Genomic DNA, 67,964 nt, shown 5'->3' on the forward strand with positions numbered 1-67,964 from the left:
TATTCGAATTGCTTCTTAAGCCCGTAGATCCGGAGGTGCTGGCCTGGTCAACCGCGCTGCTCAAGCGAGTGGCAGTAGCTACAAGGCATTTGACAGTATCGGAGCTCCTTGACCTAGAGAACCAACGGCATCAACAGCGACAACCGCTACAGCAGGAGCAACACCAGCAGCATTTGCAGCAGCAAACAAACAAAGCCGCGCATATCACACTCGACAAGCTCGTCGCTACGAGGGAAAAGATTCGGCGGATGCTCGGCGGCCTGTTGACAGTACAAGGCCGAGACGTCTACTGTGTCAGCTGACAGAGCCGCGAGCCCTACGCTGGCCGTCTTGGCACGGGTTGGGGTCTCCGAGCTGCTGCGTCATGAGGTGAAAAAGAGTCGTCTCAAGCCGTCAATCTCCGAGGCGTCTTGCCTTGACGCTTTGGCGGTGGCGGCTGAGGCGGGCGATTTGCATACATTCGAGTACATCCTCGACAAGCTGGGCAAAACTACGGTTTCACTTGGAGGTGCCGTGGCCGGTGCACCGGCCCTCGCTGCGATGGGGGGGGGGGGGGGGGGCAATACCGACACCATCTCCCGTATCTTGGACCTGGTCACATCCAGCCAACCTCCCGCGATAGGGGAAGCCGCCATAATGACCCTGCTGGCGCCGGTGGCGTCGCTCGGACGCTCAAGTTGTTGTACAACGCCTGTTAGCCGTACAGTGTGAGAATATGGCGATAGACAAGACAGTGACTTGGACGCGGTGGATGAAGAGCGTGATGATAACTCGGATGACTAAGGCACCCATCAGGGGTACGGTTACACTGTACCCCTGCGCTTCGACTGCCGACGCGGTTTTGTCGATGTAGCCAACCTGCTTTTGGAAGCCAGAGACATACTTGGACTGCGTTACGATGGTTATTCGTGCGGAGGGTCCGACACAGAACGGGGACTCGAGTTGTCCTGTCCGAAATCCTTGCAAGCTCCGGAGCATAGGCGCGCACGCCTGTACCGCGCGGTCCGCGAATCCTGTCGTCTCGGCCGCAACCAACCGGTACAAAAAGTCCTCCGCAGCCTCTCCAGCGATCCGCCGCTCGCCCTGTGGCAAGAACTCTTCAGTATCGCAAACGCTAGCACCTACGCTGATGCCGTCGGCGAGACCATCGAGAAGTAGGCTGGGCCTGGCATCGGATCGATCGAGCTCGCGGATGCCCTGACCCGCGGCAGTGGCCTCACTCAGCCCAGAACTCGCCGTGGAGAGCTTTGCGACCTGGGTAGAATCGGCCTCGGAAACCGGTAAGCTTGGGATCCTCCAGTCAGTCTTCCATAACGGCGAGGCGTTACCATAGGCAGACCAGAACATCTTAGAACGGGTGGCAACAAGGGGTCTGCGAACAGGCGTTCGGTCACCGTAGCTCGGCTAAGTACATCCGCTTCCTCGCGAGCAAGGGCGCGGAGGATATGAACAGCCGAACCGCGCTCAGTTCGACACCCATCCTCCTAGCAGTTGAGGCTCAGTCTGTAGAGGCTCTCGAGGCGGCGCTCATTCAAGCTGGAGCCGACGCCAACGCGCCAGGTAATGATAACTTGTATCCCATTCAGGCAGCATCCTACGGCGCTGAGATTGCGCGCCTTCTCATCTCGTCCGGGGCAGACGTCGACAAGAGGTTCGACAACATGCCACCAAGTGTACGTACAGCTTTGGCTGCCCGGAAGCTCTTGAGAAGCTTCTGCACGCCTGCCCAACTTCTCATACGTGCCCTCGATCGACATGCTGCTGCGCCAGGAGGTCTAGAGGCCGGAACCCGGCATTCTCGCGTCTCTACTTTGCTTCCAGATAGACGTGTCCATTAAGGATCACAATGGCAACACCATGCTCCATTATCTATCAGGGGAAATCACTGTCGAAATCGTCGAGTTGGCGGTCAAGTGCGCGCCAAGCTCGACACGGTCGATAGCCGGGGCCGGACGGTGCTGGTGCTCGCCATGCACGTTGCCGACCCATCGGTCCTGCTGCGGCTCATAGAGCTGAGCGCTCTGGTCGAGGTCGACGGCAGGGCGTTTGACGGACTCTTAGCCGTGGCCTGCCTCCATCGCCCGCGTGAGGTCGTTCAGGCGCTCCGTAACAGCGGTATCGCCGAGTGCACCAACGTAGATCAGGTTGGCTCCAGTCCCGAGGCGCTGACCCCGTAGCTCGCGGCGCTGAAGCGGGATGAGACGGACGAAAAGCGGGCCATTCTCAAGTACCTTTGTCGAGGAAGCTGATGCAGACGCGAATCGTCAGGGGGGCAATTATTGGGGCACCACTGCATTTGGCCCGCCTGAAATCGACGCCTGAGACGATTGAGATGCTGATCCGGTACGGTGCCGCCTTGGATTCTACGGACCACGGCGGGCGCACACCACTTTACTTCGCCTTTTACCGCACCCTCGAGCATGTCAGGCTGCTGCTTGCAGGACCTGATAGCGGCACGGGGCTGAATGCGGTCGACAGCCTGGGTCGGAGCGTGCTCCACAGCGCCGTGCTGAGTGGGAGGCTTGACCTCGTCCGATTCGTCTTGGAGAAACGCCCCGAGCTAGTAGACCCAGAAGATATCCACGGCTGGACGCCACTGCTATGGGCCCTGCGGGTGATGGGCTTATGGGGCTCGGAGACCTGTGAGCGAGCCGACATCCTCCACGAGCTGCTCGGCCGCGGCGCCCGGCGCCTCATCTGCGGGCCAAGCCCAGGACAGTGAGTGGTCCACACTTTGCCGTCCCCCAAGGCCCCCCCCCCCCCCCCCCCCCCAAAAAAAAAAGGCGCCACTGGTGAAGTCTTGGCTCAACTTACATACTAATTGTCGTGCCCGGCCCTGTGTTGCCATGTCGCAGGTGCAATTCGGTCCGCTCTATATTTGCGTCAAATGCCAGGGCTACGCATGCTACTATTTTGTGTGCTTCAGGTCGAGGGAGCACCTGCATCCTGCTAGCCACCATGAGTTCACCTGCTTCGGTCGATTCAAGACCGAACGTTCCTCCGGCCCGGCCCGGAGTTTTTCTACGACAGTAGCAAGGGGGAGTCTGAGTGTGAAGATGAATCTGACAGTGGAAGTGACAAGGTGGAAATTATAGATCGGATAGTGACAGCAGTTCCGATGGTGACGATCCCCCTGGACCCACAGGCCAGTCGGATCGCTCAACAGCACTCACGATCGCCCCACAGACACCTATAATATAGGGCCTCTGGCCCGCTGGCTCTCTAAAACTCCCCATAGACTTCACCATGAATTCAGTCTTAGCGCCCACATCTTATTCTCTCTCTTGTGCCATGCTCTCCTGATGACCTCTGACCCTTAACAGCACTTTTGTGAAAGCAATGATAGGTTATTTGTTCGAGAAAATGGACAATTAACCTGGGCGTAATAGGCTCAGAGACACTGAAAAAGGTCAACAGCAATACTGTCGGACTGCAAATATTATATACCGTGTTTCTTATTGACATGCTAAAATCACAGGTTTTTCTCTTTGCTGTCGTTAGAGGAAAGGAAAGCGCGGCTAGGCAGTGGTGGTGGTGGTGGTGGTGGTGGTGCGAGATCCCAAAATGGGTCCACGCAACTCCACGGCCAATTGAGACCGCGGCAACTATAGCCGAGGCAACCCAGAACAGTGACCCCCTCGCTCAATCTGGCTCAGTCTGGCTCAGCCTGATGCGGCAACTGCTCAGTTCCGAAGAAGGAAAGGGAAATTGTGGTGTCGATTTTAGGGTGGTGTAATACCTGATATCCTACCCTGCAATCATCTTTGATGAGAGAGATAAGATCCTTAACGGCGCAGACTCCTTCGGGGCTACGTAGTCGGGCCTTCACAAAGAGTAGGTCTGCAAGCCGGTCGCGAACCGGCATATTATGTCGGAGACGGTTGAAACGAGTTCGGCCCTCGTCAATATGGAGGATGTCTGCACGCTCTGACGGGTGAATACGGTCTTGGCTCTGCCGAACTCTTTCCAGCTCTTCCTTTTCGAATTTGCGTCTCCTTTCGTAGAGTTCAGCTCGCTGAGCCTTTAAGTCACCGACGACCTCTGGTGATGGCGCAGCGTCGATCTGCCGTGCCAGTCTCTCAATGGCATGAGTAGCCTCGACATAGTCAGGCCGCTCCAGAAGCTCATCCCGGGTCTTTGCAGGCAGGGATAGGAGTATTTCAGGATTTCGTCGAACAGTCATGGACCGGAAGTCTACAGCCAGGTCCTTCCGAGAGGGGACGCCCAGTAAACCCGCCTGACCATCAACGCTGGATATTGAGGCTCAGACAATCCCTTGTACGAACTATGTCCGGCAAATTTGAGAAGCTCATCATTAGAATATCCGTTCACTAGGGTCAAAGTCAGCGATCAAGCCCCGTCGAGGATTGAACGGTCTCACCAGTAGCAGTGATGATGGCTTCACGGCGGCCGCTGGTTACCGTCACAGGTATCTCCATTCCTTCCCGTATTGATAACTCCCTAAGTTGGTCGCCGAAGGATGTTGCCGACTGGCTTTTTTGCCACGCTGGACCGACCATTCACTGAAACTTGTGGAAAGACGGGCCAGTTCAGAACCTGTCCTCCCAGTCGAAAACCCAATAGCGTCCGTCGTCCGGAGGTGTGATGGTCAGAATCTGCTCGAGTGTTTGGTATCTTTTAAGGGCTCCACAGGCAAGGACCACCGCGAGCATGAACACCACGGGCTGGGCAACAAGGAGTTGATCTGGGATGTCCTCGTACAAGATATATGTGTGGGCCTAAGCTCGATGGACTCATCAGCGCCAATCAATCAAATAATGACTTTGTAGATGAGCATTACCTTTGCGCTGGTTTGAAGTGCATTCCTTTAGCAAACTCTCTCTTGAGACTGAAACGAAGCTCTGGTTGGCCATCTTTCCATGCAACCAGCATTACCGTATCCTATAAATCTTAGGCTCTCTGTCCGTGATAAAATCTCTAGTCTGTTCCTTACCTTGTATCGTAGACCTTTGCTAGTGTTTCTTCGAGCCGAACTCTCGCTCAGCTCGCCCGCCCTGGCCGACGTAAAAAGGTGACATTTCAATTTCGCACTGATGAATACTCGGTATGCTTCATGAACATACTCATAGGGATCGCCCGAAACGACTCCCTGTGATACCCTCGCGAAGACTTGACAATTCTTCTTAGTAGGCCTCATCGTTGCAGAGCACTGCCGACTAAACTAACCCATATTCGTGGGGCACCCGGTGCCGCCCCTGTGCCAGTCCTGCTTAGTGCCGGTTTAGCGCCTGTTAAGGCGGCGAGGGTTCTGCCGCTCCCGAGGGCAAGATTCGGGGCGCACTACATTGTGAATTTGTCCTAAAATGGCGCCGGAGCAGCTAATTAGCGGTTACAGGAAGCAGTCATATCATGAGCACATCACTGACTGCTAACAGCTTACGTCTCAACTACAGGGCCTTTGAATACGCGCCTTATAGAAGCAGTGGGTGCAATACGTTCAAATCCAGCTAGAGTGATGTGCCAAGGCTGTACTCCCAGTGGAAACTTCCCTAATATGACTGTCATTCGCATGATGACTCTATCCTGAATCTGAAGATATCACGATGAGATCGGCTCATTTATGTTGCATTGGCTGATATTTTAATTTCTTTCATTACTGTCAAACTCGATTGCGCACCGTTAACGTCCCAAGTCAGATAGTCATTTGTTATTGTCGTATCCTCCCAGTTGCTACTGAGCCTCAAATTCTCAGCCAATCTACGTATCTCTCTATACCGTTTCCGGTTTTTCATCAACCTCATTCACGGAGGCTAGATCCTCGGCCGAGATCAAATGATAGGTAGTCGGACCTGTAGCTAATGCGCCAACAATCAGGAGAGCGATTTTTCACGGCCGGGTGGCGACATAGCGGGTTGCTTACCGATGTCCGCGGACGCGGAGGTAGGCCCAGCGAAACATCGGGAGAACGCCTCGAGTACAGCACTGACGTCGGTACTACGGCTCACGATTGTCCGGATGGAAGTATCATGGCTCGTTACCTGTCGCTCGATGAGCTGGAAGCCGACGAAGGGAGCATCCCTTGATAGAGCCCTTGCAATCTGGGTCATGTCTCGCTCTCGCTCGCCTGAAAAGGATGGTCGTTGCCCGGGTTCAAACTGTGGTGCCGATTCGAAACCATATGCACAGCGAGAGGGCCGACGGGGTTTGCGTGGCGGGGGGGTAGCGGTTCGCATATCCGAAGGAGCAGGGTCACCTTTGGGCAAATCCGTTAGAGAACCGCAGGTTTGCAGAAGAAGGCCCATGGCAAAACTTGAGTGGTTGACCGTGGCTAGTAACGAGTCAGATATAGCCAGGAATCAACGCAGAGTCAGGGGCGCGGATAGAATTGCAGAGACTGCGATAGAGGCAAGAGGGGCTGTGGCGACGGGAAGAAACGCTGGGTATGGGGAAGAGGGCGACTTGTCTGGTAGAATCTAATCCCGCAGAGGCAAGGCGGAAAGGTGCTCTGCAGGTGGGATGTAATGGAGGACTCGATTACCTGTAGTCGCGCCGGAACCAGGGGCGAACCCGAAAGTGCTCGCAGCACATCCTATATCCCCGCGCATGGGGGAATGGGTGCTCCTAGTTGCCATCGGTGGCGGGGTTTGGTGCCAATTGCGAGGAACATACGGGAGAGCCATCGCTATTGGCCGAAATGCCGTGCCCGTATAGCATGCCACAGTTTTCGCGCGGTTTGCCTCGCCAAGGTCATTGGGCTTCGGAGATGAACTTCGGTATTTGGCAGAAGGGGACGTTAATGTCGTGCCCTGAACAATCCGGGGTGGTTGATGCCAAAAGCGCGGCGAGGATGGCAATCGCTCCTGTGGGATTCTGACGAGAAAGTGGTGAGGAGTGGGTGGTCGGTACCATGGGCCCCAAAGAAGGCTCCCCAGCACGAGACCACCCTTCCCGGCTATCTCATCGCTCACCGGTATCTGCTTCAGGCGGTACTTGGCTCGGGGAGTGGCGGCATGATGCATCCCTATCCTTCTCGAAGCGGAGGGGCGAAAAATTCCCTCATAGAGGCATCGTGAAGAGTGTTGGAGTTATTTCCCTGATAAGGGTAGTTCAGGTTGGATTCCGAGATAGGGCTCAAGGGCGATGGTTGGATGTCGGTTGTCCACGCGTATCTGGCGGCACGGGAGCTAGGCCCCAAAGGGTGGATTGTGAGTGCCGCACAAATGCGTTGGAATTGATTAACCAAGATCTCGTTCTCTTTCTCTAACCTTTTGGGAACTGGCAGGAAGGTCGAGATAACGCAGCCTGTCGCCGAAGGCCACTGGACCGCGTAGAGGACGAGTACATTGTGACGCACTAGCTGGAATGGTAGGTAGGTGGTATGGAGGCTTCTGTTGTTCGCCAACCGGCGGCAGGGTTCTCACCGAGTTTCGCCGCTGGAGAGGCCGCGTCGTTACATTCCAGAGATATCGGCGGGGCTGCTCTTCTCCTCGGTGGCCATTCACGGCTTCAGATTGATTTCCCGGCCCCCGAACCATGCACCGCAGATGGACGGGTGAGCTCAGTCACAAGTACTCAAAAGAAGGAAACCTTTCTTGGTGCTAGGACGGCCGCGATTGCCCCCTGCCTCCTGAGAGTATTAGGCAGGTCCGCCGAAGGATGTAGGCGAGGCGTCAAAGTCGTTGGCAAATCTAATTCGTTCTCGCCGGGAAATGTGCCGTCAATAGGTTTGCAGAAGGTCCTGGTATTGGAGGGCGGGAACTTTGGTTGGCTCCTCTGCCGTCACAACAGCCGTGCCCATCATGGTGCGTCGAGCCTTTCAGGGGTACGCTATACCGCCAACCCATCAAGCTGGATATCACCCAGCCACTCATCTCCAGGGCGTGTATATGCAACTCGTCACACCGACCTAGGTTCCGCATAGGATGCATCCTCATGCTGACATCCGTTGCTCCCCCATCCTTGGCATACAACATTGGCAAGCCATGTCGGCGCAATTATCGATCCGAGAGGGGGTGACGTGGCCTGATCGGGCTGAGTCGCTGATCAATAAGACGTCGGTATCGTGAGGAGTAAGAAGGCGGCCGTGAGGCGTCTTTGGGCCTTTCGGTAGATTTGGCTGCGCTTGTGATGGGTCGCCCGATGATATGTGGTTCGCGTCGGGTAAACCTCGGTCAAGGACAACCATAACTCGCAGCCGGTGGGGGGTGAGGGGGAGGGGAGGGGGAGGGGGAGGTGACTTTTGCCGTCCTACACCGGTCCAAACTCAGCTGCTTGAAAGAGCTCGCTGGGAGGTGGTGTGGCTTTAACATTGCGCAAAGCGAGACAGGCGTAAAGTTGATCATTTTCTGACCTAGTGGGGAGCAAGTGAGAAGTGTCTCACCTCATTATATATGTATTTCTGACGGTCAACGTAGGAAATGTCAATGGGCCAACTATTACGCCGATGTCTCCACCCAGGAAGGTAGGCCTCAACAGGCGGAGGGCCTCACGGCAAGCGGAGGGCCTCACGGCAGGCGGGGGTTGGACGCACGAGGTGGAATGCCAAGCCGTTCAGGCGCCGGTAACAACATGATCACAACATGCAGCCGTGTTCATTAACACCGCATCTAAAAAGCAACCATGCTCGCATAGGTCCTATCATTCCTAGCGAAGCGTGCTGGATGACAGGGAGAGAAGTAAACGTCAAAGCCAACGCCAATATGGTCATCTTCGGCTACCCTAGCGCCTTTCTTCCACTAGGACTCGAGCCGGTGCAAAAGAACCTTCTGTCGGCCGTGGTGACGGGCCTTAGGCCACCCCGAAGCTGAGATCATGGCGCCCTGATCCCGCAGAAGTATCCTAGCGGGCAGGGTAGCACACTGGGCACCTCCTAGGTAGGCCACGTTGAAACTTCAAGGTTGAGAGCTGGCCACTTGGCAAATCTGGCAGATGCTACCATCTACACGCTTTTGATCGCGCCAACGTTGCGCCCGTGTCCTGAATACGACACTAAACTGTTCAACTTCTCAATCTCGTCAGACACCACTCCAAAAGAAAAAAGAAAACAACTACCAACCCAAAAAGCTCAGCCGTGCCCTCAGCTCCAACAAGGGCAAGAATCACTTCTCCAAGGCCATGGAGGTTGGGGACAAGTTAGACGCCATCGGCGTTCATGGGGCTTCCACACCGTTATACGACGACAACAAGACGACACAGTGGCCTCATCTTCAGGTATTCCAGAACATTGAAGAGGGGTCGGACAGCACGGCGTTGGTAACCCCTGGGCCTGAACAGCCCTGCTCGAGTACGGCCGAAATGAAACCGGCACCATGCATCTTTGAGCAACGAACCGCACAAGCAGGCTCGCACGACTGGACGGTTCTTCCTTGGGACGTTGGAGTCGACTTCGCATACTGGCCATTACAGTGCCTTGACATTCTTGCCCGAAGACCAGAGGCTCAACCGAGGCAAGATACCATCTCACGGCCCCGTGAACCAGAAATGGTTCCGTTGATTGTCGACCCCATTGCAAGCAGTACCGAGAACTCCCCTATCATATCTTACTGGCCCGACCAATCGCAAGACCCCACCAACAGCTGGGATGTCCAGCCCCGATCCGTCTTTGATGCTCTCGGCATCTGGGATTACGCGCCAGCTTCACCAGCAGAATGGAGGTGCAAAACATGTAGTAAAACATTCAAGGATAGAGCATCACTAAGGTTAGCCATCTGCAACTTATATTGTTTCATCTCCGCGCTAACGCCTGGTATTCTTCTGTAGAAAACACTGCCGGAACCACCTAACTCCTCATGCCTGCTCTAAGTGTTCCTGGTCTTTTTCCACCCGGAAAGACCTGTATCGCCACCAGCAGGCCCGGGGTCATGGGGAAGATGTCAAAGATTTGCAGTTGCTTACCTGCCCTGTCGAAACATGTGGGTTTCGCACACACAGAATGGATAACTTCAGGCGACATTGTAGGTTGGTTCACAAGCGCACGTTGTAGTAGAGATAAACCGGCATGTTTTTCATGGTTACTTGAAGCGCATCTAAGCGCATTATTGGCACGACTACGGATGAGCTGAGCTGCTTAAACTGAATTGCGATTAAATGACTGGTTTTGACAATTTACCTTCATGCTATGTGAGGATCCCATATTCGGAGATCACGCATAATTACCAGAAACCAACTGAGCTTGCCAGACGGCTACACCACGAGGGCTGCTCACCTCCCTGACACAATAGGATAGGTCTGGTACAACAGCAGGGGTGCCATACCGTTTTGGGGTAAAACGGGTAGAAAGAATAATAATAATTAATATAAATAACTCCCCCTCTAGTAGCTTTGCCCGCAAGGAAAGCTCTTTAATTGAGTTTGTAACAAGTGTAGAAAGAAGCCCAGAGTTGATTGTCTGATCTAAAGAACATTAACTGGAACGGCCCTTTTCATAGTATACAGTAAAATGGGTTTCCTGCGAGTTCTAGAATCCAGATTGTCACCCTAGTAAGTGTACCCATCTAATTGGAGGGCTTCTCTTCTCTAGAGAAAGGGTTTCTAACTTAGTATTACCGAGTTTCTTCCTTGAAACTAAGGCTCTGGATGAAGGTATCAGCGTTATGGTACAATAGGTATTATACGATAGTTATTACGTGGTAAACAGCTGATGTGAGTATAAATTAAGTTGTTCCAAAAAGTGGCTATCTCTGAGATGTGGGAGCCCTGTAATATATAACAGCCGGGTAATCTGAGACGAATCTGGGCAAACGGAATTTCCATTTTCGTTGGTAGTCCTGAGCTGGGGTGAGCTGTGGATGATTGATCTGAGCTTTCCCTGATTCTTCTCTGAGCTAGGGGTTATTGCGGCTACTGCACAGTCTCAGAGGCCTGTTTCTAGTCCCCCCGGCGAAAAGTTTCCTGTCGATGGAAAGGAGGTGGGGAGGCCGGTGTCAATAAAGGATCCAGGTTCCGGGGTTACCAGGGCTGGTCTATATACATGTTTGCCCAGTTCTAGGCACGAAGTTATACCACCGTAAGCCTGATTCTCGGCCTACAAGTCATGTACTCACACTCAACATATTTATTGCCAGGACAAAAATATAAATATAATTTTGTAGTTACTATATAGCTAGCCGAGATCACTTTGAAAACAACATTACAGTACTCGAAAAGACTTTCACTTATATAGAGTATCAGTGGCAGTGTGATGAAGCATATATATATATGTGTGTGTGTGTGTGTGTGTGTGTGAGAACCGCTAGGTAGGGTCAGCATTAGCATAGGCCGGGAGCTTTGAAGCTATAGTACCAGCAGGATTCTAAAAAGCAACAACAGTACTAAGCCAGAAGGGTATAGATATTATGTCAGATAAGCGTCGAATGAGTATACTGAAATGGTGTAGAAACACACGTCTACGCCCACATACCCATCAAAACAAGGGGGAGGACAAAGGCGGCCAAATGCCAGACAGACAAGATAGACCAGACAAGGCAGACGACACCACCACAAATTGGGTCCCTGCAGCCTAAACAAGGTGAAGACAACATGTGCAGATAGAGCTCCCTCTGATCAGAGGAAGATCGCTTTGTACGTAAAGAAAGCTCGTCAATTGAGCCTGCAACAGGTGTAGAAAAGAGTACTGAATTGATTGTCCTGTCTAAGGAGCAATGGCCCGGACGGCCCTACTTATGGTGCAAAAGAAAAATTTACCTACGGCAAGTTCCAGCCCCCGGGGTGCCATCCTAGTAAGTGTGTTCCTCTGGCCAGAGGGATACTGTCTTCTGGGAACAGTTTCCCCTAACTCACTACATAGATTCGATTTAGTCCTCTAGCTCTACCTCGATTAAGATGTAGTTGGGCTATCTATATACTAGATATCCTTCTTGTAAGTAGTAAGTTTATACGTAGGGAAATACCAATCAAAGTAATGTATTTGTAGAACGTTATAAGCTAATATCTAGTTGTCTAACAAAACTGTACCTACGGGCATGTCGTAACGATAGTATAGTGTAGGTCCTTCTGCCTGATCGGATATCCGAGCTGCTGTAGCAGCAGCGTATGGAACCTGCTATCGTATTGTAATACTTTCGAAAACGTATACTTTCGCTATGGCAGGAATATTATTAATATATATACTATATCTCCTAGAAGAGATTTCTTTAATCAATTTTATAAGTATCAACAAAGAAAGCCGGTTAATTGGTCTATACTACGTGAGCGGCAATACGATAGAAGCCTAACTATATACCGTAACTCTTGCTTAGACTCTTCCATCAAACTCGGTCTCATTCCTGAGCATCTCCACGGCCACCCCACGCTATATACAGTGTATACATCGGCCGAACTGTCCTCGGAGGTAGCTGAAAACATCGTCGTCGTCGCACGTCGACCTTAAAGACATACTAAGCGGGAAACTGAATAGGGAGGATTCCCGCTGTTACTCGTTCTGATGAAGGCTAGAAACGGCCAATGTAGGCGTAAACACTTGTTTGACAGGACCGAGTTTAGATTGTTTTTATTGGGGGATAGACATCCTAATTGTATTACGCGCTGTAGCTGGAGGACGGCTGAACTGGTTCAAATAGCACTTTTGGGAAGGCCCTGCCTTGCCTTTGGTGCTACAAAGGGGGTTATGATGATTTTGCAATTATACCTCCCGTGCGTTATATCTGATATCCCTTGCTACTTACATGAATCTTTTTGTTCCTGGAATTTCCTGCAGTGCCAGAAATCACACAACATTATACGTTATAGGTTATACAAGACAACTTCCGGAACTAAGTTCTGTTCCATGTGTTGGATAGGATAAAGATCCGATTCGAGCCTGCTGGTACTAATTGGTAACAATCACGCGTCGCCAGCATCACCAATTCAACGTTCGAGAATTCAAGATTACGTCCTTTGCCCACTAAAATCAACTCTCTTCCGGAGGTATTGATGGATGGTGCTCTTGTGTGTCTGACTATTTATATCAATGTTACGCCTAATTTGAACCTCCTTACAGTGAGTGGGTCAGAGGGGGAAAGGGGACCGCCGCCATGTCCAGAGTAGCAATTCAGCAGATTCTGGCCAATCTCGAACACTCAAGGCTTCTTCTTGCGCAGTGAAAAAAGCCCATTGTGCCCCTTTTCCTCATCCGTAAGAGCCCGCGGCTTCCTCGGCCTTAACAGAGCCGTTACGCCCCGCGGTGTGTGCCCAGGAGCCGCTGAAGCCTGGGGTGTGATGGCACCGCCAGTTTTCATCTTTCCCTGCTCCTGTAGGGCAGCGGCGGTAAGATCTTCTCTGGAGGTAGTTAACCTGCGTAGCACGTGGAAAACATGATGCTTATGCGCTTCGTCTGGATTGTTCTTATCGTCTTCTTTGCCATCATCATGACTGTTCGATGTCTTGAATGGAGCGACCACGGGACGAGGAGGAGAGGTGTAGTTGGTATTCACCGGCGGCTTTTTCTTTGAGGGATGGAAGAGAGACTTTTGAACTTCGCGGAGGAACTCTGACCATGATTGAATGCTCTTCTTCTTGACCCAGAGCCAGAGGAAATACGCTGCGATGGGGGCGAGGGTTATTAATAGGCAGCTGACTGCAAATGTATGTAGATGGTTAGCCAAACCTTCTTGTTAAACACGGGCAGCTCCCTGTGTTGGGTTTCAATGGTGGTGGTTACAGAGGTGGTCTTCTTACCGCAGGCCAAAGCAACAGTTGACGGCGAAATGTCCTCCGGGAGACCGTCGATCTTCACGGCTAGTAGAGCTACAACCCAGGACATTGGGGTCTAGCAAAGAAAGACGTGTTCAGCACATGCGCTTTGTTCACATAGACTGAAATGACTCACAAAAACGACCGTCGCAATGGTAAAAACAAAGAGAAGACTGGACTGCTCAGTGGTTGATATGGCTTCCTCGAGATTTGTCTCTCGCTGACGGAGATCGAGAAGGGTTGTGATCTAGTTGTTGCGAACCGAGTTAGCTAGACGTATCTGCAACGAAGATCTTTATCTACATACCCCTTGTTGTACCCTTGTCGCGTCCTCTTGAAGCCTTTTAAAATACTGAAGAGCGGGGTGCGAAAAGGCGGTTTCAAAGCTCGAGTTGCTCTTCGGGGCCACTTTGCCGGATCGCTTGGCCGCTAGAAAATCGATGACGATTCTCTCTTGATCCTGGAAGACACGGGTGATCATACCCAGCTCGCCGATTATGTCGTTGATCTCAATGAGCTGGTTCATCTCCTGCTTGACGTGCTCAACAAAGTTCTCGTTCATTTTGTTGATGCTGTGCTCTAGGTTCTTATACCTCGTAGTGATGTCGTTTGACTTGCAAAGGGTGAAGGTTAGTTTAGTTTTGACCATGTTTAGAAGGTCTCGCTCTGCATTTGGTGTCAAGTTACGTACGATATCCGCGATGGAATTTGCAAAGGCGTCGCCATATGTCATGGGCTCAAAGAACTGAAAGGTACTCTCGGGGAAGTGAATGCAGGCGTGGAAGATGTTTCCGATTATCTTGATCATTGCGCCAGGCTCGATGATCGTATCGGTGGCGGGGGAATTGACATCCACCGAGGCAGGATATGAGCCTGGGCTTTTCTGGAGACTTTTGATCTTGTCATTGCCAGGCTGTGCGTCTAAATCTAACTGGGGGGGTAGATCGCCGACAGTCGAGAGGGCAGCTGAGATTTCGGGGCTATTTTGCTCGAAGTTGTTTTGGTTGGGGCTGAATACAGGCGTTTCGGCAAATTTCAGAGTGCCGTCATGGATCATTGTGCTTAGAATCGAGTGTACGAGAGTCTGCTGGTTGTCTTTATCCCATCTTTCAGGAAAAGTCGTGATAATGTTCTCTGGTTGAGCTGTTAGTGTGGCACAGTGTTAAAAGGATTCGGGGGGCATACTCTCGTCTATCTTCCATATCCACAACTGAGGTACCATCAAAATTCGGGTTCTCGCCGAAGACATTGGATCATAGCCGGTTCTTGGTCGCTTGCTTGAGGCGATAGATGGCGTTGATGTTGTGCGATGTACTGGGGGCATGCGATGGGGCTTGGCTTCTCCCTTCGGCCTATCAATGATGGGATCAGCTGCAGCGGGTTTCTCGCCAGAAAATGCAACTCGATGGCCAAATGTCATGCTAGAATTGCTGGATGTTTTTAGCAGTTGTAGAGGCAACTTTAAATTCCCTTGATGAATTTTTGCCTCGACCGATTTGGACTCTCCCTTTTGCTTTGTGCCCACGACCTCCTCCGCGGGCTTCGATATTTCCGCAGAGTACTGCGGTGCCACGGCGTTTGCTGTTGTTCAGGTTAGCAAACGTCAAGAGAGCTAATATTGCAGCTGGCAGCCACCAACCTTTCTCTTTCTCCTTGCGGGCCAGCGTGGTTTTGAGGTACTTGAACAAGACTTGGTCGTCGTTTTGTTGTTCAAGGTCCTTGTCGGTCAAGGATTCGATGTAAGTTTGATCAAGACTCCTCGAGGCATGGAGCCAGGATGAAGGGGAGTATAGCTCTTGCAGCATTTCCATGTCTTGGAAATGATTCAGTGCTCTCACGAGTTGCTGGTCTGGTTCCTTCTTGTCCTTCGTGTCTTCTTCGCTTCCTCGTTGACCTGCTTTCTTCATTTCGGCTTTGGCCGGGTTGGAAAGGTCAACGTCGATGATCGGCATCTGCGACGTCTATCAGCCTCGAGGCATGTTAATCACCGTTCACGGGAAACTCACCACGATGGAAAGCATTTCCCCTGGCTCAAATGGATCGTCTGGTGGTCTCTCTCGCTGTGACACCTGAGATTAGCAAAACCCCTTGTTGTAACCCGAAAGCTTGTGACTCCCGGTAGTCATACCCTGAAATGGGGTCGGCGAAAGGGGAAGTCCCTTCCCAGTTGATAAAAGGACTTTTGTATAAATTTCGTAGTCTTTCTGAATTGTCGGATAGGACGCTGATCAACTGCAAAGATCCTTTGAATGAGGTCCTGGGTTTGTCAGCATGATACAATCATCATATTTCGGAGTCTCCGGTTTCCAACCGGACGGAAAGAGTCAGGCATACCTCAACCCACTCAACCTGTTGGGGGTGTCAGCTGTATACACGAATTGAGGGGGCAGTTGGGTGGACGCACATTATTTGCCGGCAAGTGCACCCATCGTCGTTGGTTCTGTCCCCACTTGTCAGACTGTCGCCTCACAAAAGATGATGGCTTCTTTCCGGGCGCTCTTCGCCTGATGGCGCTTGCTTACCTTTGTGCCCGCCAAGCCATCTCCGTATACCATATCCCAAACACTGACTCGCTTATACCTCTTATTCTCAGATGGAATCCATAAGAGAGACTTGAAATTGGTACAAGTGCGTTCAAATTTTCCCTCTGGGTCAGTTGGTTTTGACTTTGCCCGTGTGATAACTTCGTCTCGGCCTTGCTGACTCTTAGGCTCGAACTTGGGATTGTCGAAAAATGCAACCACGTCGTCGTGCCCTTCCCGTAGAGCTACCGACTGTGGCGTCTCGCCATCGTGAGACACGACTATCGGGTCGGCATCTTCAGCAAAGAGCATAGACACAACGCCAAGATGCCCGCCCTCAGCCGCAAAGTGCAGCGGCGTGTTGTTGTATACGTCGATGGCATCGCAATCCGCGCCATAATCTAGCAGTAGTTGCGCAACCTCTGTCTTGCCGTTTGCGGCCGCGAGGTGGAGGGGCGTTCTGTCTTCAAGGGTCCAGGCATCCACAACTGCGTCTCTATGCTTGAGGAGGTTTTTGACCACATCATATCTGCCATGTTCGGCGGCAATGTGAAGCAGCGTCATGTCGTCTTTGTCTCTGGCTTCGCTGCTTAGACCCATAGGTTCCAGTACGGAGCTGATAAGGTCCCAGTTTCCACCCTCTGCGGCGAAATGGATGGGAAGACGACCTCGACTGTCCTTTGCATACATGTCGCTCTTGATACCCAACTTGGAGTGCCAGTCGATAAGTTCCTTGACTGCATCGGGGTTCCCGCCCAAACAAGCGGCATGGAGTGGTGTTCTGTCTTCGGTATTTTTGGCGTCAAGCTTGGCCCCTCCACCAAGCAGGATCCCGATGGCTTCGACCATGCTCCCCGATGCCGCCAGATGAAGTGCTGTATTTCCTTGATTGTCTTTGCAGAGAATATTTGCACGGGCGCCTATGAGTTCCTTGAGTACGGCAGTTTTGCCTTCCAAAGCGGCTAGATGCAATGGTGTTAGGCCGTCTTTGTCACCGAGGTCCAACTTCACTGTCGAATGATCTGGGATGATTTTAGACGCCTCCCGAGGTACGTTAGGATCGAGCAAAGGCGTCTCCTTGAACTTGGCATCTTGGGCGACTCTAGGGCGGCCGAGGAGCTCTTTGCTTTTGTCGTTGAGGTCAAGGAAGGCTTTGACAGTCTTGATGTTGTCTCCAGTTGCCCATCGCACGGCAACAGAGAGTGGTGTCCATCCATCGACGTCTTGGGCATTTACATCAGCTTTCTTATCGAGAAGTGTCTTGAGAAACTTGACTTGTCCCTCGGCAGCTAGGAAATGCATCACGGTCCAGCCGTCGTCGGTCTTCGCGTTGATGTCTTTTATAGTTTGAAGAAACTGCTGGACGACGGCGTCGTGACCGTTTCTCACAGCCCAATGCAAGGGCCCCCACTGCTCCGTGTCCTTGGCGGTGTTGTGCAACTCTGGGTCGGCTTTCAGCAGAGAAGAGACAATTTCTGAGTTGCCGTTTTGGGCCGCAAAATGAATAGGGCCCCATTTGCCACTTGTTTCGGCCGCCACGTTGGCCTTGGCTTCAATAAGGGCGTCAACAACGCGATGATGTGATGATTGGCAGGCAAGATGGAGTGGAGTGTATTTGCGAGCATCGGCGGCGTTGACCAGAGATTTGTCTTTAGCCAGTAGCCACTTTACCAGTTCCACTCTGCCATATTCTGCTGCATAATGAAGAACGGTTTTCTCGTACGGGTCTCTCTTTGAAATCAAAGCACCATGCTTGGTCAGAATCTCAATGATAGTGTCGTTGCTCGTATGGTCGGCCGCAATTGTTTCAAGAAGCTCAGCGAACGCTACGAATTGGAGAACTTATTAATTTAATCGGCTCAACGCGAAGGAGTACAGCACCGGAATTTCATCTTGTATACAAACACACCTTCGTTGAGAGTGACAATGGGAGTTGGGGCGGGGTCAGGCTTGGGGTGAGGGTTTGCGTCAAGGTTTGCGTCGGGGTTTGGATCGACAGAATTGGATATGGTGGCGTCTGAGGGAACCCTTGAGGGCTCCGGCGGGGAAACCCCTGACATGGCTGAAGAGCATGTATCTATGCGGATCTGTATCCGTAATTATCAACAGAACGTCGCCGTGTACAAAGTAGAGGAAGGAAAGTAGAGGAAGAAACGCAGAAAATGAATTCCTTATGCTTTCCCTCCTAACCTCCTGCGCTCACGCAGAATGATTAGACGCAATCGACAAGTGGAGGAATGAGGCTCTGGTTATTAATTAGGTCGCATTGCGTGCTGTTGTGCAGATATTGGACATGGCCGAGATAAGCCGTTCCAATCAGCGTGTACGAGGCTTTCGAAGTGGTCGAATCCCAACCAATCCACGCGCGAGCACGTACTTCCATCGTCAATCTTGACCGTAAACAGAACCAAGCCATTGCAGTGCAACATGCACATGAACTTAAACGAGCTTAGCGACTTGTCGTTGGTGTCAGGTTCTCACCCTCATCAATTAAGGGGGTCTCGCGCGGTTCCAGGCGCTGAAAAACGGTGTGTCAATTTCAACCAACATATGGGTTAGGGTTAAGACGGCCGTATTAACCTTCAACTGCAACACTGCATTGCACCCACCACCTCACATTCTACATTTCCGACCTCGCTCAAAAGAATAACCATTGAAGCGGGCGTCTTTGTTGCGTACAGTTCATAATTTATGGTAAGGGCCTTTCCGCGATTTTCGTTCACTTCTCAGTCAAGCCATATGGTTGTTTTGGGCAGCCACAAACCTGGTCACGCTAATCCGTAATCCGTCATGGTTCGTCGATTATGTTAGGAATAGGGGTCGTCTCTAGTAGCTACCGCAGTCAACCGCAAACTATTGTTGCCTTCTGTTACCCTGCCTGAAACACATGTGGCGCTCGTCGTATCGATAGTGGCCAATCGCTAGTTAAATGGCGATGGCTCAGATATGCACAAGGACCCTAGAATCAGTCAATAAGGTAAGGTGTGTAATGGGGTAATATCATTGGTTTAAGCGAGATATTTTCATCGATTAGACTTTTAGTCTCAACACGCGTTCTCACTTGGCGCAAGCGGGGCGAAACTGCAGCGCCACAAATGGTTTCCACAACCGAGGATAAATGAGTGTGGGGTGCGACAAGCTTCATGGATCACAATGCTGTGATTCCCTGCTTTTTCTGCCCCAGCAGGATGAGCAGCATGGGTTGACGTATAACTCACTTCCCCCACACTCAAGCAGCAGTGCTCTGAAAGGCCACGGGCGCTACTACCAAATCGTCCACACCACCTGTTCAAGCTCTGACCTGCCGCCTCCCTCAACGTCTCGTTCGACTGGCCTTCGACCGTTTCGCTCTACTCTCCAAACCACAGCAGAGCCAGCAGCCCATCTCCGACCCTTCACTCAGGTTGGCTTAATGTGTGCGCACTGAAAACCTGCAGACAGAACAGCACTTCCCTACAGCTCCTGGTTGCCCCATTGCCTCTTTTCCCCTACAAAAGAGTGTTGCAATTTGCACTCATACAATTGGAAATGGGTATTGAAAAATATATGGCCAACCACATACCGCAGCTATAATTGTAAATAGATACAGAGCTAAATCGGTATCTATCAACAAAAGACCCTTAAATTCGTCCTGTGCAGCCTGGAATGATTATGATTATTGATCGCAACAATGCCAATGGAGTGTTAGATAGAGACCGATAAAGACCATAGGACTTTAGATACTCGCTTGTTAGTAAGCCGTTGGACAGCGAAGTTCTTATCAGCAAGTAGCACGATTTCCGTAATAACGTGAGCGGCGTACACAACGTACATAGAATAAGAGCATACAGTACCTGTGTCGATTGTTCTCTGTCTAGACTAACATAAGATTAAATATACAAGTAATCTATAGTATATTAATGATATTAGAGGCTTAATAAGAAATTCTAGGACGGACAGCCGAAGGTTTGCCAGACCAAGGGGTGCAGCAAGCTGTCTAGCGAAAATGCCAGGAAGAAGAGCAAGACCTGCCAGACTGAGGGGTGCGGTAGGCCGTCTAATCTAGGGAACTATTGCAGATCATATCGGGACAAAAATTCAAACAAGACCTACCAGACCGAGGGGTGCAGTAAGCCGTCCTACCGATATAATTATTGCAGATCATGTCGGGTCAAAGACTCGGAGAAGGCCTATCGGGCCGAGGGGTGCAGTAGGTCGTCTGATCCAGGGGACTATTACAGATCATATCAGAGGATTAGGGAGAAGGACCATACACCAACGTCGTACGATGATAAAGTAGGTAAGGAGTATAACAGGCTAAGGGAACGCACTCCTTAACGTGATTGTAGGTAGCAGAGAAGGTAGGTCGGGAATAGGGCCGGGAGGTTATACATCCGCTGAGGTAGGGAAAACTGTCCCCAAAAGACAGTAACCCTCTGGTCAGAGGGACACACTTGCTAGGATAGCACCCCGGGGGCTGGAACTTGCCGTGGGCCCATTTTTCTTTTTGCACCATAAGTAGGGCCGTCCTGGCCATTGCTCCTTGGACAGGACAATCAATTCAGCACTCTTTTCCACACCTGTTGCAGGCTCAATTGACGAGCTTTCTTTACGTGCAAAGCGATCTTCCTCTGACCAGAGGGAGCTCTATCTGCACATATTGTTTCGACTGCTGAATAAAATGAGGAGGCGACAGAGCTCCTCAAGCTGCTTTAAGCAGCTGGTGCACTACTTAAGACTGAAGACGGCAGCGAGGACAACGTGTAGGCGCATTGGTCGTATAGGCAGATGTCGGCTACGTTGAGTGCGCGCAAAGCGCGCACGACAAAGGCAATAAACTGGCACACAGGCACAACAACCACAAACGGGACGATTGAGTTATAAAAAGAATTGGAGCCCCAGAGTGCCATACAGTCACAATCACGTAAGTAAGGCCTGTGTTAGCTACTGTGGCACGCAAAGGGATCTTAAATTCTATCTCACCCTTTCGTTGTTGTTAATATTCCTTCTCAAAAATCTACGCTACCGCAAACCTCCTGACTCCCACCAAGGTTGCTGAACTGATCAGTCCCCCCACACCCCTACTCAACACCGTCACTTGTATCCCAGCCCCCCACCTCCCAACCTAACGTTTTCCTCCTGATCTGGACTGACACTACACAAGCGGCAGGCAAATAGCGTTTAAAGGCAACAGAGGCTACATGCTAGCCCTGGGCTAACAGTATTTCAGCCCCACCGCCCTCTCCCGATCTCTTGCACATCAAGCCTCCCAACTTCCATTGATATGGGCTGCCAGAGACTGTGAAGCGGCCGTGTTCGATAGTGAGATACTCCTTTCGCTGCTGTGTCACCCTGTCTCTGCGAATCAGGACTTAATCCTTGGAGCCCGGGTCGCCGGCGAGGTTGATCCGAAACTTGGTGCGATGGCACTCGGAATCGTAGACGTATGCTTCGTGTACCCCCAAGTAGAGGTTAGGTTGGCAATGTTTCCGGATAAAGAAGCAGCCGCCAATGACCTAGTCTAGGTCTATGACCGAGTTGGAAATGGGCACAAAGCTTGAGTGGTGGTCACCGTTGGCTAACAAGAAACTACTCACGACCTGACGGAACTTCCCTCTGCCTCGCTCTATTGAAACGCAAATGTCTAGTTCATACCTATGCGTGCCCAAATGAGCATCTCGTCGTCAGCAGGAAAGGCATGTCAAGCAGGTTTATAAGAAACAGACTTACCTGGAGAGTTAAGAACTTGGAAGTGGGGCGAGGATCCAGCTAAGCCCTTATCGAAGAGGCTGTCTTGTAATTTATAGTAGAATTCGTCGGTGTAGAGCAGCCGCTGTCAGGGCTGTCCTAGTGTTCACTCGTCAAGAATGTGATATTGGAGGCTACATAGACACCTCACAGGGCATTAGCACCGGCACAACTACAAACCCCACTAAAATCTGGGGAATAAAGCCCATATATAATTGTCCCATGAAACTCCCTCTACCCTTCACGTTCTCATGCAGCTGCAACCACATGTGCCTTTAGTCCACATCCTCCGCCACTACACCCCTCTTGGCCTGCCACTCGACGTACCGCACCACGCCCGTGTGAAGGGAGGCAAAAAGGGCCCAGAACTCTTTCCTCTTCTCAGGCGTCACTGGTCCAGGGCTAAGCCGCATCGGCCAGGGCTTGACAATAGTATGTTTCTCCTTCATTTCCAGGCCTGTTTCTGCACCCAGCTGGCCAAAATCGAACATATCTAGATACCTGTTTCGGGTCGGTCAGTTGTTCAAAGCAGACACATAGAGGGGCACGAACAGGTTAAAGAACTTTTCAATATCCCACACCATCTCCCGGGCTGACATCAAGGTGAAGATATATATCCCCACGTCAGCAGGTGACATAACCAAAGGCGGAGGTAGGTACATCTTTAGACGGTCCACTTCTTATTCAATCAGGGGCTTACTTTCCTCAGCGCCTAACAGAATGTATATCTCCTTCGCCGCATTCATGAAGGTCATGATCAATGTCGCATGGGGATTGTCGGCAGGAGACTGGAGGAGGGGACCGAGACACACTGCTGTATCTTGGAGGCCGAGGTAACAGCAATCGGCAATATTTGAGGACTGGTTGAAAAATAGCCGTGTCAGTGGATTCCACCGAGAAAGTAGCGAATCGGGGGTAGAGCACATACATCAATCCGGGAGAATTTCGTGCCGCCAACATAGGGGGCAATGTTTGTGGCGTCGGCCTTGGTCAGGACGATGGAAACAGGCGCATTGTGCAGCTTCCGGTGAAAACGGATGAAGAGATGCGTAAGGTGGTAGTGGAGCATGCCGTAAATGTCATTGACTGCCAGCCCGGGATAGCCAGCCTGGACCTGCTTATGGCACCATCCAGCCCTCGGGTCCGCGTCGTCCATCATAGGCCACTCGTCAGGCGTCTAGCAGAACGTCCTGCGAATTGTCAGAAATATGCCCAGGGAAGGGAAAAGAAAGGAAGGGAACATACAGGTTCGGAATCTGGAATTCGGCCCTGGCAGCTCCCAGCGGAAGTAGAAGGCCATCCTCACGAAACTTCATGATGCTAACGCAATGGGCGGGCTCCTGAAACAGGAGGTGGCGATGGACGTAGTCGATACGCTCAGGAGCGCTGACCACGGTATTCCGTGCCTTTTGGGCAGTTGCCTTTGTTGTGCCAGCAGGGACGTCAAAACAAGAGAGCAAGTCATGCCAAGCGCTCTTGGTGAGGATGAGGCGGATGTTGGAAGCCCCATACTTCCAGGTCTTTCCAAGAACGGTGTTGGCAGACCTATCAACAATCTTGGTGCAAACGTCTTGAAAAAGAGGCTTGATCTTGTTTTGCATCGCGTCGAAGCATGCTTTGGTTAAAAATGCCGAGTAGAAAACATGAATGGCAGCTAGTAGAGTAGTAGTTGGTAGTAGAAATAGTATACGTTTAGTCATTCTTAACCGGATAGTAGTTAGGTTCGATAGGTTAGTAGTTGAAGACGGTAGGGGATTCTCCTAGTGCTAGCATTACTAGTAGCTATAGAAACCTTAAAACACTTGTCTATTCATTTCCCAACTCTTAAGCCACTTCTCGTCATCGACGATCGTACAGGCAGTGTTTTCGACCAGGGCTTAGGTATAGTCGAGGTCGGCTTTAGTAATACCAACAGCATTTAGGTAATAGGAACGGACGAATCGTAATAATTGACAGGCTCGGAGCTATCGATCCACTGGCTTGTTAGACATTACTCGTCGTCGACGCATACATTGAAGCAGGCATCGACGTAGTCAACGATAGCTCGTACAAGATACTGACTTGCCTAGCGTGGTCGAAGACCGACCAGCATACGTTCCTTCGCGATAGGAATCGCGAGGTAATGTACTAACTGGTTGCCAAGAAGTCAATCTCGGCGACAAGGGCGTCAATAGTGACGATTCTGGTTGTAGGCACCAGATTGTCAGCAACGGCCAATGATGAGCTGAACTTTTATTGATTGGTGATGATAGTTCCAAAGTACCGTCCTAGACAGTGACTTTGCCAATATTTACGCTAACTGTACTAAATGAGGTTAAGTGGGCCTTGCCAAGCCCACTGTTGCGACACCTCTAGAAAACTCTGTTCTGGCGCACATGCCCCCCCCCCTGGGGATCAACCACGCTCCTTAGCGTGTTGCTAATGTGAGGCCCCTCATTAGGGTAGGACCTCCGCGTTTCTGCCCACCACCATTTGAGCTAGCTTCGGCTCACGGAAACCTCTTCCGTGAACCACGCATCATACACCACACACTAACAGATCGCTTGCGTAATCCCACAGATAATCCAACACCTTCCTGCTCTCTTCACCAAAACTCAATATCCGTTTTACAACTTTCCCGAGCTCTTGTCTGTGGTACGTATTGTGCACGTCGAATCTCGGTCTTTCACTTATCATCCTAATGGATAGTGCATTTAGTTGCTCATCATGGCCTTCAAGCCATTCCCATCGCCCCCATCGTCAGACGACGAGCGTCGGAAGCGCGCACGCCTTCGTCGGTCAGAGGCTACATCTTCCGACTCCAGCGACGCCGGCGAATTCACGATCTTCAATGTTCATCATCGAGTTGCAGCACCTACACCCCGCCCACTGCCCCTGAGCGTGGAATGGGATGAGCAGTGTACATCAATTGATCGAGAACTTGGAGCCGCCACTCTGACGAATGAGGCGAGGCGAATCCTCTCATTTGAAAGGGTATCGGGAGTTGTCTCAGTCGAGCTTGTGTCGAGAGTTCCTTACATTGGGACCGATGGGCCAACGATGGGCCAACCAACCGTCTTGATTGTCGCACGCTGGCTGGACGAAGGCTGTTCTGCTATATGGGAGCGTGCGGTCAGCAAAATCAAGAAGTCTGTCGATTCGAAACGCGTTGAGAACGGGAATCTCGGAAATATCGACATCGCCGTCGAGATGATTGCTGAGGAGCACAGTCGACCAAAGTATATCTCGCCTGTGTCCGCCGAGCTCCTCGCACGTGGGATGGAGACGGATTGGGCTCTCATCAAGGACAAGGTCGCCAACATCATGGAGAGTTATCCGGCCACGGCGGGCCATGTGACGTCCATCCAGCTCTTCAGACTAGGCTTTTCGGCAGACGACGACGAGAACCCGGACACAATTTATGTGTCAGTCGACTATGAATGCCTCGAGACGAAGTGGTCCCCTGTCGTTGAAGAAATCAAACAATTTCTTCGCCAGATCACCTATGCCGACTTGAAACTCCATTTGGAGCACAATATTGTCGAGCAATGCACCTTCCCCTTGGCACCCAGCCGTCGCAGCCCTGCGGAGATTGAGGCGCGGCAAAGAGAGATGAGACTGGTGCCAGAGATCCCGTACCAAACCAGGGTGAATTTGGGAGCCGATATTGGCGCGAGCAACTACTTGACGGGAAGCGACGGCAACCTCTTTTCCCCATTGGTCGGAACTCTGGGCTGTTGGCTGGAAGTCAAGACCCCCAGATACCCTGAAGGAGTCACGCTCGCACTCACAAACTTCCACGTTGTCCGCCCCGCCTACGACGGCTTCCAAGTATTCGTCAATGACAAGGGCGTATCTCGAATCGGGGGACCGAAGAAGGATTCGCAACTCTGGAACGTGGACGGGAAAGGAATCAGTCCCGACGCAAATGCGCCCATGATTGAGCACCCGTCCCGTATTAAGCACAATCATGGGGTCTACAACCGGGAAAGGTTCATCGAGAGATTTGGCGTGAGCTCGCCGTCCGGGGCCCGGGCCAAAGAGCAACTCGACGACATGGTTGCTTTTTTTGATAACGGCCGCCATGTTTTTGGCACGGTTTTTTGCGCATCTGGCTACAAGAGGCGTACAGCGAACAACGGCCGTTTGGACTGGGCCCTGGTGAAGCCTCTTGACAAAGCCCGGATTGGAGAGAACAGACTACCCACCCTCACAGCGTGGACGGAAAAGTACGACGCAAATTCTGTTGATCTCCTGCCGGAATTGCCGACAGACGGTGGGCTTCTCCAGGAGCCCACGGAGGACGGGTTGAGGGGACTTGCTCATAGCGAGCTGGTCTACAAAGTCGGGGCCACTACCGCCATGACCCTCGGCAGGTTCAGTCGTATGAAGTCTGATGTAATGATAGCCGAGGATAGACACGCCTCACCGGGACTTTCGGAGGAGTTTGCGTATATTCAGGCTGGATCCCTGGTGTCAAATTACGAGGGCCGCCCTGCATTTGCGACCCACGGTGATTCCGGGTCGGTTGTCTGGGACAAAGAGGGCCGGGTCGTGGGGCTCTTGTTTACTGGACAGACGCCTCAAGGAACCGCGGCGAATACTCTTGCATACGTCACACCGATTCATGACGTTCTTGAGGACATCATGAAGTTCTCCAAAGGAGCGATCAAGGAGATTCGTCTTGCGCCTCCGCCGGGCGACTAGAATATCGATTGCAGTAGGTAGCTCGGTAGCATAGGTACACTTGGGCAACACTTTGGCTTCCAAAGGGTTTCCGACAAGGCTGATTTAAGAGCTTTATTTCTCGAAATTGTCGGCGTTGATATGATACCCAATTTTGGTCGTCTTGTCGAGGAGGCGGTGTACGACGCGGACGGTATTGCTAATATCACCCGAAACCTGGGCCGTGTTAGACGTCTTTGCGATGAGCTCGGCTCCAAACCCTAGCACGTCGACTAGTGCTTTCCCGACCCCGTCTAGAACTATGTTAAATAACTCGCCAATATTGGGATCCTACCCCATATAATCTGTGGACACCAAATGTCTACCCGCCGTCTGCCAGCCGTCGGCTGGCTGTTGGGAGCGGCACACAGCAGACCAGGGTCGTTTCTTCGAAGGAGAGACTCTCGAGGGCGACTCCATCTTCTCTCTTTCCATCCGGGCCCCTGTAACTGGGAATATGCCGGGCGGGCCTTTTGCTCTTATCTTCGTTCTTTCCTTATTCCTGCCCCGGGGAGGCCCCCGTAGCGGCCTTATGGCGGCAGTGATAGACATACGTTGCGGAAAAGAAGCTTACTTGGGCATTCTATATTTATCGCCTTTGTGTCTGTAGGTCTAATTAGCGTTCGAGATGGTGGCCGGTTTGCTGAGCTTGAGCCGATAGAGGGAAGGTATTTTTAACTGATGTTTTTACTACCAGAGAAAGCACCAGACACGGCCCCTGTTGACAATGGCGGCGTAGATGGAGCAGCGGACGTCAACGATGGGTCGAGAAAGATGAACGAAGCAGAAGAACCGCTCCCTGCTAGCGAGGCCGCTGAGGCAAGCCTAACGGAGGAGATGACGCCGGGTAAGACCCAAGAGAATGGCGAGCAGCCCAAAGCCCCTCCGGCTGTTGGCACGTCCCCTGCTGCTAGGGCAGAAACGCCTAAAAGGCAACCAGTACCAGCAATACAGCTGAGAAAGCCGAGGAAGGAGCTATTTATCCTTGAAACCGTAAACAAACTATCTCGACCAGGTCATGGACCAGGCAGAGAGGCCAAGGCCCTATGACATCGAGGTTGTGGATGCCTCCTCGGGTAAGCGCATGGCGGTTTTCAAGAATCGTGACAACAATGAGCCACGTCCTATGATCCTCAAACCGTCAACTTAGTTTTCTCCGTCGGCAGACTGAAGTGAAAGAGTGGCTGCAGAGCCGTTAGGACAGCCGCCGCGGGCACTAAGCATCTGCGGCTGGAGAGGACCTACATCGCAGACTTAGCCGCTCATCCTCCGGCTGCCCCTGAACGGGGATGACGAGGGCGGCGGACTCGGTGCCATCAACAAGTATCCCGAACGGCCCATTGCGGTTAGCCTGCGAGGTTGGTTCTGCGAGGTTGGCTCGGCAATGCCTACAAGGCATCACAGTGGGGCTAATTAGTACGGGGTTCTTGACGACGATATCTACAATTTCGACGAGACTGGTTTCCAGATGGGTGTTGCAAGCACATCTAAATTGGTCACTAGATCTTACCGACGCAACCGACCTGTCGTTATCCAGCCGGGAAATCGAGAGTGGACAATTGTTATCGAGTGTGTCAATGCATCTGGCTAGAGTGTTGATCCGATGATCATCTTTGAAGGAAAAGTCCACATTTCATCACGGTACGATGGCTCAGTACTGCCAAAGACATGGCGTATTGGAGTTAGCGATAACGGCTGGACAGCCGATGGGCTTTACCTTCGAGTGGCTTCAAGAGGTCTTCGAGCCATAAACTCGAAACCGGACTGTTGGTCGATATCGGCTTGTACCCGATGCCCCTCCGACGAGAAGATGCCGGTGTCGTACTTGATATCGAAGGTAAATATGATCAACAAAGTGTTCGAGTCGGCGACGTCCTTTCCACGGACGTTAGGCGGCTGTCACCCCCTAACCCTGCATCTTCCATCTTGCAGTGCAACCCCCCATCCTCGTCACCAGAGCGCACCTTGCGTAACATTTTGTCGAGGGTAGTGATGAGCTTAAGGTATTGAACAACAGAAGTAAGAGTGTATGCAGTTAGGTGTAGGTGCGAGATGTTGAGGCGAAGACTAAGTGAAGGCGGAACTATTCGTTTTTGAAAGGCGGGGACCAATTTGGCCATTTTAATGTATGGGACCAATTCTGGGCTTGCTCGGCTAAGATTGAAGTAGTTGTGCATGCTGCGGCGCAGCCTTCCGGAAATGATTCTTAAGGTAAGCAAGCCTGAGCAAATCCTGAGCCAATCCTGAGCCGGGCCTGAGCCAATCCAGAGCCGGGCCTGAGCCGGGGTGAGCAACGTCACAATAGGCGAGGTAATGAAAAAGGAAATTTTATGTGCCCAGATTCGTCGCACAAAACAGATGTTGTTGGGGTGCAAGAGACAAGCCAAATCAAGTAGCTTGCTGATTTGCTAGCAGGAGGGAATTAGCCGGACTGATTTATTTTCGTGAGACTTTGCGAGCCCAAGACGTACTAACAGTGAAAAGGCAAGCCCCGTGTTTTCGGGGCGTGGGTAGGCCTTAGTACATCTGCCATATATAAGACTGCGTCAACTCGATCTGCCACTGCCAGAGGCAGCTCATCTACCCCGCACTCTCAGGTTATTGAGTCTGTTTGTGATTGGATTTCGGCATACCTCGGTAAGCTAGTACATAACTGGCTCTCATTAGGCAAGTATCCCTCAAATTCTCGCCATCAAATATACCGAAGTCTCCTTATATACACCGGCATCCTATCTTTAGTATTTGGCGTCCAGTCGCTAGTCTGACCGATGACCATCCATCATCTTTTCGGTCCCCTATATCTTCTGTCGCTTGTTTTTAGATCCTATCTCTACAACCTCACTCAGTTTAACCCACTCACATCTGCTTATCCCACTTATCCCACACATATCCAGGCCCCACCTCCCCAACCCCAACCGCTAAAGCCAACTAGGGAATACGACGAAGTGTAGGCTTGTAGCCTCTGCGATATGACCAAGGTTACCCGGCATAACAGAGACTCGGCCGCACCCGAGGTTCATTACTACCTAATCGCATCGGGCAATCAGGGCCATCGAGGACACGTTGTTCCGCGACGCGCTCAATAGGGACCTGGGTGGCAAGGTCCTTTGTATCGAGGTAGAGCCTCGGGGCTGATGAACAGCTTCCCTTGCCTCGTCATCTGGCGCATCTGTGATTATACCGACTCGCACAAAAACGATGATTGGCACAGGTACTCGGCGGCCGCCGCTGCCGCATTCGCAAAGGAGCTTCTAGGCTACATTCAACTACGCGATGTCGCCGCGGAGCCCCTGACAAGAATCGTGGTGGACGACCAGCCGCTGATCAACGAGGAACACCCCAATCCGGCTATAACGATGCCATTTCTCACCCCGCCGGCCAACAACAACTCACAGGGAGCACCTCACCAGCAACTGACATCCCACCGGCGGCCAGCACCCCGCCGGCTATTACCCCGCCAAGCAAGCAACTCATCGGGATCGCCTAATCCTTGTCCCACCCTGAAATCGGAGGTAGGAGGCGGTTAGCAGAGTTGTGGAATAGTCCCGGGGAAGTCTGGACACGATGGATTAAATTGGTGGAGACCGTGACGAAGTGGAGTAGGCTGTGCCTATGGATTATCAAGAGCCGAGGTACAGCACCATCTTGTCAACTCCGCCATCCCGGCGGGTCCCGATACCACCAGCCGACTATGGCGCAGTGCAACCGCGTGCTGGACCACATCCTGGAACTGCAGTCTTCTATGCACATGGATTGGCTGAAGACGCGGCCCGACTAGGAGCTGCCCGATCTCCCAGAGTATCAAATACCTTCTGTCGTGTTAGATGCTTACGTCACGAGCTGGGGGCGAAGGAGGAGAGAGGAAATGGGGTCGAAACACTCATGAATGACGATTGCTAGATCATGAGGGGAAAGAAAGGAGATAGCTGATTCAGAAACGGAAATTTGATTAATGCTTTCAAACAAGTACCAAGTGCGGCTCTATCGACAGGCGCCACGCTGTGTGTCATATGGTTTGACCGGTCCGTGCCTTGAGCCCAGCGACTTCGGGGCTCCCGATAGTACCTTGCGTCAGGCTCTCACCATCTCTGCCAGTCAAGATGTTGTCAAAATTTCCAACAGAGCCAAAATAGTTGTTGCCGTCAATTGTCCCTCCCACAAAGTGAAGCGGAGCGGTAGGATCGAAGAACGCAGATCCAACGAAGTCCCACTTAGCGAGAGACCATTCACCGGGTGACCGTCTTGTATCTGCTCCAAACCACTGGCCGATGGAATGACTTTCGGTTGGTTGAGTCGCGAAATAGTTGTTGCTGAAATAAGAGGGTGGGTTAAAGAAGCCGGCAGATGAGGCCACTGGTTCAGAAGCCGCGGATCGTGTCTGTGGTATGTTGATGGGGCCACTAATACCGCAGCAATTTAGGTCCGTTGTTATCAATAACCTGTCTTGTCGTATCTCCAACGCATATCGGTCAGGCCTCAAGGGCCCAGCCTCCGTTTCGATGCCACCAACAGGGGCCGGTGCATTTCTAGCAGTTCCTTGGCGGAGTGGAGTTTCCTCTCGGGCGCAGGCGGGGCCAATCCGGTTGGGCAAGATATCCTGTAACGTGTTCCTAATGGTCGTTTGTATGAGGTGAGAGAGATCATCATATGTACCAAAAGGTTGAACCTGGGCTTGAAGGCAACCATTGACTTCTTCCGCAATACGAGGACCTATTAGCTCCGAAAACTGTTCACTATACTCTTCAGTAGTGCCCATTCCTTGGAGAATGCTACGGAAGTTAATTCCGTAGTCTAAGTGTGAAGTGTCCGTCAGTGCCTAGACTTCAGGCAGGCAAGCGGACTTACACGGTGATGGGATTGGTTCGACGGAATATCAGGGTAAGGATATGGTACATCCAGATCCAGCGTGCTTTTTCTTCCATTCCCTTTGGCCGCCTTCTTAGTTCGTCTTCCTGTGCAGTGTTGATGCGAAGTCGTTGATCTTCCTGTCGGGCGGATCGGACATCACACTGGTCTTCGGTCTTCACCCGAACGTGATCACGGAGCTCTTTGGTCATTGTTAAACGACTCGGAGCACCTCTGGCATTGGAACTTTATCCGCCCATGACGTCGGAAGACTTGCTCCCTAGATCCAAGTGTTATCCTTCTGTTGTGTAATGCGGGTTCCGTTGGCGGCGACAAACTTACTTTACTTGGCGGGTGCTTTTCCAGCCAGCCCCACGGCAGAAGTCGTCCACATCATCCCCAGTGGGGTATTTCTTGTGGAACGGACATGCAAAGTTTGCAGGTGACAGCTCTAGCGTGATACCTTGTTTCTTCGTTCGGCCGTCTTTGCGTCTGCCGGTGTCATCATCGTCCTCTTCGTCCCGCCCGAGCTTTTTTTTTGGATTTGGTCTGCCTAGTGCGCAACCATGGGTGAATCTGTGAGCCGTACTATTCCTGCTGGAGCGGAAGGGGAGCCGGTTGTTTCGTGCCAGGGACTGTTCTGCCTTGAAGGAGTAACAGCTGGCATCATCCCGGCATCCATCAGCTTCTCTTTGATTCGAGATACAACATCACCCTTGATCCAGCGCAGCATCGCAACAAGCTGGTAGTCCAAAATGGACATCGGGCTCCAGGATTTCCGTATCGTCTGACTCCGAGGAGTCCGACGTGCTGTCCTCGAGTTTGCTGTCATGGTCATCAGATGCTGTCAAGGCGCCTAACACGGAAGTTGAGGTATTCAAACATCCGTCGGATGGTTCTTGCGGGATGGCGGGTCGCAAATACTCGGCTTATGCGTGGCTATTCTACCTACAGACTGTTTTCCGATTGGAATATGACTTCTTGGAGGGAGTGATTTCCAAGCTCGGGAACTCGGGATGTAGTGATTGCCACCACGATATCGAAGCAAAATCGAGCTGTCTGGAAGGATACGGATTTCAACCACGTCCTGTGACGCAAGACCTAGAGCAATGTGGCGCCCTTTACCGACATTGGCATCTACCTGGCTGAGAGGAGTTCAGTGTGTCGTTGCAACTGCGCCGAAGTCGAGATCAAAGTGGCTTGATAGCGTCTCGACGCCAACGATCACGCGCTACATGGCGCGTCAGTTGAGGATAGAATTGACTGAACCAACTGCAGTCTCCCGTAGGCGGCTCATCTTAATGGTCCACAGGGCGCGGTCCCTAAGCAACATGACTTCGCAGGCCGTGTTAAGAAACTGGGCTCTGGTGGTGGGAAATCCAAAATTGGGCCCGTGAGGGGATGGAGAAACCGGCGAGTTACGGCCATCGCTTGACGCTCCCAGTAAAAGTCAGACGAATAGAGACTCATAGTTGCGAGCGCAAGAGCTTCCGCAAGTCTTAGACTCATACGTGTCGTCCAAGTACCCCCAGCAACAATCGCCAAGTCGCTAGTGACCTGAAGCTCGAGGTCAGTGCCCGACGGTCTCTTGTCGATTTCTATCTCGCTGTCGCCTCCTTCAGTGCCTTCTTGGTGTGGGAATGTTTGTGCGTCTCGACGAACGGCGGGGTCTTCCACGCAGGCCTTAGGGTTTACAGGATCTACTGTACTACCGCCGGCATCGACTAAGGAATATTGGACTTGGGGTAACAGGTATGGGAAGTAGTACCAGTTGAACGAGGATAGGAGTTTGATTTGGGAAGATGGGGACTAGTGATGCGGTTGTGGACTCTTCATAGGTTGGGGTAAAGGGAGATGACAATGTATAGTAAAAGTCTAGGTAGGTTTCCATTCACAATTCTATTTGCTCTTACAGAGCGCGCCATATTAATACTAGCTCTATATGATCTTCCTCGATAAAGCAACTGTAGAGGGGCGCTTGGGAGGTGCACCCAAAGCGATTCTTCGAGCCGTAGCAGCTGAAATATTTTTCTTAGACGGAACTCAACGGTGAGAATATCTCTCGCGGACGAATATACGACCTGGCACAAATGCCTAGCGAATCACGCTGGGTTGCGAATATCCAGAATGCCCCCGATCTGACCTAATTAGTGAAACATTGTCGAACGGCGGCTGCGCTAACGGACGCTAGTATGGAAGGGTTAGGTAAGGTTAGTAGCGATCGCTGTGCACAACAAGCACATGATGATGATGATGAGCGCCCAGTGAGGAGAAGATTGGCAAAAAAGGCCGTTTGGATTTCGAGCTTAGCTCGTTGCGCCGAGGATGGCGTCACGTCTGATTGCGATTTTCGCGGCTTTGGATCAGAAAAAAATCAGTGGTTTTCTGTTACCCTTTTGGGCCTGTCTTTGGTGCTAATTATAGCTGCACGGGGTAATTGCATCCATCTCAACCTGAGATGAAGCGTGACAGGATATTGCCGTCAAGATCAAGGAAAGTTATCCCTCATATATTGACCCCGTCCCACTCGGGTCCCACCTCGCGCGCGGGCGACTGGAACCTCAGCCATCCAGCATTGGCGCTTCCCTCGGAGGTCATTTTACAGGGTACAGAATCACGACCATGTCGACAGTTTCCGGCCCCGCCGCGGAGACCCAGTCGAAGCGCGCGGCAATCATCGCCATCTCCGTGGCCTTCCCCACATTATCGTCGCTGGTGGTGTCGCTACGGTTGTATACGAGACTTCGCATCCTCGGGGTGACTGGGTCAGACGATTGGGTGATTGTTGCCGCACTCGTACGGACGTTGCGCATCTCTGTCATAACGCACTCTTCCAGCTAACGGTTATTCCAGCTTCTCGCCATCGGGGCTTCGATCGAGATTATTTTGGGCAAGTACACCCAGCCACGTCCAGCCTCGATATTAGCATTAATGGCGGATTCGCAGAGGCGAATTGGGGCTTGGGTCTTCATCTGCAGGCTGTGTCCCCGGATATGTTAGCGGAGCAGATGAAGGCATGCCCCTCTCTTCCCTTCCTGCCTGGTACGCCATGCCTCCAGCGTTGCTAATACTTCCCCAGGAGCTCTACGCGTCTATTATTACTTACAATCTCGCGAATAACGTGGTCAAGATGTCCTTCCTCCTCCAGTACCGTCGCATTTTCGGCATGAGCAGCTTCGTCGCTGACTCCATATGCCACTGGCTCTTCATCTTTGTCGCGGTCTGGGCTGTCGTGCAGGCCATCCTGCTGGGCATTTCCTGCTTCCCGGCCGCTGCCATTATGTCAGCGATGGCGGACAAATGTCTCGACACCATGCCCGTGTGGTACTTTTCATCAGTTCTTCACGTCGTTACCGATTTTCTTATCTTCCTCATCCCACTGCCGTGCGTGTACCGCATGAGCCTGCCGAAAAATCAAAAAGCTTTTGTCTGTTCCATCTTCTGTCTAGGATTCTTGTGAGTGCCATTTCACTATCTCCACTAGCCTCGTTGTCACGTCCCGGCATGTCTCACACCTTGATACGGTGCAGTGTCTGTATAATCTCTATCATCCGCTTGTGTTACCTTCGTATTGTGTTCACAACCGAAGATGCACCGTGGGACAATACCGAGCTTACACTCTGGTCCGTCGTCGAGCTTAACTGCGGCATCCTATGCGCCTCTCTACAGACGCTGCGGCCACTCTTGTCTAAATGCTTACCGGGCATAACCTCTGGTAGTAACAATAACTGCCGTGTGTTATATCACGATGGCGGTGACACAGCCCTTATTAACTATTCGCCCCCAACATTTTCCAGACGGGGACATCTATAGTGGCCTGGTTATATGAGGCGGAATTTAGACACTCACGATTGCTGTTATTATGCGTGGCTAAGCTGCGGTGATATGCGGCTGATTGGATCTGAGCGCTTAAAGTAGTTGGCTGGACTGTGGAAGAGCGACTTTGTAATGGAACTACCCTAGTTCCTAAGCTATTGTTCTCGCCTCTCCGTGCTGCTATATGGGGAAACCGCCACCAAACCGGAGCCTTTTGGACTATGCGACTATCAAGCAGGGGCAATCTGAGGTCATGGACTGCGTTGACATTGACGCTTACCGGGACCGAACTCTATGATGATGCCACGGAGGGGGCTTCCGACATGATACTTTCTAAATCACTCGTGGCTGAGTCGTCCGCACCCTGACCTAGATCGGTGCATGGGATGTCAATGGCATAGTCCTTGAAAGGGGGTATACTCTTTACATCACCAGAATGGACAGAGCTGAATTCAGAGTCGATTATCTCGTCGATATCCATGGCGGTATGATCGTAATACGGAAGCTCTCTGACGAGCCCACACCGATGATAAGCTCCCCGTTGTCGCTCGAGAGAGACTCCGTGATTTTGGGTACGGGTAGGGGTCTTCAACCCGCAGACCGTGGGTCGCCAATTCGTCGGCGGAAGGGACGGACGCTGGGACCTACTCCCTCCACAGGGAAAAGAACTTCGAAGTCCTCCTCATCGCTTGAGACTGTCGAACGTGTTCTGGGTTTTGATGACTCCACCATCCTCTGGCGTCTCTTCATCGCTCATTGCCTGATCAGGAACTCCCGGTGCTCGACCTCATCCATATCGGTACTTGATGTGTCGCTGCAACTGAGATTTCCGAGGCTGATGAGAAGTTTTCCACCAACCCCCTGGGGACCCCGGGTCTCCGACCAGCTAGTTCTATCCGATTCGGCACCCCTCAACTGCACATGGGCGGTCGTCGCCATCAGCGGAACCACTAAGTTCTTCAACTATAGGAAGTGGTTGTGATGTGCTTAGGTAGTCTAGGACTGTACCAGTCCGGGCGTTCGGCGCTGACACTGCCGGATCGTCCTGGCCCGACCGTTAATGTTCAGTGGCCGACCACGAGGGACTGGCTACCGGCTCAACATCTGAGTCCAGAATTAGCGAGTTGTTGTTGGAGACGGTAACAAAGATGGGCTTGAAGCCGGTGTTATACCAGGCCTCTCGAGTAGGGGGATTGGCGATCGCCCCTGGACAGATATTGGCCCATAATCCCAGGCTGGTGTAGGCTGAGCACCTGTCAACCCCTCTCTCAGGTGGTGCGGTGCAGTATTGTCTCTCACTCCAACTTCGTCCATGACTGGGGCCGAGGTTCCCGCTCCCCTGGGACTTCGACATCCTGCTCATGTTTCGTGAGTGCATGTTTACGATCTAGCCTACGGAGAGCTCTGGGAAATGCTTGGGCTTATGCGCCTTAGAGTCTGCCCCGCTCCGTGCTGGGTGGCCGCCGGGTCGCGCCAGGCATCCATCATAGTTGCGACGATAGAGGGCCACTGCATTATATTAACCGAAACGACTTGTCCCTTTCTTTTCCGTCGGCATACAATCAGGGTCAAAAGAGTTAGAGTCACGTTCCCCACCCACTCAAACGCGGTCGCGTCCTATAATGCGTGTCCTAATCCTACCCTCCTACTTGAAATAACCACAATTTTGTGAATTTTGGGCTAACATACGCACCTTCGGTGTGGATTTGAGCCCCAACATCAGGGCCGTCAGGGGCGTTCATCCTTAGATAGGACAATTAACTCCATCACCACATATAGCCTCTCGAGATATGTCCTTAAAGCCACATTTGACGTGAGCCTGTCTAAAAAGCTGTGTTGCTACTAGACAAACAAATGTCCCACCCTGTTGAGCTTAAGTCTTCCATCTTACAGTCTGGGTCGTTGACGGGGCGAAAAAGACCTCGCAGCATGCGCTCGGCAAACCCAAGCAGGAAGCTTATTGACGTATTATCTCGCCTTTCCCTCATCATCCTTCGTTGAGTAACCTTCAAAATTCGCCATGTTGGCAGCACCGACTTTGCGAAGCCCCGGACCGTAGTTGTACATCTGACCCCTAGTGTCAATCACATCATTCGTCGGTAGCGTGACACCATGCAGACAACCGAATGGGTAACTCACAAGTGGGATGAACGGTAAACCGACACCAAGGATGAGAAAGGCAAGCAACCCGACGCCCCAGTCCACGCCAAGGGCCACGAAGAGCTTGTTCCCAAAGAGAGGGAAGGCACCAGCGAATAGACATCGGAGAACGGAGACTTGCCGAGTTAGCAATGATGGTGGCTCGGTTGGCTTGGAGAAGGGGTTCGATGCGGCGGTCTTACTGGATGCGAATGCTGAGGCAAGGAAGTTGAAGCTTAGAGAAGTCGGTCAGCAATACGCTTTGAATATAGGCTATGCAGTTGCGACTTACCCTTTCGATGGTGAACAGTTGGATTGCTATCTGTACCGTTGATTTAGCGATTTTTGACCAGACGCCGAGGAGGGAACCTGCCAGTTACCATAATACTCATGATTCCCACCGCAAAGATCGCAATACCAATCAACGGCTGAAGATAGTGAGACTTTGCGTAAATTCAATTAGGCTATTGCTGGAACGTACCACAATGAAGTGTGTTCTGAAGGCGGTGAAGCCGTAGATGAACAGCCCCCCAGCTCCAAGGACAATGCCAGGAATGCAACTTAGGAGCCTGACATCAATGAGCATATGCGGGGTTCAGCGAAGTCTGCAACACGCACCTTGGTTCTGGCTTGAAATCCCGGCCCTTCGGGGCATCCTTGTTGAAAATGACTTCCATAAGTTTCATTGTTCCAATAGTCCCGATGATCATACCCACGCCGATGGCGAGGAAATCCGTGCCTACTATACCCACCGAATGGCCATAGCCTAGGCCGAATATATCGGCATACTGTCGCTCGGTTAGATTAAACGGAACTATTCAGCAGAGTTATCAAATGGGTGCTCACCGTTACCAATACGAGATGGGCAATACCGAAGCACACCAAATAGAAGAGAGACGCGAGAAATAGAGCAGGATCGATAACCAGATATACAACTATATGATGATCAGCCGTACAAAAGAGGCATCTGGACAAGACGAATAGTATAATTACCTGGTCGAGCGAACTGGACAAGAGCCGAACGAACGGCGCTCTTCGTACGAGGTCTGAGATCCAGGACGGAATAAAGATCAGCACGATGGCCAATTGCCCGGGCACGGCGGACCTTGGCTCCCAGAATCGAAGGCCCGTATGACTCGTCAAGCCATAGCAAACCCAAGAGACCAAGAAAACCGGTAGCAAGAGCCTATCAGAAGAGGCAGCACGGTCTATTAGTACGAGGACAACGATGGAAATGAACAGTACCGTACCGGAACCCACATAGTCCACCTTCAGGATGTACGCGCAGACATCCAGCCGCCGCAGACTGGGCCGATGATAGGGCCTAGAATCCTGAGAGCCATGTTAGTCAGCTCCTTCTCGGATGCAGCATATTAGCAATGGTCTGCGGCTCACGGTCCAAGCATGATCAATCCCGATGCCTTCGGCCGCGCCTCCAGGTCCCAGAGGTCCATAGCGACCCCCCCGACCACGGCAAGCCCGGATGAACCGCCAACGCCAGCGAGAAAGCGGCACACCGACAATTGCGCCGGCTGAGCATCGGGTGCAGGCATAAAGTTAGCAGTCGAAACATGTATAGCAGGGGAAGCGAAGACAGCGTTCGCAGCCGGCATACCGTTTGGGCAAAGCCGCCCCCGATAGAGAATGCGACGAAAATAACGTTGCCAAGGTGAAGAACGATGCATCTCCCGTAACGTTCACTCAGCGGCGCGAGGAAGAGGGGTCCCACAGCGTAGGCGAACAGAAATATGGAAACTTGCAGTGCTCCCAGAGCGCTGTCGGTGATGCCTAGATCGGCCATGACGAGGTGGATCGACGGAGCGAAGATAGTACCTGTTGCGTATTCCGGTTATCTATGAGCCCGGACTTCGCGGAAAACGGGTAACGTATAGGTGCAAGGGAACATGAGGCACTGACTTGCGAACGGCGAGAGAAAGCAAAACGCAGCCACAATGGACGTGGTTCTAATCTTCTTACTGAGTGGCCATGACTTTTGGTTCAGGGTTGTGCTTGTCAGCTATCCATCTGAATCTACAAGCAGATTGTATTTCCGGAGAGAGCGGTGGGGCTTACTCGAGGATGCTCGCCAGCCTTATGGTCCAGGATAACCAAGTCTGCAGGGCGCCCAGTGTTAGCTAAGGCTGTGTACATACCATGGATGTAACACTCTAGGTTGGAGAGATGAGACATGTTTGGATCATGGTCTTTGAGCTCACTACCTCCGATGAACACTTTATCAGGCTGCTGAGCTTGATCTGCCACTAGCTCTGCGTACTTGGAGGCCACAATTTGTCGAAGAGCTAGTCCTTGGATTTGTTCGGGAGCTGGAGGGTGGTCCATTGCTGCGGCCACTTTAGCACGGCCGACAGCGATGGTTGGAAGGCACACGGGATTCAAAGTTATCGGAGGGCTGAGAACAGATGACAGGTAGGGAATATGGGAGTGAAGACAAGTAATAGGAGGTGATTCACGAAGTTCCAACAGGACGAAGTGGAAAGACACCTTTTAAATCTCTGCCTCATCCGAATCCATGAGGGTCGGCCTGCAGGTAGGGAAGCCACAGGTTTGCGGAAATTGTCTGGTCTGATATCCAAGGACTGGCGGAGTGACGGGGGTTAAAACTTGCCGAGTCATCTGTCGGCCAATTACGGTTTTGCATTCCGGGAGGGCCGTGACCGGTCGCTGCGGTGGCGCGGGGGATGCTCGGCGTTTGCTGGCCATAAGGGTCGGCCGCCCGCCATGCGGTGGCACAAATATCGGGTGCCGGCCCACTTCCTCACATTCAGGTCCGCCCTCGTCGCCGCTTATTACCGTCTTCCGCTTATGAAACAATTATCGAGAGAGCCTCTGACTTCTTTGCACGCTGTACGTACCAATATCAGCTCAGCGAGGCGCTGATCGCAATCGGGGCAAACGGCGCGCTGCTTATCCGGCGTGCTACTAGCGACAGTCTGACCGTTCCGTCCGCGCATGGAGTGTAAGGCATGGCTCGTGCCCGGCATGTCAACACTTGCGACCACTGCCGTCGACACAAGCGTCGTTGCGACAGAGTGATGCCGGTCTGCGGCCGGTGTCGCCAAACCGGTGCGACGTGCTCCTTCGGCTTTGAGCTCACCCCATCTCCCAACACCATTCCCGCCACGGCCAGTCCAGGATCGGGCCATCAAGGTTCCTCAGACCCAGGAACTACTGGTACTCCGCCTGCGCTATCCACTCTGATTCGCGACAGCCAAACCCAACCATCCACGCCAGCTTCAGTCGTTCCAGCCGAAACTCATCTTCTGGCTATTCGGAAGAAGCGGAATCGAGCTTGCCTTTCCTGCGTCCGCTGCCACCGAAACAAAGTCAAGTGTGACAAGAGCTTTCCTTGCTCTCGAAGCAAGGCGACCGGTTTTGCGGACCACTGTTCGTACATGCACCGGCGGCGGCGCACCGCTGCCCAGAAGATCCACAGCCACGAAGTGCCTCCGAGTTGGTGTCCTTTGTCTCTTCGGGGGAAATTCCGGCTATCGCGGTGGCGAAGTGGCGTTCTCGGCATCGCGGCTCCAGCCACTGGAAGACGCTTCTGGGGATGGTGGGTTCACTTTTGAGTTTCTTGCCGGCTAGTTCGAGCGCTGACCGTGTCTCTCGGAATAACAGATGGGCCCACTTGGACTGCTCGACTCCCCTCCATTTGTCCTCGCGATCCGCGAGCTCTCCGAAAGTAGCTGCGAGAGCTTCCAGCCAGGGCTGCCGGGGAATTTCCCATTCGGCAGGTTCGTGACAGCAAAATTCGTCGCGCAAGATACTGCTGTCATGCTGCTAATCCGAAGGACACAACAAGCGGCACCAGGATATCTCAGCTACTACCGTGACTCAATTGGATCTCTCCATCCGGTGATTGATACCGAGGAGTTGTCCCGTGAGGCAACCCAGCGGCTTGGACCGGGCGCGGCAAATCCTGACCCGTCATGGCTTGCTCAATACCTCATGGTACTAGGACTTGGATGTTCTGTGAGCCAGCAGGACGCAGCCACGGCCTTGGAGCTTTACGCTGCGGCTGAAGCTTGCCTAGCGAAGACTCCCTATACCTTTCGACCTAACTTGTGCAACCTCCGAACGCTCTGCTTGATGGCGGCTGCAAAGCAATTGACCAACTCAACCTGCTGGGCAATTGACTCGAGTTGGTCCTTAGTTGGACTAATCGTCCGGCTTGCTATAGTAGCGGGCTTGCACCTAGACCGCCCGACAGCAGATGAAGCTGGTACGCTCGGAGACAGGCGAGCCCGCTGCAGGTTATGGACCACGATTCTGTTTATGAATATCGAAATGGCCGCAATCACGGGAATGCCACCCCTGCTTCGACTCGACGAAATTAAGTTTACTAGAGACGGGGACTATCCGCCGCCACCGTTCTCACCACAGGACGAGCCCCAACGGGAGCAGGGCCTCTTATATGCGAGCTTTCCAACGATTCTGGACGTCATTTCTCGGGTGAATACCAACCCAGAGGGTATCTCGTATAAACAAGTTGTCAATTACGACCGAGATATCCGCCACTTTATGTCCTAGGTTACCCTGTCATCCGCCGGCTTACGGCATATCATGCTTGATATCTTCTTCCGCCGCGCTTTAATCGCCCTCCACCGTCAGTTCGCCCACCTCCCGGATGCTCCGGCTTGATTTCCCATCTCGTACTGGTCATCACTAGAATGTAGCCTTGCACTCCTCGTCCACCACCGGGAGCTTTCGGACGAACACCACGCTCCTCGCAAGCTAGATCTAATCTCGGGGATGTTTATGGCCGACTTTTTCTCGGCGGCGCTGACGACCTGCATACATTTGCTTAGGGCCGATGCGCCGCTCGCTCCCCCCGAAACACCATCGCTTGACGGCCAGATCCCGCCGCGGAAGACGATTCTAGACACGTTGCAATCGTGTGTCGAGATCTGGTCGACGCAGCAACATCGATCGGTGTGCCTTCGGACAGGGTATAGACTACTCAGGCTCGCAATGGACATGCTTCCCACGACATCAAGGTCGAATACTTCGTTAGCCACTGCCGCCCCTAGCTAGGAATTGGCCAGGGTTCCATACGCGGATAGGACTCTAAGCCCTGAGTCATGCGATAGAAGAGGCTCCGGGAGGTCTGTGGCGTTTTTTTTCCCACATTTCTGTGTCCTATTAAAGGGAGTGACGCTGGCGATATATGGCCTCTGCGGTTGATTATTACTAATGATTGGCTCTGTATGGCGCAATCTTGTCAAGCTGAGGCTGTACATATATGGTATAAAGTTGTTCAACTATTATCCCCCTACTAGGGTTGCTACTTTTGGGTTTTCAAATTTCCTAAATGCGTCTGATGCTGTTCTTATCCTTCTACGGAAGTAACTGGGTGAAATCACGTTACCAAGGCTTATGATAATATGGCTTCGATGCTATGGACCCTCTGTACCGCATTGGGGGAAGTCTTTTCCTATACTAGAGAGACTATTTAACTAGATAAGGGTGCTTAATAGGGCTGTAGAAGGCGTGACTAGCTAGAAGACTACCTCGTATATTTGACGAGTCTGTCCAACCCGATACCCTGAAAGCGTTTACTGAAGATCCTAACGATAGGCAGTAGACTCGGACACCTGCCCGAGAATACTCAACGGCAAATGCACTCTCTGTATCACGCGAGAGTATCCGTCTTCGTTGAGTAGTTAGGGTGTCTTGAACTGGGCGGACTTTTATACCAAAGCTGGGTTATGTGCTAAAGTCTTCAAGAAGCGATCAACTCATCGTGACATACAGTGACCCAAAACGCCATTAATAGAATGGCCTTGATAGTAACCTTCTGTATCCAACCCAGCGTACCATACTGAGAGCTTGGCACTCCCCGAAAGACGTCGTAGATAGCCCTAACCCCAACACCCTGAGCCTCGCCAGCGTCCAGATCAATATCACAGATTCTTCAGGCCGTAACAAGGCGAGCGGGTCTCTAGGGAGGAGCGGGTTTCCCAGAAGAATTCGTAGGTTCGATCTCCAAGGAGTGTTGGAGACTCTCTTTGACGGAACTCGGACCGTGCATGATCCATATGTCATACATAGGTGCGACGGAAGCCTGCTGTCTTTCCATCCATCAAGAAATTCTAGAATACAATCTGTGGGCGCTCCATGCGTGAAGTTGTGGTTGTCGAAACACCTTTCTCCAGCCACTTCTTGCGGCCCACAAGCCATGAGGACGGTGCAGCCTGTAGGATTGGAAACCAGCCCTTCCGGATCGAGCCTCCATCCCGCTGGCCGCAACCGAAGTTGACCATATTAATAGCAGCGTTAGCTTCAATGTTGCCTTCTAGTAATGAGTCGTCGTACTGATCGGGTACAACGCGCGGGGTGATCTCCGGGTCTCGGATGCCTCGCTCCGAACAACAAACTATCCAAGTACAGGAGGTATTTGAGGACAACAGAGATCGGCTAAGGCGGGGCCTGTCTCTGGCATCATACGGGAAAAGACAACTACTAATGCTTTGAGGGCTTTTAGTAGAAGATAAGTATTCAAGACCTCGAGGTGATTCCTCTTTATTCATATCGGTGCGTACTGGAGTAGGTCTAGCTACTACTAGTATACTCGAAGATAAGTTATCCATAATGGTCGCTCAGTCAACCCTTCTCTCCGTCTTGCCTCTACCTTTCTTCTCGCATCTTGTACCCTCCTCCTATCAGTCATCATCGCTGACTACCCCTTCGTCAAACTCCGGTACCTGCGCGTTACTCCCGTTACGGTCTGTCATACCGGCCACAAACCGCTCATCGTCGGCCGCTGAAGGCGGTTTCCCGTCATACTCGGGCTCCGCGAGGTCCGTTTCGCTACTGCCGCGCAAGAAGTCGCTCCCCGGCCACACACGATCGCCGCGACCCATAACACTTGAAGCACAGGGAGAAGTCGCCGAGAGCCTGGCTGTCGTAGTAGACGCCCCATATGCGCTGCCACGTGGTCGAGTTAGCTTTTTTTTTTTTTTTCCCCTTTCCAATCTCCCTAGCGTGGATACCAAACCTGAAAGGGAAAGCCAGAGAGAAGAAGGGGGGAAGACGATGAGGAACTTACCAAGTAGCATCCACCGCAGAAAACGTTAGTCGATATCCCGGACTTGCGCGGCTTGATATGCTCGTCGCACAGCAGGTCTTCCTTCTCCAGCGTAGTAGCAAGATCGAGCGCGTTGTGGTATCGTGCAACGTCCCCAGCCGACCAGTCCTCGATACCGCCCATGGACTGCTGCACACGTCCGCGGCCGCGAGGGTCCGCGCCACGGCTGAGCAAAAACGCTACGATCTTGGCAGCGTCGTCTCCGCCCCGGCGGCCGTTGTCGGGCTGCTTGAAGATGTCGGTCGCCCGTGCCGCCCAAAGCAAGGCCGTCCAGCCGTCCTCGTCGGGCGTGTTAATGCCGAGGCCGGCCACCTTGGTGTTGTCTAGCACAACCTCGACGAGGTCCAGCTGACCGCTCAGTACGGCGTAGTGGAGCGGAATCCTCCCAAAGGCGTCCCGAGCAGCGAAATCTTCGTCCGACGCGCCGAGCGCTTCGAGGGCGGCAAGGGAGTCGTAACATGCCAGGTGGGAGGCTCTGCGGCGCATCCCATCCATCGCAGCAACGTCGGCGCCCTTCTCCAGGAGCAGCTTGATGATACCGGGACTGCACGTCATGCTGGCGAGATGGAGGGGAAGGGTCGTGTAGGCCGGCCCCTCGACAGCGGCGCCGTGCTCTACCAGATAACGTATCACGGCCTCCTTCTGCGAAGAGGGATCATGGCGACAGACCAGAATGAGAGGCGTGCTCTCGCGGTCGAGGTTCACGTCGGCACCGTTCTCGACGAGGAGGTTGATGATTTCGACGGTGTTGGCGGCATCGAGTCTATGAGCACATATGTTATGTAAAGCGCCAGAGATGCCCGGGGTGTTGAGCGTTAGGAGCGTATCCTTCTTGGAAAGTAGGTAACGAACGACTTCCCAGTTGGCGGCGCGGATGGCCTCTACCAGGGGCGTATTCCTCCACTTGTTGGTCGCGTCCAGCTTGGCCCTCGCGTTGACGACCCGTTTCACCGAAGCCATTGACGTCAACGATGTGATGTGGTGAAGGGGAGTATTGCCGTCGATGTTCATGCTGTCCAGGTTCGGACAAAATTCGAGAAGCATCCGGACGATAGCGTCGTTGCCGCGGGAGAGGGCCTCACTCAGCGGCGACAGTGTGGCCTCGTCGTGCGTGTAATTCACGTCGGCCTCGGCGTCAAGTAGAAGCCTTACGACCTCCTCATGTTCGTACTGCACCGCGAGGAGCAAGGATGCGGACAGGGCATCTGCATCTTCCAAAGGGCGCTCCACCATGAGCTTCACAACCTCGGGCTGGTTGGCCCTGGCGGCCGCCTCCAAGGGGCTCGCCGCAGCCTCGTATTTCTTGGAGGGATCCACGCCCTGGTTGAGGAGATGGCGCACGACCTCGGGACGCCTAACGGCCGCATGGAGCGGAGTCTCCCTCTTGGCGTCGCAAACGGTCAGGTATGATCCAGCGTCAACCAACAGCTGCACGATGCCAAGTGGCCCATACGCGGCGGCCGTGTAAAGCGGAGTCCATCCGTCCGAGTCTCTGGCCATCACATCCGCGTTGTGCTCCAGGAGAAGCTTGACAACATCGACTATGTCGTCGGCTTCTCTGGCTGAGGCGATCAAGAGAGCCGTGCGGTTCCAGTTTGCCGGTTCCCGCGCTTCAGTGGTGGCGCCGTGGTCGAGCAAAAACCTAGCCTTTCCTAGCGGATGCTTCTCGGCGGTGACCGCCAGGAGAAGAGGAGTATCGCCGCCACTAGGATTAGAGTTCACGTCTATGCCTTCCTCTACGAGCCTCTCGCAGATACGAAGGCTGTTTCCTGTGATCGCGAGGCAGAGCGCGTTTCCCTCCTCGTCTGATACGGATAAGTCTACCCGTCGCTTGAGCAGAGCCTCCGTCGTCCGGACAAAACCCCCCGAGGCCGCCTCGAGGAGGGGTTGGAATACCGGATCAACGATGTAATCCTGGAGGGGTGCCAGCTAGAGCAGTGTGTCAACAGCGTCGTAGCGGGCCCACTCAGCGGCACATTGGAGCGCTGTCCTGCCGTTCTTCTGCACAGCGCTCGGGGTTACGCCGTTTGCGAACAGCAGCTTGATCGTCTCTGAACTACTCCAGCCTGCGGCATTGTGGACGAGCGAGGGTTGCTCGATTGCCTGAGACCGGTGCGATATTGATCCCCCTGTCAAGAAAGACCTTGATGACGCCTATCGCGTTTTTGGTGGTGGCGAGCCCTATAGGCCCCAAGGGGTCCTCCTCTACCAGGGTCGCGCGCGGGTCCGCACCCAGGTCGAGGAGCCTCGCCACGAGGTCCTCATTCTTGGCCCAGCATGCTTTCAGAAACATATCAGATATCCAAACTGACCTGACCTCTGCGTCCGGGTAGCGATTGTGCTCGGGAAGGAGCTTCATCACCTCACGCGGCACATCTTGGCTACCGGAGGAAACGGCTGCTCGGAGAAGTTTCTCGAGTTTGGGGTCCTCGAGGCTGAGTTGTGTCGTGACTAGAGGGAGAAGCTCGCGGACGATCCCGAGATGGCCTTGCTTGGCGGCCTTGACCAAGGCAGTTGTGATAGATTCCCCCGTCTTGTCGCTGCGGAATGCCTCGACTAGGTCCTCGAGCCCGAAATGCGCTGCGAGAGGAAGTGGCTGACGGGCATCTGGGTCAGGACAGGTGAAGGGATTGGCGACGGACGCGTAGGCCGCCGTACCGACCCCTTGGGCTTCCCGGTAATGAAAAGTCCAATACTGCGCCGCGTATGGGAATCCATGGGCTGCCGACCACTCCGACGTCGGCGATGGCTCGTCAGTGGCGATCAGGCACTCGAGACAGGTCATAAGGATGTCTAGGTGCCGTTGGCTTCTCGACCCCGGCTTCCACCAGCTACGCGATCCTGATTCAGCCGGGTCCGACTCGAGCCAGGTGCGGATTCGAGAATGACCGAAACGTACTTCGCCATGCTGAATCTGGATCAAGGCCCCGAAGTAACCAAGGACGTCGTATAAACACTCTGGACCAGTAGTGCTGTCACCCTTAGCCAAGTGTGACACAAGACGAAACTCGTCAGCCTTCAAGGGTCGGAGACACAATAATGTCCAGGTTAGGAGAGTTCTGGTCCAGCATTGCTTGTTTGAAGGAATACTAAACAAGACCGCATAAAAGACATGCTCCGGGATCGGGTTGTCAATCAGACGCCGGACAGGGTCGCCTTCGACAACACTCGGCGGCCTGCGATCCCGAGTAGTAATCCATTCTCGAATAATCCTTAAGAGGGCATCATCGTCACGGAAAGCGTCCAGCAGAACGGGAATTGAGGCTGGAAGCGCTTCGTCGCTGGCGTAGCCCCAGTAATTTTGGAGTAGCATTACGAAATTAACAGACAACTCCTCTTTTGTCGCGCTGGAAATCGCACTTGTGGAGCTCGGCTTCTGACCGCCGAGCTCAGTAGCTCATCACGTGAGCTCGCCCAGACCACTTTCCTTTGTATTTAAGCCAGTCCTTCAGTCTCCTACTGCAGTAGATAGATCTTCAGAGACTTCAACCTTTCCACGCACTTCCCACGACCTCTGCTGAGCTCCTGTACGCGTGACATCTTTTCCCCCTCTAAGTCAGAAGCTCGTGTTTGCGGCATGTGCACGGTATGCATGAGCGGGGAGCTTCGAAAGGCCCGAGCGGATGTTTTCATCGCCCCTGATGTCGTGGTGATGATGATTTTGCTGGGCAATTCTCGCTCTCTTAATAAGGTCTCCAGAAACGAGACGAATTCCCTGCCGGAATCGAGAGATTGATCGAGCCCACCAATGATAGAGACACAATCTGTGTCGCTCCCGTTGGTAAACCTGTCCCAGTAGTAAATCAGATCCTCGATGATCCAGCTCTGGGTCGCTTGCAGAACGTCCAGCGTTGGGTTCACGTTCCGGCCTGCTCCGCCTATGTGATGATTCGCCAACTGGGAGATGCCGGTGAGAAGCATGTTCCTGAGAGAGCTGAAACGGCAATCATAAGGGTCGAACTGGAAGAGGATCACGTCGGCGGTGCCTCTATCACGTATGTAGGCGTAGAGGTGTTCTGATAGGTCAATGTTGTTGTCTGAGTGGATGTGAAGGACGATGTTTTGCTCTGCCGCTCGGAAGTCGTCGAGAACTGGTATGGTGTCTGGGACGCGAATGTTTATCACGGGATATATTGGGTATGCCTGGGACGTCAGGGCCCGCAGCGTTCGCCTACGGTCTCCGTCTAGGACTTTAGCTGGCCGAGAGTCAGTAGGCAGCGCAAATAGCCCATAACGACGCAGATGGGAAACTTACCAACTCAGTCAGTGCTCTTCATATTTCCGAAATAAGCGACATCTGCCCCGTTAAAGCAGGTCATAGTGGCATACGGCCTCTTGCTCTCAACCTTGGTTTCGAATGGGACGCCCAGCAGGAACATTGATGATATTTCAGGTACCTCCCCAATGTTAGAAACCGGTTTAATAGGTGACGACCAACGCTGAAAAAGCAACGAAAAACGGAAGAGATACTCACCGGCTCAGACGATGTAGAATATACGTCAATGACATATGATTGGACCACATGACCCCTGGGGTCCTGGCCGTCTGGCCCATCTGGGCTCCCACCACGTAACAGTTTTCGCGTGGGATTTCCTCAGACTAGGACTCACCGCATTGACTAACCACCGATGCCATAGGCGACAAGCATGATAGATCGTCTAGTATAATTTTAAGATTAGCTGGCATTGAGCGACATGATCGAGACGTTTGCTAGAGTTAGTTGCAAGATATTGTCGGAAAGCACGGCACCTCTGAATCGTGGGAAATGACAGTTTAGGATTTTGTGTGTCTTGTCTTCATTGTCTTCGCGCCCCTCTCTATCTCTGCTGGAGAGCTTGCTCCTTTTATAGACGAGATACACGTACAGGATGACGTCTGTACAGTGGCGCAGTTAGCTGCCAGTCTTCCTCAGCTCAATAGAGTTCATGGGTTTGGCTCCTGCACTAGATCCTGTGATCCTGATCCTTTGGCACCTGATCCTTTTGACAATAACTAGGGAGTAATAGGCTATATACGCTTACTATCGAAATATTAGTAACTTATATATAAAAACAAGCTAAAAGATAATGTCGGAAACACGGCACCTCTGAATCTTGGGAAATGACAGTTCAGGATTTTTTATGTGTCTTGTCTTGATTGTCCCTTGTTCCTCTGTCTTTGCTGGAGAGTTTGCTCCTTTTATAGACGAGATACGCGTACAGGATGACGTTCGTACCGTGGCGCAGTTAGCTGCCAGTCTTCCTTAGCTCAATAGAGTACATGGGCTTGGCTCCCACACTAGATCCTGTGATCCTGATCCTTTGGCACATGATCCTTTTGACAGATAATACTTATAGAAGATAGCTTGGTAGTACTAGAAATGCTAAATTAACGGTAGTAAATAGTTTTAACGACATCAAATACTCTGATTAGATCCTTAACAGTGGTAGCAATCTTCTTATAACTATAGTATAAGAGAGTAAAGGTAGTAGGGTAATTACTCTCTTATTGGGTTTACCTTTAGCGTTCTCTATATAATAATTGACAATAGTACGAGCTATATTAATAAGAATTATTAGGTTAATAAAATCGTCGATTATTCCAGTTATAGCCTATAATCGTTAGCAAATCTCTTATTAATCATCTATAAATCGAGTACAAACTTACTAGAGTATATAACTCCTTCTTTATATTATAATATAAATAATATAATAATATAAACTACTTAAATAAGTAGGTAATAGAGAGAACCTTACTAGAGCAGCGTAACGAGAGCCTCTTGACGGAATTAGGACGACCGGGTGAATGCCCCACAATAATATCACGTTATCTGGTAGATAAGAACGCTACGTAGCAGCTACACATACGGGGGAACTTCTGATCCTTAAGGATCAGTCTCTGTCAATAGAAGGAAGCTATTTATAAAGACTTCTCCTTATAATCGTTAACTTATCGGTACTGGTACATCGTATCCCAACTCTCTCAATGTACCTGTGAACAACTCCTCATACGTAGGAGTTAGTATTCTTAAGTGCCGAATAAATATATTTTATATAGAGTAAGCTTAGTAGTAAAAGTAACGTATATTATCAGCGAAAGTGCCATATCACCGAAAGTTCTACAAAATCGCACTTACATAACAGAAACTATGATGATTCTACCAAAATAGCTCAAAACAATTGAAACTACTCGGAATCGTCTTCCTCAGACATCTCTACTACTATCTAATAAGTACGTAAATTGTGGCCGGGCTCGCCGCAGTTGCCATAACGCCGTGCACACATCTCAGTTCTCGGCCTCCAACCACTCCTAGCCTGCGTTTCCTCCCTGATCTATATATCTACATTCCTTTGGCCTTGTAAATCCTGTGTATTCTGTATAGTAAGCGATTCTCCATCCCGTAGCTGTTGTTTTTTGGCCCTCTGGCACTTGCTTAGTGGCTTATTTGCTACCCGAAGGTCCCGGATCTCCGCTTGCATTAAAGCTACCTTGTGCATTATCTTGGACGTCCCTTTTATAAAGGTATCAACCGCTTTTAATATCTCGGTTAGGGAGCTATTTTGATGCCAGGCAATTCGAGTCTTGGTGAGATTAGACTGCGAGGAGGCTTCGTTTATGTTATTTGGCATCTTAGAAACCTAGGTATAGATGGTACCGGGCTGCGAGTTCGGGAGTATTGGCATGTTAAGACGGATATCAAGCTATAAAATTACTTTCTCGGGATTAAAAGGAATAAGTCCAGTACTTCGAAAACCTCCCTGAATATTATTATATATTATTACTACTTAGAAGGCTGTATAAAATGCAGGGAAGAAGTTCTCTTTAGTAATATAAGTTATACTTACCTATATTATCTGCTTAATCTACTTGCTATATACTGCCTTAAATAGACTAAAATATCTCACATCAAGTGGCTAGAGGATATGAGAGGAGTACGGAGGTATATAGAGAGTGATGATATTGTTTTTCTTATAGTATATCTCAAAGTTAGTCGAATGGTAGCTATTATAGCTATCGAGGATAAGGAGGTAATAAACTCCGGTTGTTCGAGCTTTAGTATATTTATTAAAGTACTGAACCCATTCCAGACCTCTCTCGTCGGTAGTCCAGCCGTTTTCAGAGGTAGCGATGATCCAATCCTTTGGTAATAGGCTATCTTCGTACTAGGATCATAGGTGATATTTGCCCTTGATAATGATGAACGGTAGAATCGTTTAGCTAATTGTATTGACACCCTAGATCACTGTTACCCATTCGCGATTACTAGGCTACTTCGATTTTACCCTACTACGTCGTTCGGAGCTCGTAATAACTGTTGTAGTCGAGATGATGTCTATTAGAAACCCGGTCTCATCAAAGTTATAGATATCTACCTCTTAGATACCGTACTTCGCGACTATATTCTGTATAAGTACGAACTAGCTACGAGTAATATCTGGATCTTCGTATTTAGCCCTCTAGTAGTTGTATCTCTGATTGAAATACGTAGTAAGCTCTAGTTATCGTTTAATGAAACGATACGTCTAGAGCATGCCGACACGTCCTGTATTGTGTTCGGCAAGCAGTCGGTTGGCCATACCTTCTATACCAGACAAGTAAGGAGGAAATCCTTTAGAATCTAAGTTATTAATATACTGAATAATAACAGATTCTTCTAGACTAGTCAATTTCTACAAGTTGGCGGAAATATTGTATCGGGATTGCTGGCTACATCGACGGCGACCGAGTTTTTGGTGATCGATAGAGTAGAACTTAGTTGTAGCTCTTAGGCTTAGCTTCAGATCTTTTTGTATTACCTAAAGGGCTAATTGCACTTGAGCTTCGTCGTTTTTTTGCTGCATATTACGTTGCGATAGAAAGTAGGACAAAAGGTAAAAGATGCGTTTTAGTGGGATCAGTGGAACTTTTGGTGATATAGCATTTTCGCTGATAATATACGTTAGTAAGGACATCTGTTATAATAGAAGTAATTAAAATAATAGTAAAAAGAGAGAGTTTAAGAGAGAGAAAGAGAGAGAAAAAAAGAGAGAGAGGGGAGAACAAAGTAGATAGTAGACTATATATGAGAGTAAGGCGAGAAGTGAGTGAAGCGATGTATAGAGAAAGAGCTAAAGAAAAAAAGTTTTATAAATGTAGTAGCGGAGAGGGGTATTTATACCTGAGGAAAAATGGCTAATATATATCTATAAATTTACAAATATATAAAACTCTTATAATTAAGTATTTATGTAACCATTATATATTTTGACCTTTGTAAGAACAATATATAAATTTAGATAGAAATCTAGACGATTTGGTTATAATTCAGATCTTATACTAGAGCTGGGAAAGTGGAACTCTGTAGCCATTAACCTTACTATAGCTTAATAGCTAGCTAAAATTTTCTTAAATACCTCCTAACTATAAAATAACTTACCCTTTATCTAAACTATTATTCCTCCTTTTCTACTAACGTGCATGATAAGCGAGCGATCCAGACAAGCGAGCGATCCATTTTTCACTACCCCACCACATCTATCTTCAATTACACAACCACAACACTAGGAAATAACAATAACTGAATCAGAAACAGATGAATCAGATGATTCTGTAGCCTCTTTGCATGTGTGTGCATTATGCCCAGGCTTTCCGCACACGCTACAGCACCGAATCTTCGTACGAGACCCTCCTACACTACCACTATTTTATCGCGTTTCCTGGACCAACTGCTTACCTACAGCCTTCTGATCTAGTAGATCCTGTGCCTCCTATACAGTAAGTGACCCTCTAAGCTGTACACGTATTTTTTTGGCTCTCCGTCGCTTACTAAGCCCCTCATTAGCCTTTCGAAGTACTGAGACCTCTATATGCAGAAGAGCAACCTCATGCATTACAGCTATTGTACCTTTAGCTAATCGGTCTATAGTAGCCAGTATAGGTGTTGGGAAGCTACTATGATGGTTGGATATTCGATTTTTGATAAGCTCTGACTGTGAAGTGGCTTCTCGAGGGTTGTATGGTGTTTGAGAGAGCCAAGGTAGTGCCGTGCCTGGGCTTGAGGCTAGTAGTGTTGGAGTCCGAATGCGTATATCCAACTTAGATATCACCCTTTCTGGATCATACGGTATAAGCCCGGCTCCGGTAAATCCCCCTTGGATATTACTTTCTGTAATTGAAGTAAAAAACGCCTCTCTAAATGCACAAAGAAACTCCAACTTGCTGATATATTGTCACGGGACCGGCTGAGGGCGCAGCCCCAGGTACGTGATATAAGCAAGTGGTGCGCAGCGTTCAATCACGGAGTGATTGAACTGGCGGATCTTTTGGTTCATTGGCAGAGTGGTTTACTGCGCGCCCTCTTACAGTACTCGAACCAATCTATCGGGTTACCCTAAATGTTTGTACTTATCTACTCGGGGAGGTTATAGGTACTTTTATATAGCTCTACTCTTAGCTACTACTTCCTCTTTAGCAGAGATATAATTGCACTTGCAGATAGTTTATATAGTATATAAGTAGGTAGGGTATATTAGGGAAAGTATATTGACTTCGATACCTTTAGACTTCGACGGTTTATAATTGATTACAGTTGACCGCTAGACCTTAAGCCTACCGCTACCCCTATTCTTAATATTTCTCGGATAGGTGTATCAATATCCTCTTATACTACTCTTGTATTTGTAAGTAATGCCGTTTAGGTGCCTTTTCTATTTACTAAGATCTTTTGATAAGAAAATGGAGTTAAGTCCTTGGTATATTAAAGTAATATAAGACGAGCTCAGTATCTTGCTATTTTTGCCACTTGTAACGAGAGTCTCCAGACGAAGGTCAGGAGGACCCGCCGAATGATGCTAGATGATGTCACGATACAGGATAGATAAGAACCCTGTGAGGGAACTCTCTCACGCGGGGCACTTCTGATCCGCAAGGATCAGTCTCTGTGTATTGATAGGAGGCTGTTCACCAAGATATCGCCCGCTGGTCCAGGTCTTTTCGGTATCAAGACATCGTGGTCCATCTCCCTCAACGTGTTCCCAGAACAACCCCTTTACACCACTGCTTTGCTATACTATAAAACGCAATTAGCTATATCTTCCTAATAGAGTCCTTATAGTGATTTAAAATCATTGGTATTAGAAATCTCCCTATATTGTATACATTTATACTGCTATTGTCTAAGTCGTATTTATATTGTCCTAACCTCTACTACCTCCTCCTCCTTTTATTGCAACTCCTACTTCTCTTCTACTATAGTAGCTCTAGTAGAAGCCGCTTCTCTATTATCGTCCTCGCTATTCTACTAGTTGTAGCTATAACTATCTAATTAATTAGGTAGAAGACTCGACTTCTCTAGGATATATCACCTTTCAATATATATTGAAGTAATTTGGTACTCTATAGCTATCTACTGGCAACGACTTATCGCTATCGTTAGAAACCTCAGTTACATTCGAGCTAATAACTTTTTCGAGATATTCTTAAAAGCTATCTATTTACTTAAATACCGAGGACTAGGCTTGTTTCAGACTCTTAAAAGTCTAATATTATAGAATTAGCAGTATTATCCCTGATATTACAAGTATATATAGTGATGTAGTAACGAGATTAACTATGATATTTGGGAGTTTCGGAGCTGTTATATAGTTGCCAGACTTGAGTGAGAGCCAGTTAATGCAGTTGGTTATATACGGTAGCTATATAATATATAAGTACTGTAAGCGGCGAGTAAGTTAGTAGTATCCTATTAGCAGCCTAGAAATATCCGCTATATATTGTTATACTGGTAAATCGTTGCCTAATATCTGAGTATATCCCTAATAGATAGGAGGAACAGAACTGGTATTTCAGTTGTGATGAAATACCAAGTTTATAGTTCTAGACAGAGATAATACCAATATTATAGTACCAGTAGAATTAGATAGCTTAGATATAGGGTAATGTTTTTTATTAATATATACCTCAAATCTTAGTATATATCTCATATACTAGTATATATCGAGTCGGATAAGTCTCTCCCTGTAGGTACCCTCTACACTACTATCTTTAGTACTTCTTTATCCTCTTATGTCTGTCTAGAGACGTGATGACTGTCTTCGTCTATTGAAAGAAGAGATGAGTTTACTACCGAAATAGCCCTACTAACGAAAGGAAAACCATAAGTAGTATATAATTATAATTAGCTATATTTGCTATCAGTTAGCAATATTTATAGCTTATACTTAATAAACTTATATTCGCCGCTCCAATTATAATATATCTATATCTAGTAGGCAGGCCATTGTCTTGATCCTCAGAGAGACTCTTTGTAACTGCTTCTAGTGGTATATCAGAGTAATCTCACGAATGTAGATCTATATAACTAGTTGGTATTACTACTTGACCAGGAGATATAAGGAAATTATAGTGGAGTTAACTAAAAGAAAAAATAGGGGTAGAACCGAGGTGATCCAACTACCAACCACCCCTTCTCGGGTTGAGTTTGATCCGTATAGAGATAGGCTAGTACGAAGAGATATAAAGGCTAAATTGAGAATCGAATAGGGGATATAGTAGAAAGATCTACCGTATAAATAAATTAAGCTATAATGGAAGCAGGCTAATGAAGAGGAGTTTAGATAACTTGAAACGAGACGAGTAGGTTAGTAGCGAAGATGTATATGCTACCGCAAGTAAATAAGAATGCTCTTCTAGTCTACTATCTAAGTAGAAAAAGTAAGTTCCCTAGTATCTACCTAGTAGAGATCGTCTCCCTTAGCCTCATCCTCTTTGACAGGCACTAGTAGGTTAGTCTACTCTAGTAGCCTAGAAACGGAACTACATCTCTATAGAGCTAGCCATTATAGCAGGGGGTAGTTACAGTTATAAGTTGCAAAGGGAGAATATAGTAGGGCAACCAATAGACGGATAAGGGAACTAAGTCTGGATATAGCTTAAGAACTGCCTTGTATCTACTATAGGGAAACAGCTATATAATAGATAGGAATTAGTAAGTAGATTAATAATTAATCTAGTAACTGGATTTATACTAACTCTTTTAGTAGCTGAGGTAATACTCAGGACAGTTTTAGTATATACATTCTCGACAAGAGAAGTCATCTTCAAAAATAGAGTTCTTCTGATATATGTAATAGGATAACCTTTTCCGCTATATAATAGGAATCTAAACTCGATACTATTTTACATCTACTATTCATCATTCCTTATTTAGTATTCTTTTACTTTTTTCCTTTACCTAGCATTGCTCCTCCGACTCCCCAAATGAAGTAAACCTTTTATTTCTATTACATTCATTATCTCGATACCTCGATGCCGATATATTGTAGTAATTATCATTCTAATTGTCTGAAGTACAGCCTCTTTTGTGAGCTACATTAGGTAGGGTCTGATATCTACTATCTATCCGTTGGTACTTCAGATATAATATAAAGGAGGCTTAACCCCCTACCTCCGATTACCCGAAGCCAGATCTATTTTTATTAAGAAGTTTCTTGTAAATAACTTTCTTCAGATAACGACGTAAGTTCAACATAAGTGTTAAGCTAGCTATTATTGAGTGATAGATATAAACGTCTTTAGTCGCGAGCCGAGGCTTGAGCAGGAGCGACGAGTGGTATAATAAGCCTATTTAGGGGATTGCTGATTGCTCTAGGGGAGTTATCTTAAGTAGCGATTATAAGTACTAAGCTCTTTGCTGCCCTAGCCTGAAAAAGAGGCCATTTACAGTCTATACTCCTACGTCTTAGGGATTCACCTTTACCAATGCTAAAATATATTGTATGCTGTTATTAACCCGGACTTTGGAGTAGTTAGAGCTCTATACCGATAGTAATTATAGTTATAAATGCTATCGGAACCCGATAACAAAGTAACTAAGTGGAAGGGAAATAGGTTGGTAGGGGCAGGTTGGTTGGTAGATAAGCTTCTTAGTAATGCTATCCAGTTGTATACTGAAACCCAAGATCTTGGATATTGAGAGGGGCAGATTATCGCTTAATAGTCTTAATATATTATCTGCTTGCTAAGCCGGCAACTAAGTATTATAGTCCTTCAAGTTTCACCTTCAACAGTAAATCTACGACCTGGAAAAAGCTATATAACCTCGTAACATATTTTCCAAGGCCTCTTCCATTAATGTCTTTTATCCTCGCTGTATATACTTAGCCGAGCTGAATAACTTAGTCCTCGTATATTTCGTTATTAGTTATCTAGGAAGTAAGGGAATAGAATCGGATCTAGCAATCGCCGAAATTTTTGTCTTTATATATGAAGTATTGGTATAATGCCCTGACTAAATAATTATATTATATAATAGATTGCTAGCTGGACTTAAATACTACTATAGAAAAGTATTAATTCTAGTGTTAACAGACTAGATAGGTAGATATCAACCCTAGGTTTTAGCTATATAGATACTGGGAGCCCTTAGAGTAAAAGGAATCTGTTTTGCCTCAGAGTCTTCTAAACTCCGGAATTAAAATGCTTTCCGAAATATATAATTGTCATTAATTATCATTATATACGTTCGCTAATTAGTTGAGACGTGGCAAATGAGTTTTGGAGTATAAAACTGGGGGAGTATATAGGAAACTGCCCGATCTACTGCCTACAGGCTAACTTGGTATAGACGGATGTCTGTGGCAAACGGAGGAGGGGGAAATCCCTTGCTTCTATTGGGCTGAGCTTACGGATTTAGTGTATAGGGTTGGTAATGGTAATGTCTTTCTCTAGGAGTGAGGGTAGCACTTATACAAGGTAACTATATTTACTTATCCCCGAATACTACTCTTCTTAGGCAATGCAGAAAGGGTATTGATACGATACTCTTTGAGAGTTCGCTTATCTTCTATCGGTGAATATCGGTAGTAGGTTTTGAATCACGAGGCTACTTGGTATTAGTAGTAGGATAGCTGGTCCTACCTCTAAAATACAGACTAGGGAAATGCTATCGTAGATATAAAGAGGGTATCTTAGAATTCTTGCGCTTCGTACGTAACACTGTAAAGGGGTTGTTCTGGGAACACGTTGAGGGAAATGGATTACGATGTCTTAATACCGAAAAGACCTGGACCAGCAGGCGATATCTTGATGAACAGCCTCCTATCAATTACATAGAGACTGATCCTTACGGATCAGAAGTCCCCCGCGTAAGAGGGTTTCCTACGGGGTTCTTATCTACCCTAGTACAGTGACATCATCTACCGTCATTCGGCCGGTTCTCCCGGTCTTGCCCAATAGCTCTTATTACAATTTATCCTCCCCCCCGTGGAACCTGTCCTCAGGTTCATATCATCTGAAATTGGAAGGGTAGAAGTTGGGATGACATCGGGTAGATATCGAGTGCTGTTCGAACCGTGCAAAGTCTTTTGCCCCGGAGGTTGTGTGGTGAGATGAGGGGTGACAAGTTTTTGTACTCGAGGGGTTTTCGGCAAAATTTCGGTTGCTGCCCGGGTTTGGTGGGGTGCGGCTCTGCGGTGCCGGTGCTCCACTTTTCCGGCTCCGGTGTGCGTTCCGAATTATTGTCAAATTGCCCGGATTTCTATCCGATTTCATGTATCACTCTTTTCGTAGAACTTGAGTAGTGTGCATGCGTTTGCAACTACGTGGCTTATGTACAACTGTAAATTGTAGACGTATATTGGCCCTCTTTACTCAGGTATAAATACCCTTCTCCTCTCCTATCTTTTCTAAAACTTTTCTTCTTCAGGCCCTCTTCTATATACTGTTTTGCTCGCTCTTCGCCCTGCTCCTGCGTGTGGCTCGCTACCTGTCCTTACCTCTCTCTTCCTCTCTCTCTCTTCCTCTCGTTTACTCTCTCTTACTTTCCTTTTCGTCGTCGCTTCGGCCGCTTTTCTGTCGCGATAGATGCTTTCGCTGCCTCCGCCGCCGAGGTCACGCCGTGTATAAAGTATATTCGCTCGGTACTTAAAAACACTAATCTTTATTCCGGCGAGGTCCTTACGATTGACTGCTCTTTCGAGTAGTCGACCTCCTCACGTTACTCTCACTGCAACGTAAAGAAAGAGTTATGTATACCGGTAAGTTACATATATTTTTTAACTGATTGACGGAGAATTTGTTGACGATTACAGGCCGCTGCCGGAATGGTTGGCGACTCTGTCGACCTTATAATTCTCGTTAACGCAGTTCGCGCTATCGTCGACTATCGCGTAGAGGACGCTAAGGGCGAACTCAACGAGGAGGGTAATCGCCCTCAAGTTTCTATACTGTCTTGCTATAGCTGTAAAAAGATCGCCGCCGCCGCTAAAGATCTAGTCAGGGCTTTCGACACTGCCGAGACTGCTTATCGCCGCCAATTCGGTATTTCCGGTACTACCAAGCCGTCTTCTATAAGTGCATTTATCTCGCTTATTTTCGTATATAATTCGCTGACATTTCGACAGCAAGCTTATATAGTATATTGCTCTATAGTCGCACTATATAGCTAACTCCGCCTATAGCAGTTATCCTACTCTAGCCGGAACCGCAGCTGCAATATCGAGGTCAGTCTCAGTTATTATATTCCTATTGCATTATCGCTAACTTTTTATAGTACGAGTCCGAGGTACGTACCTAGGAGGTATAGTCTATTATTCATTTATCGCTCGGCGATATTGGTTTTATAAGCTGGTCGGGCGCTAAGTGCCGTTTCATTAACGTAGTAAAGGAGGAGGTCGCTACTAATATAGAGGAGGACGTCTAGTAGGTTTAGATAGAGGTAGCTCCGGACTTAGTGTTGGTACCGACCTTAATTTTTTAAGTATCGTATAGTTTTCAAGAGGTTTTCTTTTATTTAGATCGGGGTTAGTATCTGGGATACCCCGGGATATGGTTTCGTATAGGTAGATATTAATTAATATCTTATTACCTATGTTTCTACTAGTTTTTATATATTTTTCGAAATTGCGATACCAACTTTAGTATATTCACTATATCTTCCTCTAATACCTATTAATTGTACTTCGAAGGCTAGCCTATCTACTTAACTAAAAAGAAAGTTTTATCCTAGAATCGTCTTTTATCTCGAATCTCTTCAACTTCCTATTCTCCGTCGTCTTCTAGGTCTAGCATTAGCATTATAGACATATCATCTTCTTTTCGACCGTACTATAGTTCTAACATCGATATAGGAAAAACATTATATAGACGATCGTACTTTTCTAGGAGTGCCAGTCGATAAACTAGGGATCTAACTTGATTTAGGATACGGAATAGGCCGATAAACTTGGGTACTAACTTCTTCGGCAACTTGAACCTCAAATTCCGGGTTAACAATAAAACCAAACTTCCTCTTCTAAACTCTCTTTTCGTATGCCTCTCGTTGTAATATCGCTTCTGAACTACAACTGCTTCAGCCTAATATTGCTCTAATTGTTTTCTTAATTCAGTAAGTTTTTCAATTCTTTCTATTGCATTGGGTACTCTCCTTCCTTAAGCATCGTCTTCGATACAATGTGAGATCGGAGGTTGATAACCTATTAGTACTTCGAAGGGACTTATCTTAATTATAGAATTGACAGCACTATTAACAATAAATTCGGCTTCTAGGAGAAGATTCGCCCAGATAACGGGGTTTTGGTATGCGAAATAACGGAGATACTGAATAAGTATTTGATTTATTTGCTCCGCTTATCTGTCGGTTTGCGGGTAAAAAGCTGTCGATAACCGTTGATGTACCTTTTATAGGTAATATAGATCGCTCTAGAACTATAATATGAAAACAGAACCTCGATTACTAATATAGCCGTTAATAGGGCTATATTTAAGTTCAATTTCCTTATAAAGGAGTTCTGCTAGTTCTTAGCTAGTGATAGTAATAGAGACTAGAAAAAACCGGTTTATCTTGGTATACCGGTCGATAACTACTAGAATTACGTCTTTCTCTGAGCTATCTAGGCTCTTTACTATAGGAAAACCTATAATGAAGTCTATAGTAATCTCGCTCTAAGGATATGTTGGGATCGGCAACGATTTAAACGATCTATATAGCCTATGCCATCTTGCTTTGCTGACTTGGCAGGTATAGCAGGTTCTATAATGGTCCTTGATATCTTTGGTCATACTATACTAGAAGTACTTTCGTTATAGTAATTCGAAAGTCTTCTCGATGTTAAAATAGCCTGCTAACGAATCGTTATAAAAAAGCTGGAGTAACTCCTATTTAACGGCCTGCTCTACTAGGACGAATAATCGTCCTTAATATAGTAATTCTTACTTGTATCTAAGTGCTTATTTGGGCGAAATACTCTGATTTCGTGCTGAATTCAGTAACTTTTCCTTGATTTTCAGAGTTACCGGATCTATAGCTTATAGCTCTAGGATTAATTCTTTTATAGACTTTGACAGGTTTATAGTATAAACTACTTCCGGTCGAATGTACCTCTTTATATATTAACGAATAATAATTTGCTTTTATCTAAGCTAATTGGTTTCTTAGTAATCCTAAGGTTCTTGTAGGCGGATACTCAGCGATCCTATAGTAACTTCTGATGGACAACCCATTATTCCGGGTTTCCAACTAGCGAGTTTACTAGGGTCCTATATACAGGTATCTTCGCCTTCTTCTAGTATATAGTAGGCTCTCTTATCCCCTTCTGCAGTCGTCTTTCCGACCTAGGTACTAGCCGATTCGCTAGGATCTTCTATACAAGCTCTTCTACTCCTTTCTACGTAGTAGACAAATTTGTCTCTTTCCGCGATCAGTTCTTTAATCCGGTTTACCCGAACAATTTTGCTCTCCAATATAGGCTTCTACTCAAGTTTGGTTGGACGTTCTTTATCCTTATAATCTGGTCTTCTCAAGGGGCTATCGGCCGGGTTTCGCTTTCTAGGCTGGTACTTGATAATAAAGTCAAATCCTGCTAAGTATATATACTATCTAGCCTACCGGCTATTCAATCGGTTTTGTTTTATAAACCTCTGAAGGTTGTTATAATCCGAAAACACAGTGACTTCCTATTAACTCCTTTCTATATAGTATTGCCAATACTTAAAAGCTTCTACAATAGCTATCATCTCCTTGTCAGGGGTTCTATAGTCTACAGCCGGTCTAGAAAACTTTGCTAACTAAAATATAATAGAGTATTTTCGGCCCTCTCTCGGGACCTGTGATAAGACAGCTCCTATTATGAAGTTAGAGGTATCTGTTTCGATAACAATAGGGAGTTCAGGATCAAAATAATATAAGACCGGTATATCTTGGAAAGCCTTCTTAAGTTATACGAATACTATATGCTCTTCGGTCTCTAACCGGAGAGATCCCGGTTTTCGTCCGTTCTATAACCCCTTTAGTAAATAAGTTAACGGTAATGTAATATCCAAAAAGTTTCGGATAAACCGATAATAAAAGTTGCAAAACTCTAAGAAAATTTGAATATCTCGATAGGATTGGGGTTCAGGCTAATCTTGGACAGTCTGAATATGTGCCGGGTCTATGCCAATACCTTCTAGAGTAAGAATATAATCTAGGAATTCTACCTTGTTCTGATAGAATGAATATTTACTGGGCTTGTAGTATAACTGCATTTCTCTTAGTCGTTCTAGGATATGTCAGAGGTAAGTTATATAGGTCTCTCGATTAGGGGAGAAAATTAAAATATCATCTAAATAACATATATAACAATCGTCTAGTAATCTACCTAAGGCTGTATAGATATAGCTCTGAAAGGTAGTAGGAGCATTTGTCAGGCCAAAAGGTATAACAAGATACTCAAATAAACTGTATCGAATACGGAAAGCTGTTTTCTATTCGTCTTCTTCTCGGATGCGAATCTGGTAGTAGGTGTCTTTAACGTCTAACTTCGTAAAGTACTTTGCTCCGGATACTCGGTCTAAGATCTCTGAAATCAATGGTAATGGATACCGATTCTTGATAGTTATGCAGTTAAGTCCTCGGTAATCCATGTATAAACGTAAGGTGCCGTCCTTCTTAGGGACGAATAAAATAGGACTTGTAGTGGAATTCTAGGATAAACAAATATAGCCTTTTACTAGGTTCTTGTATAGATATTCCTTTAAAATCGAGAGCTTATATCGTGATAAAGGATAAATCGTTCTAACTAGAGGGGTAGTATTGGGAAGTAGATCAATAGTATAATCAGTACTTTTAAAAGAGGGTAAAATGTCTGTATTACTAGAGTTTATAACGTCTATAAAGTCCGAGATTTCCGGAGGGATATCATCTGGTTTTCGAGAGGTATTTTCTTCTTCTTCCTCTTCTAGGAAAAGGGCCTCTGGTATATCCGGATATTGTATTAAGGAATAAACAAATGCTTCTCTTCGATATATCTTAAAGAATTTCTTAGGACTTTCGATTCGGATATGCTCCGATTCTACTATGAACTACTAGGAAGAACCTTCAGGGTATAATAAGATTTTTAGGGATATTAAACTTAATATCCTAAGAAGAATAGGGGAATCGTTTGTAATAAGTGGATAATTAATAGCAGTATATAGAATGTATATTCTCTTGGTAACCCCTTGGCAATCCGTTAATTCTAAAGGAATTTCGTAAATACTAAATGCTTCAGTAATATAATGATCTATATATCGAATACGAGGTAATTGTATCCCGATCTATCGGAGCTTATACTTCTTTACAAACTCCAGGCTAACGACATTAATCTCTGTTCCTGTATCCAGATCGACTATTACGGATTTCGGGATGTAATCCAGTAAGATTACTAAAGTATATATTTGTTCTTTGACTGGAACCCCTAATTCATTATCCTTACCGACGTAACAGGGGTTTATATCCGTCGGCTTCTACCATTTCTCTAGCGATATAAGTAGAATCTACTGCTATAGGTACTGGGGTACCTAGCAGCTTTACCTACTAATACTCCCTTTTATAGGTAGTTATTAGCGAAATAGGTGTTACTGCTGTAAATGAAATAAGTTAAAGGATTCTTATAGCTGTCCGTAGGATTCAACTGGTCAAAGTAAGAAGGGGTTGATATAAGGTAATCATTATATTTCGTATATAGCGTCGTTAATTATAGGTTTCGGGAGCAATTTCTATATAATGATGCTCTTTGTAGACGAAATAACATTTTATAGGTTAGGGGAGAACGAGATAAATGAGGAGGACGCTAGGTCGAATACTAGGGGTTTTCCGGAGGTTTTTAGTACTGGAAACCGTACTAGATTTGGGTAGCTAATTTGACTATCTCTTCCCGAGTTTCCGGCTTGTTATAAACGTATAGGTCGATATAGTTGCTAATTACGGGCGAAAGCTTCGTATAAAAGGCTAAAGTACAAGCCTTTTCGTCCTGTTTAGGAAACTAGGCTTTAAGGGATTCCAGGTATTGATAAAAATCCAAGGGAGACTAAGCCTCTCGTTACTTGGTATCATTGAGTTACTTTATAACAGTAGACTCTTGATCGGCGAGATCTCGAATACAATTTAGTGTCCAATCTTCAAATATCTTCCAGTCCTTCTCAGCCTATTGTCGTATATCTGCCGAAAAGTTATTACAGTGGCTGTACTAGCGATTGCGAGGACGCTCTTCTATTTGGTCTAAAGCGAAAAGAATTCGATTTATACCCGTTTTGAATCGCTTCGAGTCTCCTATGAATGCTCGCTGCAGGTCTTGGAGCCATCCTAGGCGACGTCGATAGGTAGTGTTGTTAGGGAGTTGAATCAGATGCTTCACTTTAATCGCTTTTCGGCTCTCTTTAGGATCGCTAGATTCTGCCGAGGAGGAACGATGTCGTCTTCTTTTCGGAGGGGGCTTGTCTGATGACATACCCAACCTTCGAAGCGAATCCTCTTCTTGTTCTCGTAAGTTCTTCAACACTTCCAGCTGTTGAATCCGAAGACGGGTCGATTCCAACAGGTTATTATGGTGTGGAGCGGGATATGGGATTTGAGAGTCTGAGACGGTATAGGAGGACATATGAAGTCGAATGTTTGGTATCTCTAACCGATAAAGACGAATAGGATTTGCGGGCGATTGTGTCACGGGACCGGCTGAGGGCGCAGCCCCGGGTACGTGATATAAGCAAGTGGTGCGCAGCGTTCAATCACGGAGTGATTGAACTGGCGGATCTTTTGGTTCATTGGCAGAGTGGTTTACTGCGCGCCCTCTTACAATTGTTCAATCACTCCGTGGGTGCACTGGAGGTCCTGCGTTCAATTCGGCCAGGTGCCGCATGTCGGCGGGCGAGATGCCCTTGAGAGTGGCGATTGACGTCAGGGTTCCCCTCCTTCGTTGGCGCTCACAGTGACGTATGACATGGTGGCGGCGCGCTTCGCCCAAGGCCCTGCGGGGTGTGCGTGGTTTGGGTTCCCACCCACGGCGAGTCATACGGATCATTGGGGGTCTGACACTTGCCTGCTATCCTTAGTGGTCGGAAGCCGCCGCGAAGGAGCTCGAGGGCGAGCTCTTCCAGAGGGGAGGATAGTTGTCACGGGACCGGCTGAGGGCGCAGCCCCGGGTACGTGATATAAGCAAGTGGTGCGCAGCGTTCAATCACGGAGTGATTGAACTGGCGGATCTTTTGGTTCATTGGCAGAGTGGTTTACTGCGCGCCCTCTTACAGATTGAGGCGTATTCTCCCGGGAACTCTCCCCTTGCTCTGATACGTTCAAAGTGCTGATCGTGGGTGCCATCTCGGCCAACGGTAGAACAGAAGGATCAGAATTGTAAAGGGGTTGTTCTGGGAACACGTTGAGGGAAATGGATTACGATGTCTTAATATCGAAAAGACCTGGACCAGCAGGCGATATCTTGATGAACAGCCTCCTATCAATTACACAGAGACTGATCCTTACGGATCAGAAGTCCTCCGCGTGAGAGGGTTTCCCACGGGGTTCTTATCTACCCTAGTACAGTGACATCATCCACCGTCATTCGGCCGGTTCTCCCGGTCTTGCCCAATAGCTCTCATTACAAGGGACCCGACTGGATTTAAGCCCAGATTAATAGGGTATCCAGATAGAGGGATCGATCCTAGGTATATAGAAGGCTATAGAGAAAATCTATACAGAGGTACAGTTTAAGCTACTCCTAATACCGCCGCCGTCGCTACCAACCGCGATAATTGCTACCGTGTTCTGCAGATCAATAGAAGCATTTAGAGATAGACTTATAGACGATTAACATTAATTAAATAGAATTAACTACATTTATAGGATCAAGCTGTCAGGTGCAGGAGGGTGTCAGGTGCAGGCGGGGCACTGCCAGGGTCAGGGGCCTATAAATTACCGGCTTCGCCGGAAGTTTTGGAACGTTCAGAGTTCAACACTGTCACCTACCACCTCCTTAGAAGCGATAGCTGCGCAGACGCCGCTCCTTCAATGCGAATCATCCTTTCACTCTCCTTTTCTCACAGCAATCCCAATTTTCGATCTGACACAAGCTCTACTATACTGAAAGCTGGAAAGCTATATTCCTAGGAGGAACCTAGATAAGCGAGATCAACTAAGATAGCTACAAGCTCTCAAGAATATAGATAACGAGAAAGTCGATTAAAGACTCTCTATTGAAGAACCGGATAACGATTACCTATAAGGAAGTAGAAAGAAGACTCAGATTAAACGAATATATCTACTACAGGGAACTCCTAGAACCATCTAATAAGTACTATAATCTTAAAGATCATCTCTTAGGGTCGTAATTCGAAGAAGCTGAACGCGATTACCTCGAAAGCTATAACTATATAGAATCCTAACTCGAGGTTGGAAAAGCCGAGACGACAGAGTATAAGACCTTCGACTACCGATAGGTATATATATATAAGTTCAATAAGCACGATATCTTTGCTAAAGCGAAGGTATACCTTATAGTGAAAGGTAATCAATAGATTAAAGACCCGGATTAAGAGATATATACTATAATACTCACTAGGAGATCTTTTTATATAATTATAGCGATCGTCGTACACTTCGATTTAGAGCTCCTATAGTATAACGTATCTAATACCTTCGTTAACACAGATCTCGACGAGGTAGTATTTATGTATATAGTATCTAGATACTATAAAAGGAAGACTATCTTATAGCTCAGAAAAGCTTTCTATAGATTATGAAGATTACTGTTTCTATAGTAACAAATGTTTACGACGACTGTAGTTGCAATAGGATTTGATCTAGTTCCCTACGAGCTATATACCTTCATTAAGAACAGAATTATTATCTTTATACATATAGACGATATCGTTCTAGTATTTCCCGAACGCCTAAGAAAAGCCGCCTTCAATATAATCACTAGGATTAACGTACAATATAAATTGATAGGAGGAAATCTACTACAATAGTTCTTAGGGATCGAAGTTTTAAGGGATTACAAGAAACGCCTGATCTGGCTATCCCAATCCGTATATATTAACAAGATCGCTAACCTAGTACGATCAGAACAGCCTATAGCGATGCCTTTAAGCTATAACGAACTCCTCCTATACAATAAGAGTACTACCCCTGATAAGAAGCACCGATATATATATAAAGTCGGATCAATCCTATATACAGCCGTAATTACACGCTCGGATATTGCGTTTGCAATCTCGCGCCTTGCGCA

The 67,964-nt window shown here is 49.0% G+C and overlaps 8 protein-coding genes across 8 annotated transcripts; 3 read left to right on the forward strand and 5 right to left on the reverse strand.

Moving 5' to 3' along the window:
- Positions 1–672: 672 nt before the first annotated feature.
- On the reverse strand, positions 673–1,347 carry MFIFM68171_02285 (uncharacterized protein; the record flags this gene model as incomplete). Its single annotated transcript, XM_071057707.1, has 1 exon — positions 673–1,347. The coding sequence occupies one exon, from the start codon at positions 1,345–1,347 to the stop codon at positions 673–675; it is 675 nt and encodes a 224-aa protein (XP_070913808.1).
- On the forward strand, positions 716–2,722 carry MFIFM68171_02286 (uncharacterized protein; the record flags this gene model as incomplete). The annotated part of the gene is made up of 6 exons (XM_071057708.1): positions 716–733; positions 796–1,154; positions 1,225–1,280; positions 1,369–1,673; positions 1,926–2,173; positions 2,269–2,722. The coding sequence occupies 6 exons, from the start codon at positions 716–718 to the stop codon at positions 2,720–2,722; spliced, it is 1,440 nt and encodes a 479-aa protein (XP_070913809.1).
- Positions 2,723–13,016: 10,294 nt separating this feature from the next.
- STI1_2 (Hsp90 cochaperone) lies at positions 13,017–18,211 on the reverse strand (the record flags this gene model as incomplete). Its single annotated transcript, XM_071057709.1, has 13 exons — positions 13,017–13,513; positions 13,615–13,705; positions 13,766–13,876; positions 13,937–14,242; positions 14,321–14,763; positions 14,815–15,210; positions 15,269–15,581; positions 15,636–15,689; positions 15,758–15,886; positions 15,964–15,978; positions 16,034–16,069; positions 16,152–17,977; positions 18,061–18,211. 13 exons carry the CDS (start codon positions 18,209–18,211, stop codon positions 13,017–13,019), a joined length of 4,368 nt encoding a protein of 1,455 aa, XP_070913810.1.
- Positions 18,212–22,153: 3,942 nt separating this feature from the next.
- Positions 22,154–23,037, reverse strand: MFIFM68171_02288 (uncharacterized protein; the record flags this gene model as incomplete). The annotated part of the gene is made up of 4 exons (XM_071057710.1): positions 22,154–22,379; positions 22,431–22,470; positions 22,579–22,738; positions 22,807–23,037. 4 exons carry the CDS (start codon positions 23,035–23,037, stop codon positions 22,154–22,156), a joined length of 657 nt encoding a protein of 218 aa, XP_070913811.1.
- Positions 23,038–23,055: 18 nt separating this feature from the next.
- On the reverse strand, positions 23,056–23,479 carry MFIFM68171_02289 (uncharacterized protein; the record flags this gene model as incomplete). The annotated part of the gene is made up of 2 exons (XM_071057711.1): positions 23,056–23,068; positions 23,124–23,479. 2 exons carry the CDS (start codon positions 23,477–23,479, stop codon positions 23,056–23,058), a joined length of 369 nt encoding a protein of 122 aa, XP_070913812.1.
- A 1,105-nt stretch (positions 23,480–24,584) lies between these two features.
- MFIFM68171_02290 (uncharacterized protein) lies at positions 24,585–26,564 on the forward strand (the record flags this gene model as incomplete). The annotated part of the gene is made up of 1 exon (XM_071057712.1): positions 24,585–26,564. One exon carries the CDS (start codon positions 24,585–24,587, stop codon positions 26,562–26,564), a length of 1,980 nt encoding a protein of 659 aa, XP_070913813.1.
- A 7,485-nt stretch (positions 26,565–34,049) lies between these two features.
- On the forward strand, positions 34,050–35,240 carry MFIFM68171_02291 (uncharacterized protein; the record flags this gene model as incomplete). Its single annotated transcript, XM_071057713.1, has 5 exons — positions 34,050–34,223; positions 34,281–34,317; positions 34,374–34,441; positions 34,507–34,883; positions 34,958–35,240. The coding sequence occupies 5 exons, from the start codon at positions 34,050–34,052 to the stop codon at positions 35,238–35,240; spliced, it is 939 nt and encodes a 312-aa protein (XP_070913814.1).
- Positions 35,241–44,065: 8,825 nt separating this feature from the next.
- MFIFM68171_02292 (uncharacterized protein) lies at positions 44,066–47,803 on the reverse strand (the record flags this gene model as incomplete). The annotated part of the gene is made up of 4 exons (XM_071057714.1): positions 44,066–44,216; positions 44,263–44,330; positions 44,452–46,419; positions 46,601–47,803. 4 exons carry the CDS (start codon positions 47,801–47,803, stop codon positions 44,066–44,068), a joined length of 3,390 nt encoding a protein of 1,129 aa, XP_070913815.1.
- Positions 47,804–67,964: the final 20,161 nt, after the last annotated feature.

Source organism: Madurella fahalii (genome assembly GCF_045866475.1).
Source record: "Madurella fahalii IFM 68171 DNA, scaffold_1, whole genome shotgun sequence".
In the NCBI taxonomy this organism is placed as follows: Eukaryota; Fungi; Ascomycota; class Sordariomycetes; order Sordariales; genus Madurella; species Madurella fahalii.